General features: G+C 38.4%; 1 long non-coding RNA gene across 1 annotated transcript; it reads right to left on the bottom strand.

Annotated features, from left to right (window-relative positions):
• Positions 1-21192: 21192 nt before the first annotated feature.
• Positions 21193-66745, bottom strand: LOC144617165 (uncharacterized). The gene is made up of 4 exons (XR_013557321.2): positions 62469-66745; positions 58320-58421; positions 24019-24118; positions 21193-22507 (listed from the first exon to the last, which is right to left on the bottom strand). It is a non-coding gene; the product is annotated as an uncharacterized LOC144617165 (long non-coding RNA).
• Between the last annotated feature and the right edge of the window lie 5344 nt (positions 66746-72089).

Raw genomic sequence — 72089 nt, 5'->3', positions numbered from 1 at the left:
AACACAAAAATAGATTAAGAAATTTTCACAGACTGAAAAAAAAAAAAAAAAAAGAAAACCTGACAGAGCAATTAAATACAATATGGGATCCTGGATTGGATCATGAAAAAAATGGGTGATTTTAAAATGGACTGTAAGTGTAGAAAAAGACACTATACCTGGGCGGCTGGGTGGCTCAGTGGTTAAGTGTCCAACTTCAGCTCAGGTTATGATCTCACAGTTTATGGGTTTGAGCCCCACATCAGCTCTGTGCTGACGGCTCAGAGCCTGGAGCCTGCTTCGGATTCTGTGTTTCCCTCTCTCTGTGGCCCTCCCCCACTCATGATGGCTCTCCCACGCTCTATCTCAAAAAAAAAAAAAAGTTTATAAAAAAAGAAAAAGACACTATACCAATGTGAACTTCTGGTTTTGATAACTGTACCATAGTTATGTAAGTTATTTTTTGTAACTTTCTGTAAGTCTAAAATTACTTCAAAATAAAATGTTTTGATAAAGAGTATTGTTGCATAAATATTTTAATGCAGAAATCTTATATAAGTAATGATTGAGAAGGTACACGAAAAAAGAGTACATGTAACCAAGAATTTTAGGGTCTATTGAATTTGTTATTATGAAAAGCTGAACTTGTGTTATAGAATGGCATTAATAAATATTGTAAATCTCCATTTCTAGTGAGAGAAAAAGAAAGAAATACAGACACTGTGATAGGTTTGGAAGGAAGTAGTGGCATTCCTTTCTTTTCAGAACTTTAACAGGAAACCTTTCTTCCATGGCAATTTGAGAAATTATCTTTCTGTCACTCGTTCAGATTTCTATTCCCTGTGCTCAGAGAAGTGACTCAAACAGTGGGTGTTCTGTGAAGATCTGTTGAATAAAAGAAGGTAAACATTTTCAGAATGACTTGTGAAATTGTTGTGTTTTATATACCTGTGAACCCACATATATATCAGTCCAATCTTCAATACATCCTAACCCTAAATACATAGTATTTCTTCCATTAATTATAGGTTACGAGCTATTCCCCAAAACTAATATGCCAGAAAACTGGAAGCCATTTCATTTATATTATAAATTATCCCCATAATCTCAGTCTATTCATGAGAAAATCATCCAATAAATCCCCATTGAGGGATATTCTACAAAATGCCTAACCAATACTTCTTAAAATGTCAAGGTCATCAAAAACAAGGAAAGTCTGAGAAAGTCTAAAAGCCAAGAGGAAAAATCTGAAAAACTGTAGCAGTGAAGAGGAACCTAAGAAGACATAATAATTAATATAATGTGAAGTCTTAGATGGGATTCTGAGAAAAAGGACATTAGGAAAAAACTGAAGAAATGTGAATAAACTATGGACTTTAATTAACAGTAATGTATAGTTGAGTCTTGAACAACACAGGTCTGAACTGCATGGGTCCACTTCTACACAGATTTTTCTTTTTTTTCAATAAACACAATACAGTATCATAAATTTATTTTCCTTATAATTTTTAATAACATTTCTTTTCTCTAGCTTACTTTATTGTAAGAATACAATATTCTTCATGTCATATACCACACAAAAATATGTGTTAATTGACTATTTATGTTATCAGTAAGGCTCCAGGTTAACAGTAGGCTATTAGTAGTTAAGTTTTGGGAGAACCAAAGATTAGATGTGGATCTTTTATTGTGCAGGACGTTAGCATCCTTAACCCCTGCATTCATTGTTCAAAGTCAACTGTGTAAATATCGTCTCATTAACTATAAGAAATATACCATCCTAGCATAAAATGTTAATAATAGGGGAAATGGGTGTGGGATATATGGGAACTTTCTGTATTACCTTTGTAGTTTCTTTGTAAATCTAAAACTATCCTTAAAATAAAGTTTACTTTAAAAAGTTCAATGTAAATATGGGGCGCCCGGATGGTTCAGTCAATTAAGCGTCCAACTTCACCTCAGGTCACGATCTCATGATTTGTGAGTTTGAGCCCCGGGTAGGGCTTTGTGCTGACAGCTCGGAGCCTGGAGACTGCTTTGGATTCTATGTCTCCCTCTCTCTCTGCCCCATTTCCTGTCCACACTCTGTCTCTCTCAAAAATCAATCAACTTTTTAAAATTAAAATCAAATTAAAATAAAAAGTTCAATGTAAATAAAATATTTTAATAATTCATTTTCATAGAAATGTTTTAAACATATATAACAAATTTCTCTACTTTTTTAAACAGCAGTTTCAAGCATAATTTAATCTTTTCTTAAAAACTAGAGTACATTATACGTATCAGTTTTTATCCCTTATTATAATACAATTATTATTTCCTCCTGACAGTCTGAGGCCAGTGTGCACTTCTACTTTAGCAAAGTACTCTTATTAATATATATAAAGCATTTAGAATGGTGCCTGGGGGCACCTCGGTGGCTCACTCTAAGCATCTGACTCTTGATCTCTGCTCAGGTCATGATCTTGCAGTTGTGAGTTCAAGCCCCACATCGGACTCTGTGCTGATGGTGCAGAGCCTGCTTGGGATTCTGTTTCTCCTTCTCTCTGCCCCTCCCCCACTTGTGCATGCACATTCTCTCTCTCTCTCTCTCAAAATAAATAAATAAAGATTAAAAAAAAAAAAAAGAATGGTGCCTGAACATAGAAAGTTTACGGTAACAATATTATATGAAGATAATTGTCATTTACCCACTGTAAGCGGATTATAAGCTTTGGATTTTTCTAGTTCAATGATGAACTAATTGTAATCTATCCGTATTTTGCTCACACGGTTGCTGTGGTGACCAAATATCAACGTTAGTCAATGGTCAGTCAAGATAAGAAATTAAGTCTTTGAGCACGGAAGAGTGAAGTTAGATGATCCAGCAGGAAATTACACCTGTGTTTTAGGTCCCACTGGCACCATCATGCATGCATGGGGGTCCACCCATACCCCTCTGCCGCACCACCACATACACGTACCATCTTCCTTCTCTCTACTGACTTGCCTCCATCTTCAGGGGCAAAATAGACCAAGATGTAAAGTACCAAAGTGAGCTGACAGGTTGTCTGGAAAGGTGACTGTATACTACCTGAGTTTCTAAAGTTTCTATCCAGCTTTCAAATGCTTCATGACCGGAAACCCTCCAGTCAGCAGCATGGAAGAGGTCGTGGGTGACTGGTTCGGGTCACTCTGAGGCAACACTTGATTGGAAAATTCCTTGCAGGATGCTTACAACTACTCCCTGCCTGGCTCCAATCCTGCCAATCAAAAATGAGGCAGGCATCCCCTTTTGGCAAGTGGCCAGAGGAGGGTGCTCTGTTGTTAGGGGAAGACCCTCCAGGAAGAGAGGGAAACAGACAAATAAGGATCCTCTTTACTCTCCATCTCCCTTCAAACCTGCAAGTGGAGCCCTTGTGGTGTTTCTCCTTTTTTGTCTCATCCTGTCACTCTCTAGTCTTTGAACAATAGGGGCAACAATGGTCTTGTCTAAATGATTTCACAGGCTATTATTCAGACACTCAACTTTTAACATTTCAATTTTGTCATTCTGTTTCCACACAAAAGGTGCACTTCTACAGTATAATGTTCTCAGAATTATGTCAATGAGCAGTAATGGCTTTTAACATTAAGTTGATCATTAACAACTACATTATCTGAGGCATAATCAGTGCTTCAGCCTTTTGTGAGATTATGACACTACGGAATTTGAAACTAATAGGAGGATGCACTCATAACAACATATAAAAATATTTACATGGTAATAAAAGCTTAGTGAAAAGCAAACATCTAAAACAGCCTACTGAATAAAAATATAAACTTCCATTTTATTTGCAAAAGGTGAGTCTCTAATGGAGAATATAGGTGAGCAATATTACTTCCACAAATTTCTTTGTTCATAAAGGTTTCTATATTGTATGTAAACGTTCTACATAGGCATAATTTCAGTGGAGCTTTATCAGAAGGGCTTATTCCAAAACGTTTGTATTTTTTAAAAAAGTGAAAAAATAGAAAGGAGATTCTGTTTTAAGTATTATTGTATCTTCTCAAACTTTCAAACCATTTGCCAAAGGATGTTTATTGATAATCTTGGGTATTGTTTTTAAAGTTGTTTTCTTCTCCCCGCCCCACCTCCAGCTCTTCGATGAGAACTCATTCAGGGAAGAATTGTGTATATTTGCCTACAATCCAATGTTTACAACCATGTACCATCCCAGTGGCATTCAAGCCACAGGAGAACAATCACAGTGGTGACACCAAATCCTGAAATCTAGAGACATGCCCAAGTCTAAATGGACAATGTCTTATATGTGATTTTGGGTCTTGATTAGAATTCATTAGTCATAAGGAGGAAATACATTTCACCAAAAAATCAAGCCAATGTTCAGATAATCGTAAAGAGTAACATATATGGTATTATTATCCTTTAATAAAGTAATAAAATTTACAGAAATCCATCTTTTAAGAAATTTCTAAATCCAGAAATAACTTAGTACACAAAGTTTACCATCACATCATCTATAACAGTGACTGTCAAACCAACTGAAATATCCAGAAACAGAGGGATGGTTAAGAAACCAATGGCTAGGGGCGCCTGGGTGGCTCAGTCAGTTGAGCGTCGGACTTCGGCTCAGGTCATGATCTCACGGTCCGTGAGTTCGAGCCCCACGTCGGGCTCTCTGCTGACAGCTCAGAGCCTGGAGCCTGTTTCTGATTCTGTGTCTCCCTCTCTCTCTGTCCCTCCCCTGTTCATGCTCTGTCTCTGTCTCAAAAATAAATAAACATTAAAAAAAAAAAAAAAAGAAACCAATGGCTACATTTTCACACATGAAATGTGTGAGATAGCCTTGTGGTAAATGACATAGCCATTAACCAAAAAATTAATAAAAATTATTTATAAAATTAAATGAATAAGGACAAATACAAAATCATGGGTGTGTGTGAGTGTCAAGCACGCTGCATGGAAAAAAAGGAGGAAGTGGGCTGGAAGAAGAAAATATACCTAATATTTCAGGTATATTTTTTCACAGTGCAGTTTTTCAAAGCAGTTTATTTTTCTATTCTTCTTCCTTCTTCTCTACTCCTCTGTGTTTCCAAATTTTCTTCAAAGAGAATACATTCTTTTTACAATTAAAAACGATGTCTATTTCACTCTCCTGTGTAGTTGTCCTTCTTGGAAGATACCGAAACAAACATATATCCAACGAGAACAATGTGCAACAACCATGGTTTTCATTCTTCCAAGCATTGAAAATCAGTCTTTTAATTTGAAAATACAAAAACTTGGGGCGCCCGGGTGGCCCAGTCAGTTAGACATTCGACTTCAGCTCAAGTCATGATCTCGTGGTTTGGTTCGTGAGTTCGAGTCCCACGTCAGGCTCTGTGCTGACAGCCCAGAGCCTGGGGCCTGTTTCAGATTCTGTGTCTCCCTTTCTCTCTGCCCCTCTCTCTCTCTCTCTCAAAAATGAAATAAACATTAAAAAAAAAAAAAAGATTTGAAAATACAAAAACTCTGCGTGGAACACATGTATGATTTCTGTGACTCCATCCCGGCCCCAAATCTTCCTTTCTCTGACAGGCCCCATCCACGCTGAGAACTCGGTATCATTTCCAGGTACACCTCCCTGCGCCCAGAAGGTTGGCAGCATCTCTCTCTGTGTGGAGTAAGCTCATTGTCGTTCACACTGACCTTTTCTGAGCCCGTCTCCCAGCATCAATACAAGAGGTCTTATTTAAGGAATGGAAGCAGCATATTTTGAGGGAGAGGGGACAGCTTTTATTGCCTCCTTCCAGGAACCAGGGAAACACGTAAGAGAATGTATGTCCTCTGATTGCAGGGAGGGAACTTGAGATGACAAATTGTAGCGTGAGAAGGCAGATGGGCAAGAGAGGATTGTTCAGCACACACTCATTGCTCCAGTCAAAGAGTTCAACTTGCTGACCTTTGTATGGTCTCCTTCCATCTGTCTCCCTTTTCAAACACCTTATATTATTTCTCCCTCCTGGGGTACTCAATCTTACCCTGCCATTCTTATTCAAGCCCTGCCTCTCTTTTTCTTTTTAAACATAGCCCATTTAAAAATAATAGATATAATATGATAGATAGATATCTTACTGACAGTACTTCAGATCCCAGAGGACCCTTCCCAAGGGTTCCAACCGAAACTTCAACTCTGTAATTTTTCTTATTATTTCTCATTCCTCAATTGCATGTTGGAAAAATACTGATATACAGAAGCATTATGCAAAAATTATACACTTTTGCTGTACAGACCTCCTGTTACTCAGTGTTTGACTTCCTCCCATCCCTAGAAGCTAAGCAATGAGAATGCTGTTCATTGAATGGAGTACCATGACCTTCTTTCTTTCATGGTGCTATAAAACTGTGAGTCAAGTACTATGCTGCATGAGATTCACCAGTGGGGGAAAAAAAAACAAAGAGTGCCCCCAGGTTATCTTCAAAAATTACCTCTGTGTCATTTATCTACTGCTGTATAAAAAATTGCCCCCAAACTCAATAGCTTCAAGCAAAGGTAAATATTTATCACATCACAAAGGTTTTGTGGTCAGGATTCAGTAACTTCTTAGACTGGCGATATAAGCCTGAGGTCTCTCACAACATTGTACTCAAAATAATGACTTGAGTTGCAGTCACCTGAAGGCTTGACTGAGACTGAATGATCCACTTCCAAGGTGGCTCACTCCCATGGCTGACAAGTTTGTACTAGCTGTTGATGAAAGGCCTCAATTTCTCTCCTTGCGGGCCTCTCCAGAAGGAGGCTCCGTATGGGGACCAGCTCTCCTCAAGGATAGTGATACAAAAGAACAAGAGAGAAAGACTTTTATGACCTAGCCTGGGAAGTCACAGACCATCATTTCCACTGTGTCATATTGGTTACACAGGGTGAGCCCTGTCCAATATGGAATAGGACTCTACAGGGGCATGACAACAAAAGGCAAAGATCATTGGGGGTCATCTTGGTCATCTTGCCATTGCTCTTGAAACCCTCCGTCAAGATGTGGAGTTTTTCTTTGACCAGTTTGAATCTGGACTCACCTATGACTGTTTTGAACAATTGAACACAGTGGAAATGAGGCAATGCCAGTTCTAAGTTAAGAGTCTTTTAAAAAGAGTAGCGATTTTGATTTCCTGCCTTTTGGGGTCCTGAGCCACTGAGAAAGAAATTCAGGTTATGTTGCTAAAAGGATGGCTACCTGCAGATGTGCTGAGATATCAAGCATGTGAGCAAGAAAGGCCATCCTGGTTGATTTTTCAGAGGACTCCGGTACCTGGGGTATATGACTGCAACCTCATGAGAAACTCTGATTAAGAATCACCAGCTGAAGGGTGCCTGGGTGGCTCAGTCAGTTAACGATCTGACTTCAGTTCAGGTCATTATCTCACAGTTCATGAGTTCAAGCCCTGCATCAGTCCCTTTGCTGTCAGCACAGAGCCTGATTTGGATCCTCTGTCCCCTCTCTCATCGCCCCTCCCCCACTCATTCTCTTTCTCAAAATAAATTAATAAACGTTAAAAAGAAAAGAATCACTAGCTGAGCCCAGCTAACTCATAGAACTATGACCCATTATATAATAAATTGGTGTCTTTAGCCACTAAATTTTGAGATGGTTATGTGATGACACAACCAGAAAAAAAAGTTATACAAGTTTTTGGTACTCATTTTTGGTATTTTATGTACAACCTTTACAACATAAGTTCTGTGATAATAGGAAACATACCTGGATCGCTGTGATGGCCTTCTAACTGGATTTTTACATTACTCTTGCCCCCAACCTTCCAGTCCCCAAATAGCAGAGTGGCAATCATTATAATGTATATTAAAGTCATTTTTGGGGGCGCCTGGGTGGCTTAGTCAGTTGAGTATCCAACTTGGGCTCAGGTCATGATCTCACAGCTCGTGTGTTTGAGCTCCGTGTCAGGCTCTGTGCTGACAGCTCAGAGCCAGAAGCCTGCTTCAGATTCTGTGTCTCCCGCTCTCTCTGCCCCTCCCCTGCTTGCTCTCTCTCTCTCTCTCTCTCAAAAATAAATAATAAAACATTAAAAAATATTTTTGAGTCTTTTCTGATAGTCAGACTAAGCTACGTTTGTATTATGTAGTCTATCTATTTCATAATGTTTATTGGACTGTGGTTTTATTTATAATTTACATAATCACTTTTTTAAGTTGGTGTCCCTCACTACATCCTAATGTCTGACAGCCAAGGTGCATAAATATCTTCTTCATTAGTCTACCCTCAGTTTTAAGCACAGTGCCTAGAACACAGTAGGTTCTCCATAAATATTTTTTGAACGAATCAGTTCCAAACTATCGGTGCACTTCTCTTGATTTTGTAACAGAAACTTATTTTTTTGATGCTTTCATCTTGCTTCTTTGAGCTGTTTCTGGTGGCAAAGAAAAAAAATAAAGCCAATTAATCTTTCAGATAATTTTTTACAGGCTTTTAGAAATAGGTCACGGAAATAGCTACCTGAAATGTGACCTCTTCCAGTCATTGGCTTGACTTTGGATTCTCTTACAGAAAGCAGAGATCCAGTCAGTCTTTATTGAGACCAGCTCTTCAGATTCTATGTTGTTCATCAACATAGGATAAAAAAGTAATTTACCCAATCCCTTTTTCCAATTCTCATTTGACTTTCTAAATGTACTATAATACTCTATTTTTATTTAAAAAACTGATTTTCTACCTTCTCTGTTGCATGTTTATATTTATTAACTTATTTAGACTAAGAATAAAAGATTCTCCAGCTCTTTCCTTCAGTGACCTTGGAAAGCATAAAGCTTTGGTTAATATAATTATACCAATCCTAGAAAATCAAAATCACTACCCCAAACTCTTCAACACTAATAAAAAATGGAGCCAGACAGACTGTTAGGTAAAGCATATGCTAATAAAGCACAGAAGTGGTTAAACACAAGGACATTTCCCTCTATAGGAGACCAAAGGCCGAAATATCCAATAACAAAAATGTTAGCCATATGTGCACTTATGTAGAACAGATTATTAACGGTTATCCTTCGTAAATAGAAGAAATGAATTACAATAAATCTGAATAATTTTAGATTATTTTTCTGAAATCCCAGCCATTAAGCAGTGATGATCATTCAGGGGAAATTTTCATCAAGATACACGTATGACAGAAATACCAAGTTCGTTCTGCAGTGTCAAGTGGAGGCAAATTCTACAAATGCTTATATTCAAAAACATTTTCAGAGTAATTACGTTTTTTTGGACAACACTTTTAGCATTCTTTTTTTTTCTTACATATGCTTCTAAATCTGTGTTTGGAATCCAAATTTTAAATTTAATTACAAGCAGAAGAATATGCCTACTTAACATCCAATTTAGGCCTAAATTACCCTTAAATTTATAGAGATTCATGGAAGTTTAGGGTTGGAAGTTTTTTAAAGTTTACCTAACCCAGGGGCTTTCAAAGTTTAATGTGCATCAAAGGGCTTCTCGAAACACAGACTGCTGGATGCCACCCTCAGAGTTCCTGAATCGGTGAATCTGGGGTAAAGCCCAAGAATTTGCTTCTTTAAGGAGTTCCCGGATCATGTTAATGTGACTGGTCCAGGGACCACACTTTGAGGATCACTGATTTAACCCACATTTAAATTTTACAGATAAAGGCATAAAAGCCCAGAAAACCTGGGCTAAATGATTGGTTGAGTGATTCTGCCACAGTCAGTGGCAAAAATGGCAGGAAGAGGCAGAACTAGGATGCAGCATTTCTAATCACAGGTAGGGTCTCCTTTGATTCGACTTTCCCAGTCCGAGGTGTTTCAGCACCATTTGAGGTGTTGATGACTACGCTACAGAAAAAATAAGTCACAGCCGAGGAAAAGGGAAGGCAACCCCAACACCCTCTCTCCCAGATTGACAACATTAAAGACATGCCGGACTGCACCAAAAATGGCATGATTCAGGTATTTCTTTGCGGCCACTACTCTCCTTTTGAAGTTCCTATCCCTCTAAACATCTAAGGACTTACTTTGCATTCTTACATTGCAACGTCTTTGTTGATAACTTTTCAGTAATTCCATTACAGCAAATCACAGGGTTGTCAAATCTTCAAGGATCAGAAGATCATGAGTTGACAAGTAGCAGATGCGCAGAAAGAAGTTTTAAATAACGTGCATTCATTCCCCATGTGGAGCCAAGTAGAATACCTATTACCCCGTGATAGTAAAAACCAGCCGGGGAAGTAACAAAGAATAGAGTTATGCCATGATATTTACTGTTTCTCCCACTTTTATTCAGTGAAGAATCAAAGAATTCAGAAGAAAGAAAACTCTTAGATTTTCAAACAAGCTGTTTCTGTTTAAGGACAGAAGTTTCTGTTAAAATTTAGTATAATTGTGATGTCACTGAGCACAGTGAAAGCTGCAGGCAAACAGAGCATTCTCATTGTAATACCACTACTGTAGGCATATTTGAAACACTATCGCTTCTTCAGACTATAATTATAACTGTTTGTTGCTTCTGTGGTTTCAAAGATAATAGAAGCTGTTCACAAAATTTACACAACACTGATGTGTTGCATATAAAATGTAGACAGTCACGTGTAAAATATCCCATTATATATTTTCTCATAGACAGAAACAGCTGAGAAACCTACAGACCATCAAATTATGACTCCAGTGTTTCATTACAAGCAATTAGACTCCGGAACCCAAAGGTACAACCGAAATGCTTGGTGTAATCTGGTTAATACCACTGAAGAGCTGGCCCACAGGTGTTTGCGTCTGTAGAAAAGAAAACCTCTAGTGGCTATAGGGGCTTGTTATTTTACTGGTAACTACCTCCATAGGCAGAGCATCAAATGTGGAACTAGTGAGAAGATACATGGTAAGTGAAGCCAGATATTCAAAATTATACTCATTCCTTCCACTGAATGGCTACTCTCTGTTACATACAGTCCTTGCCCTCGATGAAATCAAAATCCAGCTGAGAGGTGGGCATGAATTCATTCCTTTGTCAAACATTGAACAGTGCTGTGAAGCTCTCAGTACAACCTGTTAGTAATATTACAGAACACAGTGGCTTACGTGTTCAAAGGACTGGGAAATTAGGAAATTATCTCTAAGAAATGACACTGACCTAGGTCTAGAACACTTAAAAAAGTAGTTTCCATCTAGAAAAGAAAATCCCGTGGTGGGAGATAAAGTTATGAAAGACAGACGTCATATCCCTCAGAAAATTATGCTAAACAATTTAGACACTGTTTCCAGATGGCAGGAGCCATGGCGGGTGTTTGAGGGCTATAAGCAGAGTAATTTCTGAGAAAACTCTTCTGGGTGGCACACCTTAAAAAGTGGACAGAAAATAAAAGGCACTTTTGGTAATGCCTGAATGAGCTGTCGTAAATAGAGGACCAGCCAGGAACCCATTACAAAATACAAACAAACAAACAAACTAACTAAAAAACAAAACAAAGCAAGCAAACAAACAGACAAAAAAACCAAGGGAGGGGCTAAAGAAGTTTGGATGAAATTTTAGCCTGAGGCAACTGCTAATTCCTGGTGGCCTGGAACCCAAATTTCAAAGACTCATGCTTCAGTGACATGACACAAATCCAAGGTCAAGGTAGAAATGGGGTATGAACACAACAAAACAAATAGAAGGAGACAATAAAATAATAGAAAAGAACTAAATGAAACTCAAAAATGTAAGGAGAAAACTAAGGAACTAAGTAAGAGGTTCTGTCCCTTTTCACAAGCAGCTAATGAACTGACAGAAAAATGTATGGAGAATCAACATGAGACTATTATGAGACTAATAAGGAACAAATCTCTCACAATAATAGTCAAGAAAAAGAAGAATACAAAATATACAATATGAGGAATGAAAGGGGGACTTAATTAGTGATGCAGCACATACTAGAAAGATTATAGAATATTATATCAACTTTATTGCAGTAAACTTGAATGATTCCATGAAATAAAAAAAAAAAAAATTAGAAAAATTCGTAACCAAACATATTCACAAAGACCTAGAAAAATCTGAATCACCTTAGAACCCTCTCAGTAAACTGATAAAGTCATTTAGAATTTCCACAATGGAAAACACTTCCTTGAAATACTCCTTCTAATGCATTCTACCAAGCTGTCAAGAAGCAGATTATTCCACTTTTTTAGAGATGAAAAGAAGAAGAAATACTATCTAACATATTTGGTGAGACTAGCATATCTCTTACACCAAAACCATGCGGAGTCAGTTTGAAACAGAAAATCATGAGCCAATCTCACATGAAAAAGGATATTAACAAACTAAATCCAGGGAATATATGCAAAAGATAATACATTATTACCAAGTTGTGGTTATTTCATAAAATCAAAGTTGATTCAATATTAGAAAACTATGGGCTAATTTCATTACACTAAAAGATTAAAGGAAAAAATCAAAATCACCCCAATAGGTACAGCAAAAGCATTCAATATAATGCAGCCACCGTTCAGAATAAAATTCCTAGCAAACCAGGAATACAAGAGATCTTCTTTGACTAAACAAAGAATATCTACAAAAGCATCTACAACAACAATTATACAGACTATCTTTAAAATCAGGAATCTGACAGTATTACACTTTACCACTAATTCTATTCAGCATTGTACAGGAGATTCTTACCATAAGGCAAGGGGGTGGGAATACTCCATTTAATTTCATTTATATAACGCTTTTTAAGTGACAAAACTATAGAAATGGAGATCAGACTAGTGGTAAGCAGGGGTTATGAAGGAGGTGAAGATGAGAGGGAAGTTGAATGTAGCTCTAAAGAAACAACACAAGGGGCCCTTGTGATAACGCCCTATTATGTATCTTGACTGTATTAATGTCAATATTCCATTTGTGACACTGTACTATACTTTTGTAACATGTTACCATTGAGGAAACCTGAGTAGAGAATACACAGGATCTCTGTATTATTTCTGCATTTAAATCTATAATTATCTGAACATAAAAAGTTTAACTGGGGGGTGGGCAGAAACAAATTTTGCATGGAACTTGACAAACTGATTCTAAAATGGATATAGAAAAGCAAAGAGCCAAGAATAGACGACTGGGCCAGGGACATCAACATAAATGGCGAAGTAGGAACTAAGTAAGCGGCTCCGTCCCTTTTCACAAGCAGCTAATGAACTGGCAAAACCTGTCAGAATGAACTCACGAAGAACACTGAAATCCAATCAAGAACTTACAACCAGAGGATGATTTTGGTGAAGAAAGAAACTGCTGCTTTGTAGTGAGAGAGTGCTGTGGCATTTTAAACTGCGTCCCACCGCCCCCCCCCCCCCAACCCCACCACCAACTCGGATCTGTGTCAAGACTGTAGAGCACACAGTCCTCATGCACCTTGCTGCAGGGACCAAGACTGACCTTATGCTCAAAGAACTGTGCTCTGGGGTCTCCACTGGAGTTTCCTTAATGAGCAGCGTAAAAGCTTCCCTTTGTGTCACCCCATTTGGAGCATTCCCAGGGCTGGGGTGGCTTTCCCAGGCAGCTTCTGCAAAACATTTAAAGGCATAGGTACTGGCCGGGACCTGGGCAAGGGAAAATACTTGGAACAAGCAATGGATAGACTGAGAAGCTGGAAAGGCAGGGAATGGAAAAGCAGATAAATACAGGAATAGGGATTTGAACAGCTTCCATGTATACCACAGAAGGAAGAATGACATATGCGTGGCCAGGTTGGGACGTATGTTAGAAAAGGCCTCAGAAGACCTAAGCTTCCACTGCTGGCTGGCCTTCAGTCTCCACATGAGTGGGAAGTACGTACTAAGGCAGAGTTTTAAATAGACTAGCTAAACACTGAACGAGTGTCACAGCACAGAGCCCATCCGCAGAGTAATTTGTAATGCATATTTGTCTTATAATTCCTATTTATTTCTCCTTTTTTCCCTATATTATTTATTTTCTTGAAACAGTTATTTTTTATTTACTAAAAAGATTTTTTTAATGTTTATTTATTTTTGAGAGAGAGAGAGAGACAGAGCATGAGCAGGGGAGGGTCAGAGAGAGAGGGAGACACAGACTCTGAAGCAGGCTCCAAGCTCCAAGCTGTCAGCACAGAGCCCGACACAGAGCTCGAACACATGAGCTGTGAGATCACGACCTGAGCCGAAGACGGACACTTAAGTAACTGAGCCACCCAGGCGCCCCAAGAGTAATTTTTTTAAAGGTTATTTATTTTTGAGAGAGAGAGAGAGTGAACAGAAGAGGGGCAGAGAGAGTTGGAGACGCAGAATCCAAAACAGGCCCCAGGCTCTGATCTATCAGCACAGAGCCCGATGTGGGGCGTGAACTCATGAACCACGAGACCATGATTTGAGGCAAAGTCAGATGCTTAACCAACTGAGACACGCAGATGCCCCTTCCCTATATTATTTAGAAGATAAATGCAAAAATATATATATAAATAATTTTAAAACTAGGTTAAAGGGTGGGAGATGGAGCTATAAAGAAACAAAGTTTTTCTCTACAACTGAAGAATAGTCTGAAGAAATTCTTGTCTAAAGAATAATAACCAGAGGAGGGACCTGACCTATCAGATAGCAAGGCTTATTACACATCTGTAGTAACTAAGACAGTGTGAGATTAGGTGTATGTGGAGATAACCCTACAGACCAGTGAAATGGGACAGAGATTTCAGAATCCGATCTGGACACCTAGGTGGAAACTTGATATAGGAAAGAACTAGTATTGCAAATCAGTGGCAAAAGAATGAATTTATCATTGACCTCTGCAAGGACAACTGATGATCCACACGAAGGAAAAAACAAAGTGGTAGTGTCTTTGAACACATGAACACTCAGTTCGGGATGGCTCACGAACTTACATGGGAAAAACAAGACTTTAAACCTCTAAAAGAGTATATAGGAAAATGCACTTAACACTTCAGGGTAATAAATAACTTTCAAAGTAAACAAAAACATAAACCAAAAAGGAAAAGAGTGATAAAGGATTGCTGCTGTCCAGAATAAAATTTGAAAGCCTATGAATTAAAATGAGAATGTCAAACAACCCCTAGAAATGGGAAAAAGACATAATGAATAGTTTTTCACAGAAGATGAATGGAGAGTAAGCATAGGAAAAATTTCTCCATGTCAATGGTAATCAAGGCAATGTATATTTAAACTATCATGAAATACAATGTCATGTCCAAGCAGACCAGTTCAAAGTTAAAAATCTAAAAATGTCACGAATCGGCAATATGTGGACTAAAGATACTTCTCATACACTACTGATGTAGAATGAAGTGGTTACAACTACTTTAGAAAACAATTTAAAATCACAGGACAGGTGAATTTGTGCATATACAACAATACCACTTTTAGATATATGTTCTAGAGAAATTCCTCTTTTAAAAAAAAAATTTGAGAGAGTATGAGAGGGAGAGGGTCAGAGGGGAAGAAAGAGAGAGAGAGAATCTTAAACAAGCTCCACCCTCAGGGCAGAACCCGATATGGGGCTTGATCCCATGACCCTGTGATCACGACCTAAACCAAAATCAAGAGTCAGATGTTCAACTGACTGAGCCACTCAGGTATCCCTAGAGAAATTCTTAAATATATGAACATGAAGAAAGTTATACAAAAACAATTATAGTAAAACTGTTTTGCAACAATAAGTCAGTCCAAATGCCCAACAACAGTAAAATAGACCAAAAAAAAATCAGAATGTATTTTTGAAATGGAGTACTATGCAACAGTGAAAAACAGATTACAGATATATTTATCAACATAAATGGATCTCAAGAACATCATGTGAATGAAAATATCGAGTTATGGAATAACACATTATAATTCCCTTTATATAAAGTTCAAAACCAGGTAAAATGAAACAATATAGAGATGTAGTTTATTTTTTTATTTAAAAAAATTTTAATGTTTACTTATTTTTGGCAGAGAGAGAGAGAGCGAGAGCATGAGTGGGGGAGGGGCAGAGAGAGAGGAAGACACAGAATCTGAAACAGGTTTCAGGCTCTGAGCTGTTAGCACAGAGCCCAACGTGGGGCTCGAACTCACAGACAGCGAGATCATGACCTCAGCCAAAGTCAGATGCTCAACCGACTGAGCCACCCAGGCACCCCTAGCGATGTAGTTTATATAAATATATACATATATAATCTTTATATAGGTTAATATATATACCAAGATGGTAAACTGAGGAAAACAAGGGAATAACTAACATAATTTCAGGATAGTGGGTACCTTTGGGGCAAAGAAAGGGAGACGCAATTGGGCAAGAACTCAAAAAACGTAGGCTTTCAAAAGTAAAGGTAGTATCTTTTTGGAGCGCCTGGGTAGCTCAGGGGGGTGCCTGGGTAGCTCAGTCAGTTGAGCATCTGACTCTTGGTTTTGGCTCAGGTCATGATCTTGTAGTTTGGTGGGTTCAAGCCCCAGGTTGTGTTCTGCACTGGCAGTGTGGAGCCTGCTTGGGATTTTCTCTCTCCCTCTTTCTCTGCTCCTCCCCATCATGCTGTCTCTCTCTCTCTCAAAATATATAAATAAACTTTAAAAAAAAAAAGGTAGCATCTTATTTCTTAATCTGACTTGTGAGCAGTGATCATTTTACTAGTTTTTAAATGCTACTTATATGCTATATACATTCTTCTAGTATGCTATATTTCACAAGGTATAAAGCATTGCATTCACAACAAAAGACATTTTATTTACAGTAAAAAGGAAAAACAAAAAGAAAGTCTGAGTATGAAAAAATAGATCAAGTCCATGTTTTAGAAAGATTATTCTAGTGGACACGAAGAAGAGAAACACCAAAGGCTACTACTATCCAGGAGGAAGAAAATGAAGTTCTAACCTCAGCAATGCCAGTCAAGTACAGATTTAAAAGAGAAACCTTGTAAAAATAAGTAAATGAAAAATAAATAAGAGAGAAACCTTGGGAACACATAATTGACAGAATAGATAAGAAGATACTGATGTGTTTTGTGCCTGGCTTATTTGTGCCTGCGTTTATTTTTAAGATGATGATAATGACCAAAGAGGCCTGTAGGGAAGACCTGTGTGAAGGGTGGGAGGTAGAATAGGAGTAAGCCGTGGAAAGATAGACCCACAAAAGAACAATGTCCCCAAAGCCAGGTGAAGAGTAAGAAGTTAGAGTTTACGTTAGTTAGCTTCCATCGCCATAAAGTATGTTCTGAGGTCATCTGCTATTATGAAATTTACAGGAATGGTTTTCTGGACTTGAGGAGAATGGAAGGCTTTGGAGCAGCAGCTATGAGAAATATAATGGGGGGGGGGGGAGGGAAACAGAGACAAAATGCTGAACTGCAATGAGGGCTTGACTGAAGTTAGAAAGCATGAACCTGTAGGAGAGTCATCTGGCATGAGTCATGACCTGGTCCAGCCACCTTGACTATCATTGAGCAGTTACCAAGACTGTAAACATTATCATGTCCAAAACATACAGATTCACACATGCAAGCACTAGCACATACACTCACACACTCTGAAGTCTGGGCTAAGCGATTTGTCAAAAGTCCATCAAAGACCATAGACCATGGCGTAGAGGAGACTTTGTAAAAGCCCTTTTACTAGGTAATATAATTTCCATGGATAAGTATTTCCATCTAGGCACAGCTTCTTCAGGATTCTGGTTGGACAGCACTTCTGGGAAAACTTACAAGAGGAAAGTTGCTGGGACAAATTACAACCCCCACTGCCTTAGTTGACTGCAAGGCAGTAGCTGATATTCACCCTCTTTCTCGTTCTGACCTTCTCCCACTTTTAGCCACTACTCTGGCTGGTTCAGGTGGCTTGCTTGGTGGTATGACCTAAGTCCTCATCTCTGAAATCTGTTTCTGTGTCCTTCTCAAGCCACAGTTACTGCATTTGCTTTTCACAATGGGCAGGAGAGGTGCCCTACACCTTTATGTAGCAGCAGGGTACCTGCTCATAATCATGGTCAATTACTTCTGCCAGTATGGTAACTTTCCTTGCTTGCTGACCGGCTATAATAAGTGATGTGGTGCCAGCCAGGGCTTTGAGTTCTATGATCCATGATGGAAGCATCCTTATCTGAGAACAAGGACCTCAGGTTACTACGGTGATGAGAAAGAGGACTACTATTTCCAGCCCTAAACTTTCAGACCCATGTATTTTACCTATTGAGTCCACAGTACTATATAATGTTTTTTGTTGCAGTTGCATAGCATATCCTAAAGAATAGGACCCCATACTTTGAGTGTGTCATCTCTAAACCAGCCCCTCAGCTTTACCCCTGCCTTCAAGAAGCCATGCAGTATACTCCACAGTCAAATGCCAACTGCCACACTTCATCTGTTGTAAAGTGGTCCCTTGTTCCAAGGTAATGTTATACAAGATTGCTTGTCAATAAGTTAGACACTCAAGGAACCCTCAGATACTGGTGTTGACCAACAACCAGCAAGCAGAAAAAAACCAACTTATACCTGGACTATGAGTGGATCTCAGTTAAGATGAAACACTGTACTTTCTATAGTACAAAGAATCTGATGTAGTCAATTCCAGCAAGTAGCTTGATATTGCAGGGGATATTACAACATCCAGGGATATTACTGTATCAGAGTGTGGCAGTACTTAGCTATGATGGAAAATTCTGGCTACATGGTCACTGAATATCCTAAGTTTAGAAGCTCAATTTCCACCAGAGCCCAGTATAATGCCAGGAGCTGCTTTTCAAATGGCATACAGTTCTCTGTTGCAGATGATCTGTTCTTGCTCCTGAGGGCCTTCTCTGTGACTCACCTATGGGTCCGTATCATAAGCTCTATATGCTGTCTTTCTCTTTCACACATATCTCTAATACTATGGAGTCTGCTATGTCATTGGCCAAGGAACAGGCCTGCTTGCAACAGAGTCTAAGACCTACTCAAATCTACAGTCCCTCTGTGTCATCCAAGACATGACTTATAGTATTCCTAAGAGCAGGTTATGCTGTCTCCAAACCCAAAGATGCCTACAAAATGTGCTTCTCTCTTAGTGGTAAGAAGTGGAAGATGTTGCTGGATACCCATCTGTCTTGCCTCTAAAAACACCACGTTCAGCGAACCATTCACATAGGTTCTTAAGGGTCATTCTCTTCTGCCGGCCATTATGACCTTGTTACTCACCATGGTAATTGTGCTATTTTATTTCTGACAGTTGAGTGTTGCTACTTGGCTTCTACTCCTCAGAAGTCCTATCATTCCCACTGTTACCAAGATCAGTTCTTTCACAGCATGCCCCTACAATTAGCCCCAGCTTACAGAGGACATTCTACCATTGGGCTGCTTTTTATTAAATGCTTATTTATTTTGAGAGAGTGGGGGAGGGGAAAAGAAGCAGAGAGAGAGAGTCCAAAGCATGTTCTGCATTGTCAGCATAGAGTCAGACATGGGAGCTCTATCTCACAAAATGTGAGATCATGACCTGAGCCAAAATCAAGAGTCGGACCCTTAACAACTGAGTCACCCAGGCACCCCTACCACCAGGCTTCTTAAAGACCCTGATGTCCCCATGACCACCACCAATATATCCCTTATTTCCTTGATAAACTGAATGCTTTCCAGCCCTTGTGAAGAACTTGGCCAGTCAATATATTTTTCAGCCTTATGTGCTAGATTCATTGTAGCATGCCTTGTCCTCTGAGCCTTTGGATCCTTTCCTCCACAATTTCTTCCACTGGACTCCATAGAGATTCTAGGACTTCTGCTTCATTTATTGTAGACCACTGGTCTTATCCAGCTTCCAAAACTATCCCAGCAGTATATTAGAACTACCCTTCCGACACTTGCTAGAGTGTTTAACAGTGTATCATGGGAGAATGCCCCATATCAACAAATTCACCCTTGACTGGCTTTTACTCCCCTGATCCCCACTTGATCCAACACTCTAATAGGCCATTCCCAAGCATATTCTCCTGGTTCTTTTTGGAGCATGCTAACCAAGTCTCACAAATCTCTATCTTTTTCCCAGTCTGTACTAAGATTTAGCCATTGTCATAGGTATGGGACCAAATGAAGAGATGAGGGAAGACCTGAGAAACAAAACCATTGTGTTGTAAGGAGTCGGCCTCGTTTGGAGCCTCTTGATAGCTTTCGGGCAAGGAGAGAATTTCTATTTTCCAACAAGGTGTAAGTCTTCCGTAGAACGAAAGGTCTCAGCGGAATTGGCAGATTCAAGGTCTCAGGATCTCATTTGCTTCTTATCATGGCCTAATTTTAACACAGAAGACTTGTGTAAGAATTTAGCCTTCTCTAAAATTCAGCCCACTTTTACAAGTAAATACAGGGTGACTAAGCATTGTCTAATGTTAGTTGTGTCTATCCTTCAACTACAGAAGATGAGAGCCTCAAATGCTCACAGGTGGCTTTCTAACACTTTGCTTTAAATTGGTAGCTAGTAGATGTAAGCAGGTCATTATTTTTCTTCATTGAATCAATAGCACTTAGCAATAGTCACCCAGTTCCATAGTCCTTACAGATACTATTTCCCCCATATTTCTCAAATACCTGAGACATTGCACCAATTATTACATTCCCTTCACCTGTACTCCATCCCTGTTCGCCACAGATGAAAGTCTTAGCAATGGCACTGCCACACTATACATGGGATGATCAATATTCCCCCTACCACCAGTGATTGCCTAACATCTAGACAACAAGGAATCCAACTTCAGAATTCTACCCTTACAGTTGCTTCCTAAGACCACTTCTGCTCTCGACTATCTTAGATCTTGTGCCCTAGAAGCAGCCTAAGAAAGGGATTCTTATTCAGGTTATTTTCTGAGAGAGGCGGGGCAGGGCAGCAGGAAGAACCAAGAGAGGCTGCGGTCTTGGTTTCCTTCTGTTCCCATAAGAAGCTCTGGAGCAGAAACTGTACTGCAGAGTTGGTCACAGCTTGAGACAAAAGGTTGACAGTTTTCTTCCCTCGTGTCAGACAGTCAATGTCTATAGTCCATCACAGGGGGCAGTGTTGGAGCTGGGTGTGTAGCCTTCCTGGGTGAGGCCCCTCCCCGTCAAGGGTAATTCTGCAGACAAGGGGACAGCTGTGAATGGTAATCAGCCTACACTACAGCAGCTAGGCAATGGATGCATCACAGCATGCAAGAGACCCAGCGGCATCCACTAAACTACTACTTCTTAAGATATTCTTAGTGCTCCAAATTACAGTAGCACAGAAGAGCAATTGCATAAAATCAAACCGTAAACTTAAAGTCATACCGTGGTATGTTGGGAGCTGGCCTCTATCAAACCACAAGAGTAGATTATACACAGCTCTTTCCAAGTCAGCATTCAGTGATGTCATGTCGGTAGCTCAAAATTGTCTGTGGTGGGAATATTTACACCACGGAAACAGGCAGAAGCTACACACCCGGTCCTTTATCCATCTGTCTGTCTATCTGTCTATCTGCCTATCTGCCTGCCTATCTATCTATCTATCCATCTGGAAAGGACAGTCAAGTTGTTAGATATTTACCAGCACACACGGAAGCAGTGCAAGACAGAAAGCTTTATTCCTGATTTTAAATATGAGGAAAACAAGCTAAGAAAGAGCAATTAAGTGATAGTTTTAGAATTAAAACCTGTTGCTATCTACCTCATTGCAATGGGAATAATGAGGTTTAGTTCAACACACATTTATTGAGTGACAACCATGTGCGGGCACCGTCGTCACTAAGATACATTCTCAGTCCACAAAGGAAATGGGATGGAAGTTCAATCTTTGGAAAACAAAGAAGATGGTATCTTGAAACCTTGATTGGATTACTTCAAGTTATTTTCACATGTTTGAGATTTTAATAATGTTCTAAAGATTTTTCCCTTTCAAATTTATAAAATGAGGGTTAAAAAAATTGAATCCCAATGCTTCCATTTATGAGATATATACTTTTGAAATGCACAAAGCTTAACACAAATAAATGAATTGTTAATAGGAAAATCAATAGTAAAGGGAACCGTCCTGTTTCAAATGGCTGAAGGAGCAGATCCCTCAGAGTCAAGATGAGGGCGTGACTCGACTCTACTTTTCAATTGAGTCAAGACCGTTTTTTGTTGTGGTGTTTCAAGTGAGTTGGAACAACTTTGGGCTTTTATTTTAACAAGTGACGTTTTCATGTGATCAGAATTCTTGTGGCCCTGGAGAAACAAGCAGCATTACTCTCTTCCAACATCTGATTCCATATTGTTTTCAGAGCCAGAACTAGAGTTGTTCTGAAGAAGTTTCCAAATAAAGACAGCTCCAGCTGCTCGTGGTACACGCATCTTCTCATGTCCATTCAGGAAAGGTCGATTAGTTCAGTGCCTTCCTCTCTTCGGATGTTTGCTGATCTGCCAGTTTTAAGACGGTCATATTTCAAACCTTCTCTTCTGTTCCTCCCTTTATTTTCTCACACCTTTGTCCATAACCCACTCCCTATCGTCCTAGGATCTCCACTTCATTTTTCATCCCAGCTGCACTTGCTTGCTCCTCTCATTACTATTTCTGGCAGAACAGTACATTATGGTCACACTGTCACTGGTCTTCGGTGCCATCAGGATACTCTGATGGAAGGGGAGAAATTAAAAGATGGCTTTCTATTGCCATAGTTAGAGGTATAATCACAGCAACAGAAACACTCATAACACTGGTAAACGTACCAATCTGAGCACCTTACTGGTTCTTTGAGAATCCAATTCATGTGTGCGTAGAAATATTCACACACACGCACACCTATGCACACATACATACGCACACACTGCGTATGATTATATATCCTTTTCCTAACTGAACACAGCAAAGGCAACAGTACTCTTCAAAGGGTTTCTTCTCACTGGGCCAAATTTTGTAAGTGTGCTATCCGGGAAGGTTGTATACGACAGACAAAGACCAAAAAGATTGCTTGTTCCAAGAATTTACTGAACGATTTCATATTGTTGAATTTCACCCATTAACACATGGATTTAGATCCTAACAATGACTGACAGACATTTGGAAAGCAAAAGTAAACGTTGACCTGCAGACAGTTCAAATTTGCCATATGCTTGCTGTCACCATTAACAGTTTGTAGACCATCCTAATTTATGCTTCAGCTAGCTAACCTGATATATTTTAAAGAGAGGGCATACCTGTTTCTTTTTCAAATAAGGTATTTTATTTTTCCCTATGATTCATAAGTATGACAACATAATAAATGATGAAGGATAAATTTAAGATAGTTTGAAGGGCGAGGAACAGTTTTTTTGCACCCTGGGACCTATCACAAATGTTTCCACCTGAATGCCTGCCTCACTGACGAAATTCTCTAACAATATTCATCAGGTACAATTTCAGAAATAAAAGGTACTTCCTTCAACATCACGTAACAGAATTTTTAAGGGGAACTTCTTGGTGCTTAGAAATCACTGTAGTTGGAATTGTATATACGTAAATAAATGACTACAAATACTCAGTTTTTACCCCAGTTTTTGCCTTTTTGGAAAAGAATTCTATTATCCTCTCGTGTGTTTAAACAACTAAACATCCCATTAACTAGCTGCCCTTTCTTTCACTTCTTGAAGCTTCATTTCTCAGGCACCATTATTGCTGGAAGGGAGTTCCGATGAAAGGGAAAAGAGAAAGAGGTCCATGTGAGTTGTTTCAGAATTTGACACTTCAGTGCCAACCTACTCACCCTTTCCCCTTCATGTACTTAAGGATGGGTCTTCAACTTTTCCAGTTTTAATCAGATAGCCCAGATGGTCATGCTCATAGTAAAAATGTTATTAAAGCCTGAGTAAATAAACTAATTAAGAGATTTACTAATTAATTTTTAAAATATTCTAGATTCTGAACAAGGGCTATAGATTGTGTCATACAATCTTTGTCCCTTCTGTTTGCAACATAGTTGTTGGGAGGTGGTGGTACTCAATAAATGAATTTTAATTAGTTAGTTAAAACAGTTATTTATAAGTCATAATATGTATTCTGCTTCAAAAAGTGCCACGCTTATGTCAAAATATTCTGAAACAATTAAACCAACCGTCTAAAACATAGAACCATTAATTATTTTATGATAAGATACTCAGTTGCTTACATTTTAGCAACCGTCACCTTTCAAAGATCTCTTCTGAGGACACGGAAGGCACGGATCAGGAAAACAAGAAGTAACTCGCGGTGAGCCACAGAAATGAGACCTGGAAAGAAAAGAAAAACGGTTCGACTGCGGGCTTGTGCTCGTCGTCACGCCGAGGGACAAAGCCCTCGGAGATGCTTTCAAAAAGGACCCACGACTCGCCCGACGCCACCCCTCCGGTTTGTCACGGCAGGCCCTCCTTGCCCTCGAAACTGTCACTGGGAGGAGGGCGAAGGACGCCCCGCTTCACGTGAGGCCCCACCAAGACTCTCGGTTCCTCTGCGACAGCGAAGCCCTGGGCAGCTGGCGCCCTTCCACAGGGAGCTCCAGACACCCCTTTGCCACATTGCGAGTTTCCTCAGGCAGCAGATGTCTTGGAGCTGCTGTGCAGGTCTCCAGCTCTACCGAGCCACCTGTACGACATATTTAATGCACCGGCAATGCTTTTGATGCCGCTTGGGAAAGATTTCTTTCTTCTTTCTTTCTTTCTTTCTTTCTTTCTTTTTTTTTTTTAATTTAATTTTTCTCTCAGCCCCTGCACGATCGGTGGCACTATTGCATGAAATTCGGCCCCCTGTTGCAAAGTTTTGTACTCCGAAACAGAAGGGAGAAGCCTCTCCCCCCAAAAGATTCAGGAAAAGGCTGTCGCCTTCTAGAGCATGACAGTTACGCTTCGTTCCTTAAAAATCGAATGGTTCCGAAAGGCAGTTTTGCTGAACCACTCCACAGCAAAGTTAAGCAGCTAACTGTTAAACTGCTGACCTTCTGCAGCACTCCGACACTACCAAACTTTAAACTGCGGGTGCAATCCTCTTAGAACATTATCTGGAACACATTCTGACTTTTTCGGCTGCTAAAGTGATACTTACAGTACCATTGTGTCTGTTTAGTTTAAAAATGAGGTTGATAATGATAATGCTTTTCCATAAGATGATCTTCTACTTTTTAATGATACCCGTAGTTTCCCCTACATAAATGACTAAATCCTTACAGAATCTCGGTCTTGATTAGCACTCCTGCTAGTAAAATTTCACATACTAAATCAGCACCAGCTGTAGCAAGAAAGAAAGAAAAAGGCAAGTGTAAATGTTCCATATGCCCCACCAAATTGGCATCTGTGTCAGTAACCCTTTTTTTTTAAGCTATTGTATACATACATTCTCTTAAGTGTTTTGTTCACAGAATACTGCTAACAAAATTCCTCTGTTGGCATCTCAAGGAAAGAGCCTGTCCTTGATATCATTCAACTGCACAAAACACAATTTCTCTTTCTCCCCTTGTGGTCACAGACACACCTGAACGTTCTATTTATGTAAGTTGCTTCAAGTTAGCGAACCTTTATCTTGACATCTGTTCTCTGTAATGTGACACTGCAGTGCTCTTATAAAGCTGTTTTACAGCTGGAGTTAAATGGATAGCAACACCAAATAGTGTCAGAGAGACAATAGAATTATTTCGGTCGACCTGAAAGGTATCTCGGAGAGCAGGCTCAAAACAAATAACCTGGAATGTGGTGGAGATACGAAGCATTTGTGATCACTCTCATCTCGTCATCCATATTTTCTTCAAATTACGAGGTGCCTCTACATAGATAGGTGATATAGCTATACCAGGAATAGTCCGAATGACATATGTAAAGCACGGTGTTATACTACTTTAGGTGGTTTCCAATAGTTTACCCATCAAGACCTTATTAACTGTCTGAAACCCATTAAATACAGTTCTTCAGGGACATATTCAAACCATCCCTAGGAATCCTACAATAGCCATCAGAAAGCTACAAACACAGAGGAGCATACTAATTAAATGGTTTACATAGAAGAAGTAGTGGTCGGGTATGTCCCAGAGAGCTATCTCATTGGAGGAAAAAAAAATGTATTCTCTTCTCTCTTTGGAACATGGTTATGTTGGTGAAGGCCAGCCGACACGAAAAAGAGAACTGACCACTCTTTCTTTGTGACAGTTTTGATTCCTGCTCATGCGTTCTCACACATGTCGAAAACCTTATGTTGTTCTTGTTTATTTGGAGGTCTGCCTCTCTTGATCTGACTCTAAGCTCCTCAAGAGTTGAGATAATATCTGTGTGGTCCTGTATCTATCTTACCAGAGTATCAGAATTTAGTAGATATGCAGGAAAGCTTTACCCACATCAAAATGGCTAAGAAGAACTAACAGTTTTTGCTAAACCTAAACGAACTAGTTGGGGAGCAACTTACCAACTCAGATCAAATGACCCAACTAAATGAGGACAAGGAAAAATGGATGAAAATGTCCCTTACTTTTCTGAAGTTTCCTACTACATAAATATCTTTCATCATGTGTTATCATAGTGCTCTTGAGATTTAGTCAAAGTTATACTTGATTACCATTTTATACCTAAGGGTGAACACCAGAAGATATTTTGGATACAAGTTTGAAAATCACTTTGACCTTAATATCTAGTTTACCTAAATTCTTTTCTTTCCTTTTTTTAAGTTTATTTATTTATTTTGAGACAGACAGAGACGGCATGAGTTGGGGAGGGGCAGAGAGAGAGGGAGAGAGAGAGACTCCCAAGCAGGCTCTGCGCTGCCAGCACGGAGCCTGACGTGGGGCTCAAACCCACAAACCGTGAGCTCATGACCCGAGCCGAAACCGAGAGTCGGACACTTAACCGACTGAGCCACCCAGCGGCCTCTACGTAAAGTCGTAATGAGTAATTTAGAGAAGGTCATGTGGGAAAATCCACAATTGTAGTATATCTTGCAAAGTGCTTTTTTAAATTCATTCTCTTAAAAATACGTAGCTTCTCTTATAAGACAATGGCCTCTCTCCCCAGTACTGTAAGTGATCCAACAAAGCTGCTAGCCACCTCTCAGGGAAGCTGTGATACTGAGAAGTTTGGATGAGATGATCCGATGTTTATATACATGAAATCCAACTGCACCTACCAACCCTAGAGAGATCTTGTAGCTGTTATAATGATTATACTGAGCTGATTCTTAAAACATTTGGTCATATTATAGTTGGCAGTAACCGTGGTAAGATTTCTATTTCTACTAACCTATATGCTCCTGAAATGTAAGTACCGTTGTTTTTAATCTCCAGATTCCCACAGTGATGCAGAGTATGTATTTTAAAATGACTGTTGAGTACCTGAACTTTTTTTGAACAATTGATTCCTTAACTTGGTTGTCCCCTTATTTTTAGACCGAAGTTTGTCATTGACATGCTTATTTTCATACAGTCGTGTGGATGGTAAAGGAACACGCTGATACGGGATTTCCTCAAAGGACAGACAAGTATGAAAATGAACTTGGGGAGTCAATCAATCAAAAGGTCCTTTCCAAGAACACTGTGTATGCAGTCCTATGACACTTCTTCATGTAGAGTCATCGACCCCAAAGAATGAGGACAGTAACTTGAGCAGGCCGAAACAGTGTCAAGCCAGCATTCTGGTCACTCTATGTCTGTGTCTGGTTGTTAAGCATTTTGAACATCAGCTTTGGTTTCTGATCTAAGGCAATTTGTGACTACATTGAGAAGACACCATACCATTATAATCTTTAAAAAATGAAGCAATAAGCAGTATGTGAAAAATAGGGTCATTTAGCCAATGCTTATAAGGAGGTTGTGGAAAATGGTCATGTTTAGGAGGCAAAGTTGTGGAGGTGATGACATCTGGAATTTGTACTTAGAGCACTGGTCTTCATATCCCAAGGTGATGTTCGGACTAACATGGTCTATGCATACTGGGAACTGATAGGTACCACTTGTCATTGCCTTTTATAATTCCATAGTCTTTGCTCACCAAAAGCTACCTCGTTCTCTAGAGTTGCATGCCAGGGTGGTTTGTATGTGGTGGTTGCTTCTTAAGAGGCCACAGCCAGGTCACACGCTATTTAAAGCACTCCTTTATTTAAGACAACTTTCAAGTGTTTCTACTCCCTTTGCTATCTATGATTGCCCCATTTCAGTTTGCCATAGAACAGCTGTTTCGATATCCAGCATTTATCCGTTCTCCGCATGCATCCAGCCCAGAGGGATTGTTAAGCAGATCATTGTTTTAATTCTGGCTACATTCCAGGTCCCCATTATTAGTGATCCTGTCTTAACATTTACTCTTCAGTTTGGCTCACAGGTGATGTTGATTAAATTGGAAATACCATCTGGGGTAGGTTCTCGTCTGGTAGTCACATTCAAGACTGAGCACACCATTCTCTCGTTTTGGTGTGACGCTTTATGCCACATCTGATGGCCTTCTGGACATGGTTTCGTGCAACCTGGGTTTGACTCCTAGCTTATCCTTTTGGTAGTTGTGCAAAATTGGGCAATCTACCTCACTATAGGGTTTCGGTTTTCTAATGAATAGAACAGGGAGAATAATCATTAAGTCATTTGTTCACTTAGTTCCTTGTTAATTTTGTAACCATTTACTTGGCAACCACTTCGTGTCCGATACTGTGCTAGGTGTAGAGAAATCAGAGATAAAGAAGGAATCAAAGCGGAGGAGAGAAGACACATACCCAGAATGATGGCACGACTACATGTACTGTTTACAAAACGTCTCTTTGCTAACAGATATGAGCAAAGAGCTCTGCAGCCTGGAAGAGAGAGCAACAAAATGGGCCTAGGAATCATAGGATTTCTCCAGAAGGACATGAGCATTGAACTGCATCCTGAAGATCAAAAGCTTCAAACTTTGCTTTTGTACATCTCATCGGTTAAAATGTCCGTGTCACGATAACATACGATAATTTTATCTCTTCCATTGGGGGAAAATATCAAACGTGTACAAATTACTTATTCATTTCATTAGTTGATTTAAATGAGCAATGAAGACTTTAAAACATGTGCTCCACTGTTGGTGGGAATGCAAATTGATGCAGCCACTCTGGAAAACAGTGTGGACATTCCTCAAAAAATTAAAAATAGACCTACCTTATGACCCAGCAGTAGCACTGCTAGGAACTGGCCCAAGGGATACAGGAGTACTGATGCATAGGGGCACTTGTACCCCAATGTTTATAGCAGCACTCTCAACAATAGCCAAATTATGGAAAGAGCCTAAATGTCCATCAACTGATGAATGGATAAAGAAATTGTGGTTTATATACACAATGGAATACTACGTGGCAATGAGAAAGAATGAAATATGGCCTTTTGTAGCAACATGGATGGAACTGGAGAGTGTGATGCTAAGTGAAATAAGCCATACAGAGAAAGACAGATACCATATGTTTTCGCTCTTATGTGGATCCTGAGAAACTTAACAGAAACCCATGGAGGAGGGGAAGGAAAAAAAAAAAAAAAAGAGGTTAGAGTGGGAGAGAGCCAAAGCATAAGAGACTCTTAAAAAGTGAGAACAAACTGAGGGTTGATGGGGGGTGGGAGGGAGGGGAGGGTGGGTGATGGGTATTGAGGAGGGCACCTGTTGGGATGAGCACTGGGTGTTGTATGGAAACCAATTTGACAATAAATTTCATATATTAAAAAAATTTTTTTTTAATTAAAAAAATAAAAAAAAAAAAACCATGTGCTCCATACCACATTGGATTGTTTTGTGAACCAAATGGCACAATTTGTGAACAAACACCTTTTAAAGTACTGGAGAAAGCTCTTTCAAACGTGTGGGTGATGTTGCTTGTCCGGCCTATCCCGAGAGGCTATCACAGAAAAATGTGAAAAAATGTTGCAAATGTAAAACACAGATAATAATAAGATGGTAATTGCTAACACTTAGTTTGTTCTTACAATGTACTAGACCCCATCCTAAATGTTTTATATATATTTGCTCCTTTAATCCTCACAACAGCCCGCAAGGCGGGTTCTGGAGGTAAGCCAAATAAACATGTCAGTATGGAACCATTTTTGACCTACAAAAATGACAGTTTCATACGGTTCAACCTGGTATTACACCAGTATTTTAGGTGTAATATATTACATCACTATATTAGATGAAGAAAAGAGGTGCAAATAGGTTAATTTACTCAAGATCACAGTGTTAGTAAAAGATTATTATTTTTCTTATTTTTTATGGACATTGTGAGTTTGTTAGAGTTCTTGGATTACAAGAATAAAAGTCCAAAATGTCTAACTTGACAGAGAAAAATAATTGATTGAAAAGATATAGAGTCGCTCATAGAATCAAAGGAAAAGCTGAACAACAGAATATTTCTAGAATCCCATGGTTTCTCATCACCTCAAGGTCTACATCCTCTTTAAAGCCACCATCATTCCTCACCTGGATGAATGCAGGAACCTCCCAACTAGTCCCTGGGTTTCTGCCCTTGACCTTCTTCAGGCGATTTCCAACCTAATAAACGAATAGATGGTTTGTTTCTTTGTTTGTTTGTTTGTTTGTCTTAATGTTTATTCATTTTTGAGAGAGAGAGAGAGAGACAGAGCACAAGCAGATGAGGGGCAGAGAGAGAGAGGGAGACACAGAATCCAAAGCAGGCTCCAGACTTTGAGCTGCCAGCACAGAGCCTGACACAGGGCTTGAACTCACAAACCACAAGATCATGACCCGAGCCGAAGTCGGAAGGACCCACTGAGCCACCCAGGTGCCCCCAAATAGATGATATTAAATGTAGATCAAGAAATGCCACTCTCCTACTTAAACTGTTCAATGGCTCCATTTCACTCCAGGTCAAAGCCAACATCTTTTCTCTTTACCATGGAATCCCTATGTGATCTTCCCCCAGCCCCCAGACCACTCTGACCTCACCTCCTACCACCCTCTCTCTCCTTCCCTCTGCTCCACTCACATTCCTTGAAGACCCAGGGCATAATCCCACCTCAGACCTTTGCATCTTTGGGTCTTTCTCCAGATAACCACGTAGCTCATTCCCACATCTCCTTCTGGTTTTTCTCACACCTCACCTTCTCAATGAGATCTTCCTTCACCCCCCATTTAAAGTTTCCTTTTTATTTAAATTTATTTATTTATTTTGAGAGAGACAGGGCTCAAGTGGGGGAGGAACAGAATAAATGAAACGGTCTCTGTGCTGAGAGCAGTGAGCCCATTGTGGGGCTGGAACACATAAAACATGAGAGATCATGACCTGAGCCAAAGTCAATACTTAACCAACTGAGCCACCCAGGCACCTCTTCCCCCCCATTTAAAATTTCAATCCCACGTGGCACCTGGGTGGTACATTTAGTTAAGCGACTGATTCTTGGTTTCAGCTCAGGTCACAGTCTCATGGTTCGTGAGATCCAGGCCCACGATGGGCTCCACGCCGACAGCACAGAGCCTGCTTCAGATTCACTCTGTCCCTCTCCCTCCCTCTCTCTCTCTGCCCCTTCCCCGTTCTTGCTCTCTCTTTCCCTCTCTCTCAAAATAAATAAGTAAACATTTAAAATTTCAACTCCGCCCCATAGAGAAGCATCCCATCCTCCTGCTTTCCTTAATTTTTTCTCTGTAGTACTTATTATTGTTTCACATATTATACGTTTGCTGACTTACATTTATTATTGATCTTAAGTAAAATACTAGGGCAGGGACATTTTGCACAGTAGATAGCACCTAAATAAATACTCGTTGAATAAATGAATGACTAAACCATGGAAAAGTAACACAAACAAAGAAACAAATAGAACAAAACTACACAAAAGTAGAGTGTTGCAGAGCCAGGATGTTCCCACTACTCTCCATGAAATTGTGTTCAAAATAATAATTCTTAGAAGAAAGTATGATGGGCATAGCTTAGGTCCCATGCTCATCCACTGGTCAGAATAGGACAAGACACAATGAGTCTCTAAAAAAAATAGCAGACGAAGGCATTATACTTCTAATACCATAAGAAGGAGGAATGGATTCTAGGTAAGTAAAAATCAATAGATATACCACCCACTGCACATGCTGACCTTCTTGATTGGCTTATCTACTTTTTACTGTATTTTCTAGGCATTCAATATATCATCTAGTATTCTTCAAAAACAGACTTCCATGAAAATTTGATTTAAAATCAGACTTCCCAGCGCAAACCATTATTGTTTCCATTTTCTTTGTATTGATTATCTTTCCACAGTTGTGGGTAAACTTTAAAATATACTATACATATATTAGAATACCGGTGTATCTTATAGAAGCGTTTTTGAATTCTTACATTTAGGATTTTTATTTTATCTTAATGAAAATACTGAAATTATCAGCTTCTAGCTGATTATACTGCTTTTGCTGACAACAAGGCAATGTGTGCTAATTGAAAAAAAAACTGGACACATAGACAAGTATGTAAAGCTACTTAGATCATGCCTTACCCCTTGTTTTCATCCTATCCCACAGATATAGTGTCTTTTAACATGTGGGATATGTACTTCCAGTATATTCTTCTTTAATTTTTTTAATGTTTTTTTTAAATTTATTTTTGAGAGAGAGAAAGAGAGAGACAGAGCACGAGCAGGGGAGGGGCAGAGAGAGAGGGAGACACAGAATCCAAAACAGGCTCCAGGCTCTCAGCTGTCAGCACAGAGCCCGACTCAGGGCTCGAATTCATAAACTGTGAGATCATGACCTGAGCCGAAGCCGGACGCTTAACTGACTGAGCCTCCCAAGCACCCCTGTACTTCCAGTATATTCTTATATCCAGCATACAAAATCACTAGATAGAATATTTTATGCACTACTCTGTAAACTGCATATTAGATAAATTAGCATAATGCATGTTATTCTACAACTTGCATTCTTCATTTTACATTTTATCATGGACAACTTTTCATGCCACATCGGTCTACTTTATTCAAAGTCCATATAGTGTTCCATCAGATGAATGTATCATAACTTATTTAACCAAACCTTTAATGATGAATATTGCTGCTAAAAACAAGGCTACAACTGATGTCACTATATGTAAATGTTCATTTGCATTTTTAGGGTAAAGTCCAAACTGTACAATTACTGAGTGAAAGTGCAGATCTACTTTATATTTTGATACGTATTACTAGATTGTACTAGAGAAAATTTATCACAACAAACATTCCCATCAACGACATATGGTAATGTTCACTTCTTAACACTTACCATCATCTAATAAAAGGCATGGAATCTATTAGTTTGTCTGTGAACTCTAGACTTTAGATACCAGAACTTATACAGTTCCATTTTTCACTGGTAATAGGAGGTGAGTCAGACAACTTAGAGTCAAGGGGGTTTCAACATTTTCATCAAGACTGGATCCTCCCTGAAGTAGACAGATGGATGCCGAAATATAGTACTTAGAAACACAGTATATGCCAACAATGGAAGTACAGGACACAGACACCTCCAGCCCACATTCTCTGGACTTTGGCAGACAAACATGTTTCCAGTGATCTGAGGTTCTACCTCTGATCCTTCACAATACAGCTACTACAAACTCATTGAGTAGACACATCAGATAAAACATACCTGCCATCCCTGAACTAAGCTGTTGGTTTTGTCACATGAATGGAATTCAGAAGATACAGAATTCTCACCAGATGTATTTCAGAGGACGGGGGAAGTGTATGTGGCATCTGATCAGTGGCTTTAAGTCCATTTTTTTAAAGTCCTCCCCGGGATGCCAGGGGGGCTCAGCTGGTTAAGTGTCTGACTTTGGCTCAGGTCATGATCTCACAGTTTGTGAGTTTGAGCCCTGCATCAGGCTATCTGCTGTCAGCACAGAGCCTGCTTGAGATCCTCTGTACCCTTCCTCTCTACCCCTCCCCTGCTTGCTCTTGTGTGTGCTCTCTCTCTCTCTAAAAAGTAAATAAACTTAAAAATAAATAAGTAAATAAAAGTGCTCCCCAATGTTCAATAGTATCAAAGATGTGAACAGGTGGAAGCCTAAAGCTTGGTTTGTGGGTACGCCTAGTGGAAAATAATAAATAGGCTGATTCAGAATGATTCTGGTCAGAACCTTGCTGGTGACAGAAACAAACATTACCAGAATAGCAACTACATCCATTTGATTTCATAAAACAATTAGAAATTCTGTAATTTTTGTCCAGTATATCTTCAATGGTACATATATTTCAATAAATAGATAAAACATAATCTGCTGTCCCAAATTTTTTTAAACGTCCTTGATACTATATTAGTAAGGACATTTAATGCTAGCTGCTATAACAAACAACCCCCAAATCTCGTGGGTTAACACAACAAAATATATTTCTTGTTCTCAAAGACATCTCTGATGTCTCAAAGTCTCAAAGACTCTCTGATGAGAGTTTTCCTGGGTGCCTCTTTCAAGTGGTGACTATCGGATCCAAGCCTTGTGTATCTTGTGACTTCAACGAATGACCTCCATTGTTACTTCCAAAGGAGAAGAAAAATCGTGAAAGATCACAGAGATGGTTTGCTGAGCAGTTCTGGAAGTGCTGTATTTCACTTCCATCCACTTCTGGATGGCCAAGACCTAATCTCATGGCCAATCCTGAGGGAAGCTGGAAATGGAGTCTCCTTGTGTGCCAGAGAGAGGAAATGGGATGGGTGAACATCCAGAAGGGCCATCTCTGCCACAAGTACACAACCAGGCTTAGGAGTTTTATTGTTCTTTGTAAATCTAGCAGTAAAACTCACTTACTTAAAAATTTGAAGGGAAGCGGTGTCAGAGTGGCTCAGTTGGTTGTGAACATCTGACTCTTGATTTTGGTTCACTTTATATTCCCAGAGTCGTGGGATCAAGCCCCACGTCAAGCTCTGCGCTGAACATGGAGGCTGCATAAGAATCTCTCTCCCTCCCTCTCTCTCTTTCTCTCTCCCTTTGCTCCTCTCCCCTGCTCACTCTCTCTCTCCCTAAAATGAAATTTTTAAAAAATTTTTGGAAGGAAAATTGTTTTGCTATATTTTACTGAGTTCTTTATGCCATACAATTCTTCATTCTTGGGAATAAAATTGTATTATGAATATGACTGAATTCATAGAATCTTAGATCTGAAAGCTGGAAGTGATCTTGAGAGTTTTCTTAGTTGAATTCACCTCCTCAGGCAGGTGATATTCTCTCCAAAAGTGCTCAACCTTTTTTAATCACCAAGAATACCTTCAGTTATTTCTCTACAAAGACCTTATGTTTAGAAATAATTTGTCTACCAAATCACATTTATGGGGCAACAGCATTCATTTTTACCATGTGTTACTAATCAGAAATAGATAAAGCTGCAAATCAAAAGTTCTGAGCAGAATGTGGAGACTAGTCTTACACTGAATTAATGTAAAAAGCCAGCCAGATACAAAGAAACCTGAAGTTCCAGTGAGCCTTTGTGTTATCTTAGCATTATGGACTAAACTGTGTCCTCTCCCAAAATCATACGTTAAAGCTCTAACACCCATGTGACTGTCTTTAGAGATAAGGCCTTTAAGGAGGTCATTAAGGTTAAGTGACGTCCTGAAAGTATGCCCTCATCCAGTAGGATCGGTGTTCTTATCAGAGGAAAAGACACCAACGGTTCTTTCTGTATGCACACACAAGAAAGTCCCTGTGATAACAGAGCAAGAAGGTGCTGTCTGCAAGGCAGGAAGAAAGGTTTCACCAGAAACCAGCCCTCCCGTCCTCTTGATCTTGGCCTTCAGACCTCCAGAACTGTAAGAAAATACATTTCTATTGTTTAAACCACTCAGTCTGCGGTATTCTGTTATGGCAGCCTGAGCAGAGTAAGATACTCAATTAAAAGTAAAAGTTTTATACATCTTTAAAATATGAAAATAGACCTCAAATGTTTACTCTGTCATAGTCCATTGTGACTAGGAACAACTGAATTATCCTCCTTTGGTAAAGAGCTTTACTTCTGAAGGATGGTGTCATCTTAAGTCTCATTTTTGCTAGATGCGAGTCTGTATATTGTGAGCCATGTATCAGAAAGTCCTGGCTGGAGGAAGAATGCACCCCACAGACATGGAATTAAATAAGACTTGGTGTTTGTTTATTTGCTTGTTCTTTAATATAATGTCCCACCTTCCGGAGATGCAGGTTCTAGCTGTGATATTCTCCCCAGCAATCTTCACATATAAGCATACATGTACGTTAAAGGATATTGAAAGTGTCAACCCAACTTATTATTTTTAGATTAGTGCAGAGGATAAAGATAAGGGAATCATGGCAATTAAATAAAACATTTCAATCTGCCACCAACAGATCATTTTCCCATCCCTCTTCAAGGCAAGCATCAGTACACACAGGTGAAGGAAAAGTTATGAGGCAGAATGCCAGGGTCATTTTTTGCAAAAATTTCAAGCCCTGTTTTGCAAAGAGGCACTAGTCAAAGGCATTTGCCATTGGGTCCTCTCTCCCTCCCCCTGCCCACATGACTCTCGTATTGTACTTCTTGAGTCTGCTTCTCTGACCAACACAGCCTTAAAGAATGTGAAGACTGTTAGAAAGCAGGATTTAGCATCCCCATTTTAATAATAAATACAAACACACACTTACCCAGTACAGTTTACGCCTGCCTGCAACCAAAACAGCTGAACAGATTGTGATGAAATTCAGAGACTGACAGTCTGACAAAAAAATCCCTTTTTGTCTAAAATCTGGCTTCCATAGGTTTTTGCAAATCTAAATATTTGATTTTGCACTGGAAAAGGAGCCAGTCTTATGTACAATTTATAAAATAAATGTGTAGATACATGTTTAAAAATCTCCAAATTTTGTCAACACATACTGTCCAACTTTAAAGACTTTTTCTCCCCCATTTTTTTCCCTATGACTTGGGTGTATTTTCCTCCTGCCTTTTAAGGCTTTAACTATATTTATCTAATAAGAACTCTTTTGCAAACCAGTGTTTCAATAGTGATTTAACAGTAGATTCAGTGTCAAGTTGGCCTTTCCGCAGCAGGGACTTTTAAGCCTTGCTGTATTATTCTTGCAAGACACTCAGGAGCTGGAGTTGGGACATATAATATTTTCTTTGAAGTTTGCCTTTCATGACACACGGGGATGCAAACAGGCCTCAGTTACTCAACAGTCAAATAATTCCACCACACAGCTACCAGGGCCATATGTTGTACCAAATTTTCTAATTATGTCTTTGGGATACTTGCTACATGAGGTCAGGCAAAGGCAGACTAGAATCAATACAAAACTCCTTGTCTACACAGGACATGTAGGCTTTGAGAAATTTCATTTATCGCTTCAAAATTCCTTTGGGAAGTCATAATTACAATAAAAATAACTTGATGAAAACCTTAAAGATATTTCTGATCAATTAACATATGTTAAAGGTACTTATTGTACCAGAGATTTTGTTTTTGTTTTTTTTTTTTCAGGATATATTTTTTTTAATATGAAATTTATTGTCAAATTGGTTTCCAGACAACACCCAGTGCTCATCCCAACAGGTGCCCTCCTCAATACCTATCACCCACCCTCCCCTCCCTCCCACCCCCCATCAACCCTCAGTTTGTTCTCACTTTTTAAGAGTCTCTTATGCTTTGGCTCTCTCCCACTCTAACCTCTTTTTTTTTTTTTTTCCTTCCCCTCCCCCATGGTCTTCTGTTAAGTTTCTCAGGATCCACATAAGAGTGAACACATATGGTATCTGTCTTTCTCTGTATGGCTTATTTCACTTAGCATCACACTCTCCAGTTCCATCCACATTGCTACAAAAGGCCATATTTCATTCTTTCTCCTTGCCACATAGTATTCCATTGTGTATATAAACCACAATTTCTTTATCCATTCATCAGTTGATGGATATTTAGGCTCTTTCCATAATTTGGCTATTGTTGAGAGTGCTGCTATAAACATTGGGGTACAAGTGCCCCTATGCATCAGCACTCCTGTATCCCTGGGGTCATTCCTAGCAGTGCTACTGTTGGGTCATAGGGTAGGTCTATTTTTAATTTTTTGAGGAACCTCCACACTGTTTTCCCGAGTGGCTGTACCAGTTTGCATGCCCACCAACAGTGCAAGAGGGTTCCCGTTTCTCCACATCCTCTCCAGCATCTACAGTCTCCTGATTTGTTCATTTTAGCCACTCTGACTGGCATGAGGTGATACCTCATTGTGGTTTTGATTTGTATTTCCCTGATGAGGAGTGACATTGAGCATGTTTTCATGTGCCTATTGGCCATCTGGATGTCTTCTTTAGAGAAGTGCCTATTCATGTTTTCTGCCCATTTCTTCATTGGATTATTTGTTTTTCGGGTGTGGAGTTTGGTGAGTTCTTTATAGATTTTGGATACTAGCCCTTTGGCTGATATGTAATTTGCAAATATCTTTTCCCATTCTGATGGTTGCCTTTTAGTTTCGTTGATTGTTTCCTTTGCAGTGCAGAAGTTTTAATCTTCATGAGGTCCCAATAGTTCATTTTTGCTTTTAATTCCCTTGCCTTTGGAGATGTGTCAAGTAAGAAATTGCAGCGGCTGAGGTCAGAGAGGTTTTTTCCTGCTTTCTCCTCTAGGATTTTGATGGTTTCCTGTCTCACATTCAGGTCCTTTATCCATTTTGAGTTTATTTTTGTGAATGGTGTAAGAAAGTGGTCTAGTGTCATTCTTCTGTATGTTGCTGTCCAGCTCTCCCAGCACCATTTGTTAAAGAGACTGTCTTTTTTTCCAGTGGATATTCTTTCCTGCTTTGTCAAAGATTAGTTGGCCATACTTTTGTGGGCCCAATTCTGGAGTCTGTATTCTATTCCATTGGTCTGTGTGTCTGTTTTTGTGCCAATACCACGCTGTCTTGATGATTACAGCTTTGTAGTAGAGGCTAAAGTCTGGGATTGTGATGTCTCCCACTTTGGTCTTCTTCAATATTACTTTGGCTTTCCGGGGTCTTTTGTGGTTCCATACAAATTTTAGGATTGCTTGTTCTAGCTTCAAGAAGAATGCTGGTGCAATTTTGATTGGGATTGCATTGAACGTGTAGATAGCTTTGGGTAGTATTGACATTTTAACAATATTTATTCTTCCAATCCATGAGCACGGAATGTTTTCCCATTTCTTTATATCTTCTTCAGTTTCCTTCATAAGCTCTCTATAGTTTTTTAGCATACAGATCTTTTACATCTTGGTTAGATTTATTCCTAGGGATTTTATGCTTCTTGGTGCACTTGTGAATGGGATCAGTTTCTTTATTTGTCTTTCTGTTGCTTCATTATTAGTGTATAAGAATGCAACTGATTTCTGTACATTGATTTTGTATCCTGCGACATTGCTGAATTCATGTATCAGTTCTAGCAGACTTTTGGTGGAGTCTTTCCGGTTTTCCACGTAGAGTGTCATGTCATCTGCGAGGAGTGAAAGCTTGACCTCATCTTTGCCAATTTTGATACCTTTGATTTCATTTTGTTGTCTGATTGCTGATGCTAGAACTTCTGACACTATGTTAAACAACAGCAGTGAGAGTGGACATCCCTGTCGAGTTCCTGATCTCAGGGGGAAAACTCTTCAGTTTTTCCCCATTGAGGATGATATTAGCTGTGGGCTTTTCATAAATGGCTTTTGTGATGTTTAATATGTTCCTTCTATCCCGACTTTCTCGAAGGTTTTTATTAAGAAACGTTGCTGAATTTTGTCAAATGCCTTTTCTGCATCGATTGACAGGATCATATGGTTCTTCTCTTTTCTTTTATTAATGTGATGTACCACATTGATTGATTTGTGAATGTTGAACCAGCCCTGCATCCCAGGAATGAATCCCACTTGATCATGGTGAATAATTCTTTTTATATGCTGTTGAATTCGATTTGCTAGTATCTTATTGAGAATTTTTGCATCCATATTCATCAGGGATATTGGCCTGTAGTTCTCTTTTTTTGCTGGGTCTCTGTCTGGTTTAGGAATCAAAGTAATGCTGGCTTCATAAAATGAGTCTGGAAGTTTTCCTTCCCTTTCTATGTTTTTGGAACAGCTTGAGAAGAATAGGTATTATCTCTGCTTTAAATGTCTGGGAGAATTCCCCAGGGAAGCCATCTGGTCCTGGACTCTTTATTTGTTGGGAGATTTTTGATAACTGATTCAATTTTTTTGCTGGTTATGTGTCTGTTCAAGTTTTCTATTTCTTCCTGTTTGAGTTTTGGAAGTGTGTGGGTGCTTAGGAATTTGTCCATTTCTTCCAGGTTGTCCAGTTTGTTGGCATATAATTTTTCATAGTATTCCCTGATAATGCTTGTATTTCTGAGGGATTGGTTGTAATAACTCCATTTTCCTTCATGATTTTATCTATTTGGGTCATCTCCCTTTTCTTTTTGAGAAGCTTGGCTACAGGTTTATCAGTTTTGTTTATTTTTTCATAAAACCAACTCTTGGCTTCACTGATCTGCTCTACAGTTTTTTCAGATTCTATATTGTTTATTTCTGCTCTGATCTTTATTATTTCTCGTCTGCTGGGTTTGGGGTGTCTTTGCTGCCCTGCTTCTATTTCCTTTAGGTGTGCTGTTAGATTTTGTATTGGGGATTTTTCTTGTTTCTTGAGATAGGCCTGGATTGCAATGTATTTTCCTCTCAGGACTGCCTTCGCTGCATCCCAAAGTGTTTGGATTGTTGTATTCTCATTTTCATTTGTTTCTGTATATTTTTTAATTTCTTCTCTAATTGCCTGGTTGACCCATTCATTCTTTAGTAGGGTGTTCTTTAATTTCCATGCTTTTGGAGGTTTTCCAGACTTTTTCCTGTGGTTGATTTCAAGTTTCATACCATTGTGGTCTGAAAGTGTGCATGGTATGATCTCAATTCTTTTATACTTACGAAGGGCTGTTTTGTGACCCAGTCTGTGATCTATCTTGAAGAATGTTCCATGTGCACTCGAGAAGAAAGTATATTCTGTTGCTTTGGAATGTAGAGTTCTAAATATGTCTGTCAAGTCCATCTGGCCCACTTATTGTACCAGAAATTTTGTACGACCAGATTATATCACCTGCATTGTGAAGTTCCAGGTTAAAGCAGATACCTTTTATCCCTGTGCGTGTTATCATATTGCTTTTATGGTTTGTATATTGTAGTAATTCAGCTGCCTTAATGCCATTTCTATAAGGGAGTTCTTAATCATTTTTTATCCTAAAAAGGAGAGCTCCTCCTTTTATAAGATTTCTAAAGGTTATGCATGATTCTTTTCTTTCTTATTAACAGTATATAGAGAGAAAAAACAAGAACAACAATAAACGGCCAAGGAGGCATCTCACCCACTAGAGAGAAGTAAGGTGTTGAAAAGCATTCAATGACTCAATAAAAAGCATCACTATTCCCCACAGGAAATGCAAGCAAATTGGAGGGGCCTGAAGAGTCAGGCATGGCCACCGAGGCATCCATCCGGCAGTTCTGAAGAGCTGAGGAACTGAGGGAAATAGTTTTGTTTCATTACACAAATATAACCATTTCAATATTATCTTAAACTTTAAACAAGAATTCTGATGTACTTTAACATTCATTCATGTACAGCAGCATCTGAGCAATCTGTGTGGTAGAAAAGGGAAGACTGGGGGATTTCAGGAAGTTTGGGGTCTTCTGGAACACTCGTGGCATAGTAGAAAAGGGAGAGAGATTTGCACTCGTAAGAAAGGGACACTAGCAGGATTTCCGTGATGGCAGCCTTAGCTAATAAGAAGATCCAGCTCTGCCATAGCCATCAGATCACATCCTTGCCTTCAACGGGGCTGACCATTTCTAAGTCATAGAGCATGGAAAAGGGGGGGCAGGAAGGGCATACGCTGAAATAGTAACTGGCAGTCATCCTGGGACCTTGAACCCTGAATGATTTTTTCTTTCTGCATATTTATATTATTCTAACATTATAAAAATGAGCGAGATTGAACTATGTCATCAAAAAAAGCTCCTAAGAAGCAACCAAGGTGTCCACCAGTAAGTGAACAGATGAACTGTGGTACGCCGAGTCAATGGAATATTATTTGGGGCTAAAAACAAGCAAGTGATCAAGCCAAGAAAAGACGCGAAGGAAACTTCAGCGCAGATTACTAAGTGAAAGAGACCAATCTGAAAGGGCTACATACTGGATGATTCCAACTACATAACATCCTGCGAAAGGCAAAAATAGCTTAAAAATCAGCAGTTGCCAGGGATTAAGAGAGAGAGAGAGGGATGAATAAGCAGAACACAGAGGATATTTAGAGCAGTGAAACTAATACTAGACGATACTATAATGATGTGTGATATATGCCATTATGTATTTGTCCAAACCCATAGAATGTACAACATCAAGAGTGAACCTTAAAATAAGCTCTTCACTTTGGGTGGCTGTGAGGTGTCAATGTATATGTTCATCAGTTGTAACAAGTGCACATCTAGGATGTCGATTATGGGGGAAGCTGTCCATGTATGGGGGGGACAGGGTATATGAGAGCTCTCGGTACCTTCCTTTCAGTTTTGCTGAGAACCTAAAACTGCTCCAAAAAACTAGTCTTTAAAAAAAAACAACTAAAAGTCAGAGTAAGAGTGACCAAGTATCATGTGCTCTAAAGAAATTTATAAGCATTGGCCTGGCCTGTCTCTTGCATCCAGTAACTAAACATACACCAGCTTGTTATCTTCTCCAATACTAGTACCAAGGAAAGGTTGGCTAAATGTGCTTAAATAACTCATGAGGGTGAAAAAGGTAAATGCTCCATGTAGTCAACCACGTGGCACTCCATGTATCTTCAGAAAAAATTACGATTATAAAAATAAATATCATGTAAGCCATATTTGGAAGAATTACAAAGATGCACCAGAAACACCCTCCAGATGAAGTTTCACAAATTAAGTCATTGACCTGCATGGAGTTGAACACCAAACAAGGTGCCCCTTCTTCTAGGAGTAATGAATATTCTTCAAACGGCAAGGGAGCGCCGGCTGCTGTTTGATGCTGATGACATTGAAAATTTAGGAGAACGGAAAGCCCATCATTTTTCATTTGTATGCAAATTTATCTGTTCCAGAAATTAACCCCTGGACCCCACGTCAGTTTTCATCTCCAGGAATTTTCTTTGCCAGCACCACACGGTGTAGTCGTGTCACTATCCTGAGGTCACCGGTTTCCCCAGTTTAAAAACAACCACCATCCCCAAAGTCATAATGGTCCTTTGTTTACCCTCATTACTGGTGGATAAAGAGCCATAGAAGGAAAGGCCTGTTGTAAAATGCACATCTCTGATGGCCGCCCCGGTGCCAGCAGCATTGAAATGCAAACTGCATACTACTTTGGCCAAACAGCTCTCATTGACCACTGCTTCCCAGTCTTAAGGTGAACCCAGGACAATGGACCAATCCTATTACCCTCCTTTTCAGCCAGATCTTCAACTGTTAAAAAGTTCCTTTGTTATTTCCCACCTTAGACAAATGTCACCATCTACATGTGAAGGGGAGAGAGGTGATTGAGGTTTTTAATTGATGTGGATTTAATTATGCTAATTTAGACAGCTGTAAAGCATTTCAGTATAGCTGCATAATAGGACTAGCAAATACAGGCGCCCTTCACTGTAGGGGCTTAATTTTTAACCTAGGTAGCTTTAAAAGAGAAAAGGAGTTCAAAAGCCTGGGCAATTCGAGATTTGTAGAGGGAAGTCCATCCGCCTCAGAAATACTTAGCCGACTCTCCCGCACCTAAGAGCCTGAAGAAACACTCATTCTTGACTGAAAACTCCAAACTTGTCTCTAATTAGAATAGACCATACTAAATGATGGATTTATCAAGAGATGATGTGAGATAACACTAAACTCGAATTTGGGGATTAAAAATGACCTTTATTTCCATCTCTGGAAATAATCACACAATGAAAATGATGATAAAAATGAGCAAGCATTTTTTTTTAATTTTCTTTTTTTAAAAGGAAGGGACTTCTGTTTGTTTGTTTAACTTTAATGACAAGGTGAGTTTACCTTACTGTGTATCTAACGTGACTTCCCCTACCAGCAACATGGAGATAAGATATTTAGCATCATCAGTGGGAATATAGTATTTGTTTAGTTTTTAAACTGCTGCATAATACTGCTTTGGTGTTTTTGGAGGAGTGGGGGTTGGTGAATAATGCAGCAAACCCTATTTAAGTTGTATTGTAAGAATGACACGGAATCCTATGCGCTGTCCTGATGCTGAAGAAATGCCAGCTGGTGAATTCACTGCTCTCGAAGGAGGCTTGGTTTTAAAGGGCAATATTGGACAGGCCAGTATATAATAGTATGAGTGGAGAGGAGGAAGGAGTTGAAGACCTTTTATGACTTTTTTTTGTGGCTTGCTGAAGTAGGGAGGTCTGAAAATGCTTCACTTCTGTTTCCATTCACCTCTGGGTTAACGCTTTCTTCGGCACTCAAGCTGTCCCTACAGACACTGAAAGTCTCCTCCTAGGAGGCCTATTACATTTCTAGGGGACAAAGAGCTTATAAATGAATCATCTTCCTTTCTCCCGGCCATTTCCTTCTACCCTGTCAGCCTTCTCTTCTGTGCTTCTCCTTTGTCCTATACTAATCAGAGATGTAATTAACTAGCAAAGAAAAGAAGCAGGGGCATCTGTCTTGGGTTCCACACAGAGGGTGGAGAGGGACCTTTCCAATCCTGCCCCAGTTTTTGGTGAAAACACAGATTTGGGTTTGAATTTTGACTCTGGGTTTTACTAACCCTTCAGATCTTAGATGAGTTATTTAATTTCACTGACTGAACTGATTTACCAAATGAAATAACATAAGCACTCATAGTTCACACATTTGGTGGTGCTACGTGAGATATAAACAGTGCCTAATATTCTGTCCAGCACACAGGGGCATAAAGGAGTTTGTTGTTTTCCTCTTTTTATCACCCACAATACTTTATACCTTCTCCATCCCGGCACTCCTACCTTCTTTCTCTTTTCATTTGTCCAGTGCCTCTTTATTCATTCCCATCTTATTTTCTCCACTCCTAAAAATTTACTCTTTGACCTTTTTCACGTCCTTCTCCCCTTTTGCCAATTTATTACATAATTTTTGTTCTTTTGGTTATTTCGCGCAAATTCTTTCAGTATCTTCCTCTCATGTTTGCCCCCTTTGAGAGTTACAACAAGAGTGGAGAAGGGAGGAAGTTGTTAAAATGGGGATCTTAGAGGAATGGAGAGAAAAATAACGTTTAAGAACTTTATGGATGAAATTCTGAAATTCCTTTGCCTAAAGGAATTGAAAATAGTATGTTGACCGATATAAAGCTATACAAATTATTTCATTCTATCTCTATGCTATAAGCATAATCTAAAATATGGAAATCAGGTATGTAAAAACAATATGAAAAAGTGGCAACTCAGATTATTTGAGGATTTGATTCTAGCAGCCATACGATTCTGTTCTTAAAAGGTATAGAAAAGGCAAGAACAGTAAAGACGGTAGCAGTCTTTCGACAATGTTTTAATAAAATGCATTCACAATCATATAATAACAATCATGGGATTTTTGTTTCTAGCAACATGACAAGCTGAAGCAACACAAATAAATCTTTCTCTCCTAAATTGTGGGGATGCTGGATACAATATAACAAAAATTATAATACATAGTGAAGTTTGAAAGGAAAATGAAATTGCTTCAGAAATAAAGAAGAAATTTGTGGTCAGAGTGATAAGCACATATCTGACGAGACAGTCACTGTGGAAGATACTGGTTTAGGTAAGCAGCAAGAATATTTGCTTCTGCTTGCTACAGGGGAAGAAATAAATTCTCAGCAAATATTAAACCCCCAAAGATGAGCCTTATGCAAGTGTCCATTAATACGGAGTTATTTGAAAATCTCAAATAAAGAATATGATGTACAGGAAAAAAAAAAAGTGAACTTGAGAAAACCAAATCCCAAACCTAGGTGTAAGGACTCTGGCACAGACTGGGGTCTCAACAATCTTACAGCTGAAGAGAAACCCACAATACTAAAATGACAAGCCACACAAGAACACAAATTTCTGAAAGGGAGAATCAGGAGACACAATAGAAAGGCTAGTACCCTTATGACCTTAATGTAATAAAGTAATCCACAAGAATCTACAAAATAGTATGTTTAGAATGATAAAATCGATTAGAGAAGGAATAGCTATGAAAATGAAACAAAATATAATTTTAAAAAAGGAAAGGCAAACTTGAAAAATAACCAAATAAAACTTGAAGAAATTTAAAAATATGTTCATTAAAATGAAAATCCTCAATGGATGAGCTGCTCAGTGGCTAAAGAGCCATTGCATAAACTGGAAGACATGTCAAAGGAAGAAATTATCCCTAATTAGTACAGAAGGAAGGAGATCAAATGCAATTTTCTTACTGCTGAGAGACATGAAGGAAAGAATGAGATGGTCAAACATAGGCCTAATAAGAATCACAGAAGGGAGCTCCTGGTGGCTCAGTCAGTTAAGTGTTCGACTCTTGCTTGGTTTTGGCTCAGGTCATGATCTCACGGTGTATGGGTTTGAGCCCCGACTAGGGCTTTGCATTGACAGTGTGGAGCCTGCCTGGGATTCTCTCTCTCCCTCTCTCTCTGACCCTCCCCCACTCATTCTCTCTGTCTCTCTTAAAATAAATAAATAAATGCAAATAAATGAATTATAGGGGATGAAATAAATACAAACAAACCCATATCTAGATACAATATAATAGAAATAAATAATGCTAAATTTAAAAATACATATATATTAAAAGAAACTGGAAAGAAAACTCAGATTAACTAAAGTACAATTAGCTGAAGCAAACTTTGCATCAATAAAATAGAACCAGCAGAAAATGGAAGAAGATACTCAAAAATGCTATGGAAAAACAACTGTCACTTTAAAATTTTATATTCAAATCAATTATAATTAAAGGGGAAGAAGATGATAAAGAGATTTTTGAGTAGAAACTGATAGAGTTGACCATTTTCAGATTCCTTACTGAAAGAACCACTAAAGGATGTTCTTCAGTAAGAAGAACATTGAACCAGAAGAAAGGAGAGACACGAATCAAATAATTTAGTAAATATGTGGGTAAATTGAAATAAATACTGCAGTAAAAATATAATAACTTCGTTTAGGAGACAAAACAAAGAGAAGCAAAATAAGACATTGATGGTAGAGGAGTGTAGTGATTGGAAATTAAAACAAGTATTTCAAGTGTTCTTGTTAAAAAAATGGAAGACTAGAAATAGAAAATATGGTTCCCATTTAATAACAAAAAAGGGGGAAATGCAAGCAATCTAAATAGGAATAGGGGAAAAATTAGAAAGTGAAACACGGTAAGTGGAAATCATAAACGCAATTTGAAATCATAGTAAGTCCAAATATTTCATTCATCTCAGCAAAGTTGTGTGCATTAGGTCTAACACATTGAAACCTCATTAGCCTACATCATGTTTCTATATCATGTTTCTATAACTAGTTGTAAGGAAGTCTTGGACATAATAGTTTGGGGAATTCTACTTGGAGAAGAACAGCTAAGATGAATAGTTAGAATTCAGTGACAGCACAATTACTGACTTCCCTTAGGATAAATTATGCAGCAACAAAAGTCAGACAAACAAAAAAATGACGGTGTGGTACACAAGAAAGCTCACTGGACCAAACCAGGAAATGTGTGATTTTGTTCTAGATCTGCTACTAATTTTGTGATCTTAGAAAACTGATTGATCCCTTCTAGTTCTCTATTTCATCCCGGATACAATGAGGGGGTTAGTGTTTTTGTTAAGCTTTCCTCTGTCAAATAAAAAGACCATGATACTTTGAGGTAATAAGAAAAGCAAGGGCAAGAGGTATTCTAGGCCCTCCCTTTTCACACCCTCGTATATCCCTCCCACCTCTACAACTGGACTTCACTAATTTTAGTATGTCTGTTAATCAGAAGAAGGGTTGTTTCCAATGGGTTCTGTGGCAGACACCATTAATTGACTCTCCAATAGCCATCCCTTCCCTTCTTTACAAAAAAAGAATACGAATTTTGATCAGATTGGCACTAGGCCTATTTCAATACTTTTCTGATACCCTTCGCTAAAAAAAACTAATTCAACTGAGTAAAATTTAAAGATCTTTTTGGCTTTATTCAACAATTCATGAATCAGGCAAAATCCCATTTAACAGATAGAAAGAAGTTCTAATGAGCTGTACAAACTGGAACACTTCTATGGGCAGAAGGAAGCAGGATAAAAAAGTTATTAGCAAAGAGTAGATTATTTCAGACCAGGCCACCTTTCCATGGTGGATAGAAGGGGTCTATAGGGCAGATAACCTTACTGGTGCTGACCAGGTAATTCCAGATTGACTGGTTAAAGGTCACATCCCGGGGAGAGGCCGAAACTCCAATTAGGTTAGATATTAAGCCTTGATTTGCTATATGGGGTTTAGCACAAGTGACTCTATTTTGGACCTGTTGTCTCTTTTTTAACAGGTGCTAGGAAAGGCCATGTGACACAGATCTACCCAATGAGACAGAGGTGGAAGGCCAATAAGGATGTCTGGGAAAGCTTTGGCTTTCTTGATGTGTAGCAACCATCTTGTAGCCATAAGGCAACATAGCTGAGGAAAGAAACGAGAGAACTGTATTGAAATACGTCCTGATATTATTGAACTATTGACCCCAGACCAGCAGCTACCTTCCTCCAGACATTTTGTTAAGGAAGATAACGAAACCTCCATTGTTTAAGCCAAGTTTTCAGGTTTCTGTAACGTCTAGCCGAACATATTCTTAAATGATAAAGAATGATTTATTAAGGTTTGATTGTGTGTGTGCAGAGCCATTAGTGATGAATCATAAAACTAGACAAATTAAAACATGAATTCAGAAAAGTAAAGTCGAATATTGAATCCCATCTGTACTTTGCATAATGAAAGATATTTTAAATGTGTTACTGAAAATTAAAACAAACAAACAAATAAATATATTTACTTATATTTCTAGATACTGATTGTACAAACTTGTAACTAAACTTTCAATACATGAATACTCTTCAAGGTTACCTGATCAGTTTGAAGCAGATGTTATAAATATGGTAAAACATCTGATGTTTAAACCTTTGAAATTCTGAGAGACACTTTAGTAAATGGGTAGGGCAAATAGAAAGAATATGTGATTTTCTTTCATTTTATGCACTTGGACTTTTAGCACCGGCAGAATTCAGGCATTAAAAAAACCCATGTCACTGAGATTCAATCTGATGTTGAGCGGTCTGAATATTTTGTATCCTGTAAAATATAATAGATTTACATAACATTCATCACCAATAAACATACATTCCTAAGTTTTGATCCATTTAGTTGGAATGTCTTAAATATAGAGTTTCAACTAGTGTTCTCACCTAAGTTCATTGAGGATATTTCCCGACGTTTCTGATTTTTCATGGACTAATCAATACTGATTCCAAGATATATTTGAGATGCCTGCTTTAATAGTTTCTTTAAAACCTTTACCATGGATCAAAAAACGACTGTCACACATTCTGTATGCATGTTTGAAAACTTGGTTTGCTGGGCTAAAACAGAGATAGAGAAAAGGCAAATCTCATTCCAACATTTAGTGCCTAGAGAGGGAAAATTTTATTAATAGCAAAATGACATTGAGGTGCTGTTTTAAAAATGGGCTTCTTCTTATGTAGAGTTCCAACTGGGGCAGGGGTTGGGACAGGAGGCCAGGTGCTTTCCTGTTTATTTTTTAAAAAGTCAGAAACCTGTTCATTTTTAAGGGAAGGAATCAGAAAGCCATGTGATGCAAAGGAAGATAGCATGGACTGCAGCCTCAGACAGATTTGGTTGCAAATTCACTCACATTACTTTACTTAATATATAGTCACTGAGTCATTACCACATTCAAAGTACTTCGCTAGGGCCCAGAGATAAAATGATGAACAAAATAGCTGCATTTCTTGATCTCATGCAACTTACGGTCCAGTACAGAAAACTCATTTCAAGAAATGCTCGCACACAAACGCATACTATGAAAAAAATGATCGGGAGTTTGCAGCTATAAGTGGTCCTGATTCAGTCCGGGGCAAGACAGAAATGAGTCCCTAAAGAGAACGTTCAGGCTGCAATTTAAAAGATATAAAGAAAAAAACCCCTGAAGCAGGGTCAAGTTTCCACGCCAAGGGTACAGCATGCACGGCAGTCCTGAGGTGAAGGCGAGTTCAGTCCATTCAAGCAAGTAATGAGCGACTCTGTCTGGGTATCTTAGTCAAGAAGAGAGTCATCTCTTGCTTTCTGAGTAACCATTGGCAAGTTACTGGACCTCCTTAAATCTCAGGGTCCAACTCTGCAGGATATTGTGGTTATTAAATGGGATAAATGAAATTCTATGGTGATAATTCAATATTGTGAAATGAAATGTTAATTAAGTGATGACTTTCTGTACATAAAAGGGCCTGGCATCTAGTAGATGCTGAATAAAACTAAGTTCCCTTTCCTTTTCTCAAGCTGAAATTATACTAAGTCATTCTACTTGTTTTTATCTCATTGGAAGCGGTAACTTCAGATATAATGAAACTTTTCATATGATTGACTGTCTGATATTCCATGTGCAAATTCAAAGCCATCTCATGTTTATTTATTTAAGGTATTCTTAGTCTTGTCACTCATTTCTCAGATCAACTAGTTAGTTTCCATTCTTATCATCTCTGATTATATTGGATACAGTGCATTTTCTTATCAGAGCTCACTATCTTTTTGAGCCCACTACCCTGGTCTATTAGGGTTCTCCAGGGAAACAGACCAAGGGGATATGAATATACGTAGAAAGAAAGAGGGATTTATTTTAAGGAATTGGCTCAGGAGATTGTGGGGCCTAGCGAGTTTGCAATCTACAGATCAGGCAGCAGGCTGGAGACCCAGGAAAAAGTTGATGCTGCATCTTGATAATGAAGGCAGTCTGGAGGCCGACTTCCTTCTTTGTGGAGGGACCTCAATCTTTTCTCTTAAGGCTTTCAACTGACTGGATGAGGGCTAGCTACATTATGGACAGTAATCTGCTCTTCTCAAAGTCTACTGATTTAAGCGTTAATCACATCTACAAAATATCTTCACAGCAACATGTAGACTGCTGTTTCACAAAAAAAACTGGGTACCCTAACCTAGCCAAGTTGACACAGAAAATTAACCATCACACCTGGTCATGCAGATTCAGTTCAATTCAGAGAAGTACTTTACCCAAAGGCTGCTGTCTCCGTCAGGGCCTGGATCTCTGGGGTGCCTGAGGACACAGGACTTCTCCCCAGGGGAACGATTGCATGCCAGCTGACCTCTAAGCCAGTCTCAGAGACACGTGAATTCAAGACATCAGGGAAGGCCACAGTGAGAGAGGTTCAGAGACTGAAATGCATCCTCACAGGAAGCAGGAAGTGAGCAGGGATCACGAGGCAAAGGAAGGCTTGGTTGCCTAGAAGTCAGGGGGAGAAAGGAGTCTCGGGAGTGTACAAGTGTGAAGCAGCAGGAGAGATACCAACAGAGAGGGTCACAAGGACCCACGAGGATGGTAACACTCAACAATAGGAAGCTGCAGACACTGTTGTTGAGAAGACAAGATAACTGGATCTCCAGAGGCGCATTCTTCGCCAAGCGATATATCAGTTTCCACCTGAGTCCTGAATGTGCAGCTGTTGTTATGCCTGAACAATGCTCCAGAACCCCCAGTCCTATGACTATAAAATTACTATTCTTCCATATTGTCATATATTGTCTTTGTCCGTTTGGAGGGCTATAACAACACCACAGACAGGGTAACTTAAAAACAGCAGATACTGATTTCTCACACTTCTGGAGACTGATGTCCAAGATCAAGGTGCCAGCATGGATTCTGGCGAAGGCCTGTTTTCTGGTTCATAGAAAGCCATCCTCTCCTTGTGTTCTCACATGGTTGAAGGGGTGAGAGGGGTATTAATCCCATTTGTGACGGCTCCACTCTCATGACTTAATCACCTCTTGAGGGCCCTGCCTCCTAATATTATCACATAGTGCATTAGGATTTCAACATCTGCATTTGGAGGGGGACACAAAACAAGCATTCAGATCATAGTGTTTTCTGGCTGCGGACCTTGGCTTGCCTCCCTACCCACCTTGGGCAATGATTTTGAAATTTGAGGCCCAGTTTTCACATCTGTAAAGTGGAAATAATAATAGTACAGCTGTAGTGAAAATTTAACGAAATAATCAATATACCAAAAGCTATTAATACTGTGGTTGGCCAAGAGTAAGTGTTTAATAAATGTTAACTGTTATCATAAATCCATCTCCTCCATCAGAACCATGTTGGGGGCACCTGGGGGCTCAGTCGGTTGAGCGTCCGACTTCAGCTCAGGTCATGATCTCGCCATGTGGGTTCAGGCCCCGCATCGGGCTCTGTGCTGACAGCTGGGAGTCCAGAGCCTGCTTTGGATTCTGTGTCTTCCTCTCTCTCTGTCCTTTCCCCACTCATACTCTCTCTCTCAAAAATAAATAAACATAAAAAAAAAAAGAACCATGTTGGAAAGTTAATCTCTTGGCCACAACAAATGCCTCTCTTTATGCATGTGTATATGACATTTTTAATTCTGTGTATGTTAGTATATTTCTATTATATTTCATTCGTGTTTGTCCTGTACCTTCTGTATTTTCCACTAAAAGTCAGGATCTTACAATATGTCTCATACTTCCCAGAATGCCTCACAATTCCTAGTGACGATTATTAAAATTAACAAACGTTTATTGAGAACATATTACATTCAGTGTCCCATACCAGGTGCTGTTCACTACAGTGGACTAATATAGTTATCAATACGGAACATTTTCATAAAGTTTGCATACAAAGTCTCACCACCAAAGTGAGAGTATAACAGTATAAACCTGGAGGCCACACGACTGGGTGACTAGACAAACTCAAGATTCAGTAAGTCATATTCAGTTTTCAACATTTATGAAACGCCTGCTTTATGCAAGCAGGACACTCCTGAGCTTCAAAGGTGTTATACATTGACTTGACATAAAGATGTATTCTTCTCTGTTTAGACATTTTTGTTTGAAGAGGTGATCTATGATTTCAATTTTGATCAGATGCTAGCAGCATTCTTGACACTAAACAGACACAGTAAGTTGCTAATCACAGCAAGGGTCACTTATTTTCTCTATTGAGTGAAAGAAACATGACAGCTCTCTGTTCATAATGCCAAATTCAAAAACCCATTTTCTTTTTAAAACCCGAGTATCACGTTCCCTCTAACCACACCTCTCCTTTAAACCTGGTATTCACTTCTCTCGCCGTAGTTTGCAAGGCCCTGCTTAGTAAACAAAACGTGCTATCTGCAGGAATTGAGGGTTAAAGGAAAACTGAGCCCCATAACCAGGTCCTATGAGCAGAGGGGTCAATTATGTCCTCAGCATTGCTACATGCATTCTCCATGGGCCCTCCTTCCCCACAGAACCCAAAGAGCAAAACAGAGTATCTTCCCGTGAATACGTTATCAGTACTAACTTGAGAGTCTTGCTGTTGACAATATTGATTGTATTTCACTCCCTTCCTGTGATCTAAAACCAGATCCAACACCCCTGGGCCCACACTGGGGATGTACAGCAGCTGAAGGGCCAACTGCCAATGGATCTGGAACAGAGTCTTTCCAGCCCCGGCACCTGACTTCCTGGCTGCCTCCCGTTCAGGTCTCATTGGTTGATGCGGCAGCTGTGGTTCTGACAATGAGCTTGGTGTTGGGTCAAGTTTTTGTCTGGCTGACTTACTCCCTTGTATGCCATTTTCTTGACTCACCCTTGATTACAGGGAATGTTCTTTATTACCTTTTAAAATCATATGAGATCCATAAGCAAAGCTTTGGATTAGAATTTTTGAAGGCATTACCCATGACTGATTTTTTTTTTTTTCAAAGCTGAAATGCAAGAAGTAGAGCCAGAGTCAGCCCAAACCCTGTGTTTAGCCCAGCAGTGTATCAAATATCATTTGTAACTTCAGAATCGAATGCACAGATTTGTTTTCCCTTCCTAGGAACCTGGATGCAATGTCTGCCTGTGTAAACAATTTATAAATGCAAAAGTAGTAAACATTTTATGCATTAGAAAGGGTGTGAGAATCTTCCTTTCCCCAAAACTGTAAAAGACTAAATATTTGTGTTATATATAGCAAATGTGAAATAAAAAGAAGTATAACTCTATCGATATAACAGAGCTTTATACAATAGTTATAAGATAAGTCACTTGCAAAACTTGCTTACGCAAGGAAAACACTCTCAGTGTTGTTTTTTTAAATCACAGAACACCATCGCCCTGTGATAATTAATGTCCATGGTATGAAAATTCTATGTGATATAATTTATTTCTGCTTTGTTATAAAAAAGGTAAATTGACTGCCAGCACTAGAGATGTTGAAAATAATGCTGCATATGTTGAAAAAATAATTCATTGCTTTTATTGATTCTGCTAATTATACATTGATATCTTTAAAGAACTATCTTTATGGTTTATCATATATATATATATTTATATACATAAAATATCTAAATATTACAGAAATATACAAAGTAGAAACTAAGACTCCTGCAGAAACTCTTACACACCAGTCTGGTGAATATTCCTTCAAACTTTTCTCTTCATATTCTAATGTACATGGACATAATTTTTACCAAAATGAGAGCATACTATAATTCCTCTTTGTGATTTCATTTTTTAAGATTATATTTAATATTAAAACATTTTTTTAATGTTTATTTATTTCTGAGACAGAGAGAGACAGAGCATGAGTGGGGGGGGGGGGGGGCGCAGAGAGCAAGGGAGACACAGAATCCAAAGCAGGCTCCAGGCTCTGAGCTGTCAGCACAGAGCCTGATGCGGGGCTCAAACTCACAAACCTTGAAATCATGACCTGAGCTGAAGTTGGTCACTCAACAGACTGAGCCACCCAGGCGTCCCATATTTAATATTTCTTAGAAATCTCTTCTCTTTCATGATGTCTAAAACTGTCTCATTCTTCAAAACAAAACAAAACAAAACAAAACAAAACAAAACAGGGGCACCTGGGTGTCTCAGTTGGTTAAGCGCCCGACTTAGGCTCAGGTCATGATCTCACAGTTCATGAGTTTAAGCCCCACATCAGGCTCTGTGCTGACAGCTTGGAGCCTGGAGCTTGTGTCTCCCAAGCTCTCTGCCCCTTCCCCACCCCTGCTTGCTCTCTCTCTCTCTCTCTCTCAAAAATAAATAAACATTAAAAAAAAAACTATCTCATTCTTTGAATATGTATAAATATTATAGTAAGGGATTTATGGGCTCTGAACCAAATGTCTCGGTTGGATCTGAATTTTAGTTCTACCATTAGTAATTCTGTGATTTTGACATGTTACTTAATTTCTCTGGACTTCACTTCCTAAACCCATAAAATGTGATGGTAACAACATCTACCCAAAAATAGTTTCTGTGTGGAAAGAAGAGGTGCTGTTTAGCACTTGGTAGGCCAGCAACTATGGCCATGCTGCTGCCATGGACGATGGATGTCTTGTTGGCAATGCAGTGTTGATAGGCATTTAGATTGCAGTTTTTATTCTCACACATGATGCAATAGTGACCATCCTTCTCACTACAGCTGTACCAATGTTGTAAGTATTCTTAAAGGTCAAATTTTTGGAAGTACAATTTCTTGATCATAGGTGACGCACATTTTTTTCAACTGATAGATACTCCAGAGTAACTATCTCCAAAACTATTTACGCTATAAATCAGAGAAAAAAATAGAGTCAATTTGGGATTAGGAGAAATACTTTGTTAAATCTTTTTCCTGTACATAAAAATGCACAGTATTTTTTTTTTTTTACAAACAAGCTGGGGATTGCCATAACACAACATATAATAAGTTAACACTTATATTATCCATAAAAATCAGAAACCATTTTCTATAATTCCCACCATGCTCACATTTCTGTAAGACTTTGAGCCCTCTTTCCCCAGAGAAAGAATTCATAGCATCTTATCTATTTTAACTATGAACTGTTACTATGATAATAAGTGACTATGAACTGCAGAAAATGATATTCCATCAGGCAACTACTCATAAATACCTACCAATCAGATATGTAACAAATGTTTATGGAAATTAATAAGTTGAGATATGGAATTATGTCATCTTCTACAAGTATGGTAACGTTTCTGAAACCCAAATCGAACACATCACTTGACAACCCTACCACATATTCAGAATTGAGATTGTTCCAAGCTGCTTTCTGTAGTTAATCAGATCTCAAAGAGGAGGAAATCATTGTGATACTAATCACCTTAATGTTTAGTAATAGATGTTATATGGTGGGATGGGAGAGTATTCCTTCAAACAGTAAGCACTGAATTTAACAGTGCCTGGAAATACTTATATATTTATTTCTAGCTCTTTGGCATAAAGCTAATTTGAGGCTTTGTCAGGGATAATAACATCTGATACAATGACAGCATAAGAGTAAGTAGATCTCTCTTTATCAAGATAAAGTCTATAAGGGAGAAGAAATTTTTTCTCTACTTTTCTAGGTTTGTTGTCTGGTCTAAGAAATTTTTTTAAGTTAATTTATTTAATTTGAGAGGGAGAGCAAGAGAGCAGGGGAGGAGCAGAGAGCGAGGGAGAGAGAGAATCCCAAGCAAGCTCCGCACTGTCAGTGCAGAGCCCAGAATGGGGCTTGATCTCATGAACCATGAGATCATGGCCTGAGCTGAAATCAAGAGTTGGACACTTAACTGACTGAGCCACCCCATGGCTGGTCTAATAATTATGTTGACATAAGATTAACAAGAGAAAAATAAATTTAATTACACATGTACAGGAGCCCCATAAAAATATGAGACCCAAGGGCAAGTCAAACAGCTGAGGCTTATATCCCATCCTAAACTAAGGAATGAGATAGGGGCCTGGTCTTTAAAGGAAAGGAAGGCAATTCATTAGGCAACAAGAAAAGCAGATGTTTGGTTAAGTAGATGTTTGTTCTGCCATACAGATAGGTCTTTCAGATAAAAGTTACAATAGCTTTCTGATAATCACTTTCTTTCTGGATCAAGCCCCCTATCTATATCATTTCGGGGAGTCAAGGAGAGGAAAAGGTTTTTCTTTAGTCTGTTGGATCTTGGTCACCTTCAGCTCAAAATAATCCACTTGCCAAAGTGGCATATTTTAGGGTCCCATAGTTTACTCTCCTTCAAGCCAAAAAAATTTTTAAATAATGAAAAGGTTTTGCATCACATGAATAGAAAGGTAAAGATAGTCACATAGAAGAAGTTCCCATGGGTAAATCTGTTCTTTTTACATACAACAGCAAATACTGTGCTCTTTACAAAGTTTTATTGCTTCCACACTCATTGGTTAAATGCCCTAGAATTTCTGCACAATGGAGTTTTGAAGTGAAACAAATAAAAACATTTGAATATTACAATGGAGAATTTTATTCTACCCTTTCTCAAAATAGGTTAATAGGTGGCACTGATACTTTGAAGGCAGTTGAATTTTCGAATTTTTTGAATGCATTCGAACTTTGAATGCAGTTGAATTTTCCTTTCTAAAAATGGGAATTGGGGGCCAAATAAAAAATGAATGCACATGTATATTTATTTAAAGAAGAGTTACTCATAAACAATGCTTACTTGATCTAGTTTCATATTTAACAGATTTTAAACACAATCAATTCTCTACCCGATCTCTTAAACTATAATTTGTCTACAATAATAAAGCCTAATTCTTTGGAAATAATGCTCTGCTAGCATAATTGGCATTATAGAGTTTTAAAGTATATTATAGAATATTCTGTCACTCGACACTAAATTGAAATTTTAAAGAAAATGATGGAAATAGCTGTAAGGGGGAAAAAGTAGCCTTTTAAATCTAATTTGTTATGCACTGCAGTAGGGTAATGGATGCAATGGAAGTTCTTTTATTGACTTCCCATGTCCAAGAGGTATTTAGGTAGCAAAAGATGTTAAGCAGACCCCCTGCAATCCCCTTTTAACTGAAGATAGCAGGAAATAAGGAATATAGGTCTGTGTCCTCCTGATTTTTTATTTCCTTAGGAGTACAACTTATGCAAAGGACACCTTAGGCTGCTTAGCAGATCACAAAGGGTGCACTGGACCCCCTTGCTGTCTGCTTAAATAGAGTGATCTAAAGGATGGCTGAAACCATACCGGGAGTTCAATCCTTCAGGTGGGTCTTTTCAAATTCCAATAGTGAGGAGTTACTGGAGAATTGGTAAGGATTTCACTAGGTCCCAGCAGGTTTGAGATCAAAAGCTTTGGTTAAATAGAAGCCTGTTGGGAAATCTTAAAACCTCTTTGTATTGTAACTTTAAAAAGTTAATACAAAGAACCCTTAGACTGAAGCTCGTAACAGCGCGAACAAAGAGTATATCAAAACTGATTCCATTAAGAGAAAGCGGACATACAAATTCAGTTAATTTAAAGAGCAATCCGTTATATTACTTTGTGAGAGAATAGAACTTATACCATACCATTGAGCCCATTTAGAAGATGTGCTCATTTCTTGTTACATATGCCAGACTTCATTCTTTATCATTCAGATATGCTTTTTAAACAACATATATATTCATTTTCTGAAAAGAGAGAGAGCAATGTGCATTTAAATTCACTCCTAAAGAAGATACTTTTAAAACAAATTAAAATTAAACTTGATGGGGACCCATCAGTCAGTTGGTTATCTCTTTTTCATGGTGTCAAACTGCTAATTGCCCATTCTCCTTAAAATAATAAACCTTCAATTGATATTGATTGGTAGATCATTAATGAGTGCATTAATTATAATATAATTTTTATAATTAATACCAATCCATTTCTTCACAAGTCACACACTTTTATTAACTGAACTCATCCATTAATGGTGTAGTGGAAATATTTTGCTCAGTCAACAACGGCCCCCCCTCCCCCGAATCTTTATTTGGTTTTAGAGTCTGAATTTTACAGTTAGTTTTGAATCTTTCAAAGCACTTTCATGTACCCAGTGTGTCTCATATTTTCACATTAGGCATGTGGGATGGGCGGGTTAGGGGTTGTTTCCCTTTTTGTTTTTAATAAATAGGGACACTGAAGCACACTGGTAGGACAAATAATGTGCTCTTGATTGCACAGTCGTTTTGAGACGGCTTGGACTAGAACCTTTAGCTCCCAATGTCAAGCGTAGAAATTTTTCAAGTGAGCAATGTCTCTCAGATCCCAGAAGGTAATTATAGCTTAAGTTAAAAGATAAACTGAAGTTTATTAATGTTAAGAGTTTATTTGAGCAACAATCGATTCAAGTAGGGGCAGAATCCAATCTAGCAGATAGAAAGGAGCTCTGAGGAGCTGTACTAAATGAAAGACATTTATAGGCTGATGGGAGCAGGAGCCAGAAGTTATACTAAACAAAAAAAGGGAGCTTGTTATTCCTAGGTCACTTCCCTTTAGGGGATAGCAGGGGCCTATCTAGTGCTGATTGGGGGATACCCAGCTGATTGGTTTAAGATTCCATTTCTGGAAGTGCCGAAACTATAAGTCTCAGTTTTGGGACATGGGCTTAGCATAAATGACTCCATCTTGGGCTTGTTGTCTGGTTTTTAACACTCAAACCATACACGGTTGTATTTCTTCCAAAGAACTCTTTCCCAAGTGTGGCCATTATGGACAGCAAATATCCTGAAATTCTCATATTGATAGATGGAGAAACTGTGGTTTGTGTACCCATATTCAATTTTTTATCTGAATTTTCTCTTGTCTTCTTTACTCATATCTTTTTTTACTTCTCCCCTTCCACCTCTGTTCTACTCTTCACGTGTCATTTGATTAATGATAGGAAAATGAAAAAAGGAGAATGGCAGATTATGTCTGTGAGACTTTCTGTGGGAAAGGTATAAACAGCTTTGGAAAAGAGTCAAGTATTCCTTGAATGAACCATCCCAATGAGTTTTTTTTTTACCAAGTACCAGCAGTCCCTTAAAAAAATATATGAACAAAGATCTCAATTGACTCTATTGAAAACAAATTTACATTTTTGACAATCCTATATTCTCAGAGTCACCACTGAAACTCTGAGCCAGCACCTTACCCTGCTGGACCAGTGGACCAGTGGACCAGTCATCAGACACTGGTCCACTGAAAGTTATTCAGCAAGCTCTTATTGATGTCTGTCCTGATGGAATGTTGACTCACCTAGGTCGTCTACCATGCAACTTTCTGTTTGTGATATATATAAAAACTTCAAATCAATAATGAAGGGTGCACATTATCCCCAAATACGTATATATGAGTATGCATTGTGTCAGTGTATTTATGTATATATTCTCCATGGATTACATACGTGCTTATGTCAATATAGTCAAGCTCTGAGGTGTTATTAGAGTATATTCTGCTCCAACACTGACTCCATGCTCAGTGAGAACTGTGTGACCAGCTTATCCCAATTGGATATTTTGGATACCTTTATAGATATACTAAGACCTTAATATTCCTGAAGTTATTGCTTACACCTTTAGTGGGCTTTGAATTGTAAAATCCATTCCAATGCATATTCTAGTATTTGAACATAAGTCTTGAATTTCAAAAGTTCAAAAATCACCACACTAGCAATAAATAACTTGAATGTAAAGGTGTTCTTTGAAACCTTGGCACATTGTCAGCAAGACCTTAAGACACTAAAAAGATTATTTTCTTTTCTTTTATTTAAAAAAAAAAAAAAATCAGGTAGGCTTCACACCCAGTATGGAGCCCAATGTGGGACTTGAACTCATGATCCTGAGATCAAGACCTGAGCTGAGACTGAGAGTCAGACACTGAACCGATTGAGCCACCCAGGAGCCCCGAAAGAGATTGTTTTGTCTTATTTTATTTTATTTATTTATTTATTTAATTTATTTATTTTTAATTTTTTGAAAGATTCATTTATTTATTTTGAGAGAGAACACGAGCTGGGGAGGGATAGAGAGGGGAAAAGAAAGAATCTCAATCAGCTTCTGTGTTGACAGCACAGAAACTGATGTGGGGCTTGAACTCATGTTTGAGATCATGACCTGAGCCCAAAACCAAGAGTTGGTCACTTAACCCACTGAGCCACCCCAGCACCCCTAAAGAGATTATTTTAAAAGTGTGTTATAGGACATTTATAATTTTGTGGTAGATGGAATACCTGCAAAGCTGACACAAAAATTCATGAATTGTTCCATATTGTTTCTTCAGTGAACAGGACAAAGGACACATGCTAGGTGCTTAATAAATGTTAACTGAGCTAATGAATAAAAAATAGATGAACAATCAGAGGCCAAAGGGAAACAGATGATTATGTGTTGAATTTTTTTCAGCGACCAAAGGACAAAAAACAAAAATTAATATCTAGAATTTTTCAAAGTGAAAAGACTTGTCTTTTCTAACGAATAATGTATGCTCACTGGAAAGTATTCAAATGTCTCACAATAATTCCTCTATGAAAGGAAATCAGTTTTACTGATTTAGTATATGTTGTTCATCTACACATATTTAAGGTTGACATTTTTAAAAACACAATTGAAACCAAAATAAATATATATATATATTATATACGAAATAATATATATATTTATTTCAATGACTAACTTTAAAAATTTAAAAATATATTGCTGATACCTCTCTACAGATACAAATGCCCTCTTTAACTGGTTAAGGCAGCTTATATTTTGTATATATGATAATGTATTTAGCTCTATTAACAGATATTATCTAAACTGCAGTAAATTTTTTATTCTTATAAACAATGTTTCAATAAATATCTTTTAACATTTTTCAATTTCAGATTTATTTTCTTGGCATAAATTCTGACTCATGAAATGGGCTTAAAATGTTGAAGTATTTTGGTAGAATTATTCTCTAAAATGGTTGTGCCAATTTATACTCCCAGCAACTATGTATAAACCATTTTCTCTATAAATTAGACTGGATAGAACTCATCTAAAAAATCTTTGTTAATCTAATAAGGAAAAAAATCTCATTGTTTTCTTTCTTTTTTAAATTTTTATGCTTGTTTTTATTTTTGAGAGGGAGAGAGAGAGAGAGAGAGAGAGAGCTCGAGCGGGGGAGGGGCAGAGAGAGAGGGACACAGAATCTGAAGTAGGCTCCAGGCTCTGAGCTGTCAGTACAGGGCCTGATGCGGGGCTCAAACCCACCAACTGTGAGATCATGACCTGAGCCCAAGTCGGACACTCAACTGACTGAGCCACCCAGGCGCCCCTCATTGTTTTCTTTTTCCTTACTGTTATTTTAAATCTTAGGCTACATAGGGATCTTTAAAATAAATCAATTGTTTGATAAATCACAGATGGCCCACCCATGGAGTATGTTCAGTATCAAACTGACTTCCCTCTTCTATCCAACACCTTACTGGATTGTGTTTGTGCAGCAGATATGGATCAAGGAAATAAGATGATCTTAATACTGGGTTAAACACACTTAGGAAAGATCAAATCTATATATTAAATCTGAGAATAAAAAGCTTTGATTATTGACCACTATAATTATTTTTCATCACTATTCCCCTCTGGTCACGTGGATAATTAAGGAAATAAAATAGTTCACAGAACATATGACCCTGTTTTAGGACACATTCTTCAAATCGTCTTGCTACCAGTAATAAGACAAGCTACCTGTAATTGTTTGGAAAGCTCCAGTGGGATTGTCCACTACAAACTCAACGAGCTGCTGACATGATATGATGATGGGAGAAAGAATCTGTGAAACAAACAGACATATCTCAGAATATGCCATCAGCAACAAGAATAAAAGCCATTTTATACTTCCATAGTACCAGTCTGTATATGTGCTAAACCCTGTCATGGAAAAACAAATTGTACTTTTATAATACTATCCTAAAGAGTAACCACTAGTCAATACCTCTTGCCCATGAAGAATGGCAGGATCTTTGTGAGAAGGTCCTAAAGATGTCACACATTTCTTCATGGACTTGGTGGGCATTTGCATGTAGCCTGCCCCTGGGTATGAAACTGTCTGTTTTGAAGGCAAAAGTGTAAAGGTCTCCAGTCCCACTGTTTTACTACTCACTACAAAAGGAAAATAGTGAGCTACCTCGTATGTTCACTATCAGATAGTAGTTGTGTTAGTTGTCTATTGCGATACAACAAATAAACCCACAGTTTAGTGGTTTAAAACCCCACACATTGACTCTCTCGCAGTTTCTGTGTTTGGAATCTAGGTACAACCTCCAGGATCTTTTGTTTCAGGGTCTTGCAGTAGAGATGATATCTGGTATCACAGTCACACCAAGATTCAGCTGAGGCAGGATCCACTTCCAAGCACACATTAGTAATTGGCTGGACTCAGTTCCTCACTGGCTATTGCAATGAGAGTTCCAGTTCCTGCTGGCCACTGGCCAGCGGCTACTCTCAGTTCTTTGCCACATGGGGCTCTTCAATACTGAAGCATGGTTCATCAAAACCAGCAAGGAAGTCATTATGCAAAAGTCATAGTCTTTACAACCTAATTGTAGAAGTGACATCTAATAACTTTAGTCATATTCTTTAATTAAAACCAAGTCACCAGGTTCAGCCCACACTCAAAGGGAGAGAGGATTAGACAATTTGGGGAATACTGGGAGGCAGGGATCATTGGAAGCCATCTTAGAAGGCTGCCACAACAAGTGATTTCTCAGTTGGTGGCAGTAGAGGATATAGGGGGAAAGTAGGAAGGAGAATGCCAGGAAACATGGTGGGAGAGAAATTCCTTGGAAAAAGGCTCATAAAACCCCAGTGATACACACATTGTCAGTAAACACAGTTGAATCTGGGAGGTGTTAGCTGCCTTGAGAAAGTGTGTTAAGTCCCACGTCAAATTAATATGTACCCTTTCAAAGCAATAATCCTTCCAATTTCATATACATTGGGAAAAATTGAAATAGGTATTACTGGGTGATGATGGCAAAATCTAAGACAAAGGCAATAATTGATAACAAAGAAACACAACCTCAAGAAAAAGGGAAAATATTCCATAGCTAATGCAAAAAAACCCCATAATTCTTATACCCTTAAAATGCTGTATCTAATAATTAACATCAATACAATGAAATTAATGACATTCAAAAGACTCTGAATCTGCATTTATTTATCGTTTATTTATCCATTTATTTATAATTTGTCAAGCTGAAATTCTAAGTTTGTTTTGTAAAGAACATAGACCTAGTGGTAATTTAATGTTTGCCCTTACTGTGCACCCACCCCTCATTTTGATAGGATAGTTGGCTCAAGGGGCATCTGAGTGCCTCAGTCATTTAAGCATCTGACTCTTGATTTCAGCTCAGGTCATGATTTCATTGTGAATTCGAGCCCTGCATCGGGCTCTGCACTGACAGTGCGGAGCCTGCTTGGGATTCTCTGTCTCCTTCTCTTTCTGCCCCTCCCCTCTCATGCTGTCTCTCTCATGCTCTCTCTCATGCTCTCTTTCTCCCTGTTTCTCTCTCTTTCTCTCTCTCTATCTCAAGAATAAATAAATAAATAAATTTTAGAAAAAAAGGGAATAGTTGGTTCAAGTTAGGGGTATATTTGGAGACCATTAAACAAAATATAGAAAGTATAGCTTACTGATCCACAAGGGAATGGGGGGGATTCATTCTTATGATTTGTTATTAGCATGGCTGTTCTAATAACTTGAGCTAATAAGCTGAGTGTATGCACGTATGGGTTATATACATGTTTTTATGATAGCAAAAATGAACAGAGATACAACAGATAAATTGTCTTAACAGGTTATGCTTGGTTTTCGTGTAAAAACTTCCTAATTAATGCCAGTGTTGCAATCATTTTTATGACATTCCCCAAAGATGGCACTTTAAGGGTTATGCCATATGCTGATTGACAGCAGCCATAATTCCATACAATGAGACTGTATCATATTGTTTGAAGTGAGGTGATATTCATCTCTTGAAACTGATCAAACATACGACTGCATCAAACAGTATTACAACATAATCACGCTGTATGTAGGGACTGCCAGGGTTGATCACCATGTTGTGCTCCTTTTCCTTGGACTTCTCTAATAGCAGTTGTGACTGCTTCCACATTTTCCTTTAAGAACTGCAAAATCTAAGACAGAAGAAAAAAAAACCTGCATAAAATTGTGATTTCGCTATGCTGTGTGAGTGTACATCTGTAGACTGCTTTAGAATAACAAATTTGCTTCTGCTAAGATCTCCCTAAATATACAAATAAAAACATAGTAAGGCCAAGATAAGAAGCGGAGATTTGAAACACGGTGAAAATAATTCAAATACCCTTTCTTTCTTTCTTTCTTTCTTTCTTTCTTCTTTCTTTTCTTTTCTTTTCTTTTCTCTTCTTCTTCTTCTTCTTCTTCTTCTTCTTCTTCTTCTTCTTCTTCTTAAGTAAACAGGAAACCTGGAAGAAATGTCTTTTTAAAAAATACTTTCCAGTGTCTGAAACTCCCGGTGGTATTTTTTTCTAATGTGTTGTTTTGTGAAGCCACTTAATTTTTCTACTGACCTTGGGGCTATTTTTATTTTGGCTTCAGATGAAAATGATCAAGAATCTGTTCCTCTCCCACTCTCAGTTACTGCTGATCTTGGAAAGAAGTGTGAGAATGGGCATGAGTGAATGAAGGTGATTTGGTTATTCTCTTAGTGACATGACATCCTATAATGCAGTGGCTTGTAGAGTGATGTAAGTTAGGGACTGCCCTTTTATTATCCATCCATCCACCCACCTGTCCAATATACTAAAAAAGCCACTGTGGGGGGTGCCTGGGTGGCTCAGACAGTTAAGTGTCTGACTTCACTCAGGTCATGGTCTATGAGTTTGAGCCCAACGTGGGGCTCTGTGCTGACAGCTCAGAGTCTGGAGGCCGTTTCAGATTCTGTGTCTCCCTCTCTCTCCGCCCCTCCCCCAATCACACTCTGTCTCATTCTGTCACTCAAAAGTAAAATTAAAAAAAAACTAACAAATTTTTAAAAAGAGCCATCAAGATACTTTTGGGACTATGATCAGAATAGTTTACAAAGAAACAGGGTGCTTGGTTGAGAGTCCTTTCTTCATGCTGACATTCACTGAGAGATAGGTTAACTATTCTGATTCTCCAGTGCGAATCCATGGGAGTCTGAAGGATATCACCATCCTCTCTGGACTTTATCCCTTTGTGTAACTCTACCCTAACCCTGACTTCTTAGGCTTAAACATCCTGCCTTTTAGGCCTAAAGAAACTTCATGGTTCTTTGAGAGACTCATTGGGATGTGAGGAACACAGAGGCTCTCTCTGATTGGTTCCCTGCACACCCACACAGCCATCTGTCTTGTACTGTTCCTGCGTTATGGTGGGCACCAAGGAATCTGTGAGGTTGGAGGCCTCTTTCGGTTCTCCCAGGATAGAAGATCAGATCGCTCTCTGCTCCCAGATTCCTTCATTTAACCTTGGACATTTCTCTCAGATTAGGTGTGGGAGCGTCAGGCCAAAGTCCCTTCACAGAGATATCACCAATATTTAAGCTCTGTGTTTTCCTTCTGACCATTTTCTCTTTTTCTTCCCTTCAGCCTGTCTATGGGGTCTTCATTTAAAATGAGGTGGAAAACACTGGATTTTCTTCTGTTTTACCCAAATCTTTGCCTTGTGATATTAACGTCATGCTTTGAGATCATAGGGCCTTCATGCTTAATACACAAATGCCCAGGGTTTCAAAATTAAAATTTAGGAACTGACTTTTCCTTTATCTTTCTGCAAGAGCATCCATTTCCTGAGCAATAAGGAAGTTCTAGCTGCTACCCAAATGTGGAGAAGGGCTACTATGGACCCTCTCTCTTACTTCTTTGCTTTCAAATGAATTCATTTTGTTATTTGACCTTTTTCTTTCCTTTTCTCTCCATTTTCTTAGAGTTCAATTACCCGGGTTTTTTTTTTTTGTTTTTTTTGTTTTTTTTGTTTTTTTTTCCTAGTGTATTGAATGGAATAATTAACTTGCTATTTTTCATCTTTCTTCTTTTTAATTATAAATCGTGAAGACTATGTAGTTACCTCTAAGCACTACTTAAACTACATCACAGATTTTTGTTTGCTTGCTATTGGTTGCTTTCCTAAAATTTTGGTTTTTTTTTTTTTTTAGTTTCTATTTTATTTAATTCCAGTTAGTTAACATACAGTGTTGTATTAGTGGCAGCTGTACAATATAGTGACTCAACAATTCCACACATCAATCAAAAATCTGCTAAGAAATCTAGACACAGAGTACAAATAATTCATTTTTTAATGTTTATTTTGACAGAGAGAGAGAGAGAGAGCACGCAATGATTAAGGGAGGGGCAGAGAGAGAGAGAGAGAGAATCCCAAGCAGGTTCCATGCTCAGCACAAAGCCTGATTCACGATCTCAGGACTGTGAGATCATGCCTGAGCCTAAATCAAGAGTCAGATACTCAACTGATGGGGCCACCCAGGTGCCCCCAAATGAATCATTTTTTTCTGAATACTTTTAAATTGCTGACCTGATCTTCTGTAAGCCCCACTTTAATATGTTTTTACAAAGGAGAACAACTCCCTATTTAACTGCAACACAACCAATAAAAGTGGAATATGAACTTTGATACACTCCTGCCCTTTAGTCAACAGATCACATTTCAGAGTCATCAGTTGATATAACAATATTTTTTTTTTTTACCAAAGGATCCGGTTTAGAATCACATACTGCATTTAGTTGTCATGTCTCTTTAGTCCCCTCCAGTCTAGAATATTTCTCAGTCTGCCCTTGATTTTTATGACTTTTGTGCTGTCGAAGATGAGTATAGGTATTTTGTAGAATTTACCTTGATTTAAGTTTGTCTGATGTTTCCTGATGATTAGATTCAGGTTATAGTATCATAGAAGAGATGCTGAGTTCCTCTCAATGCATCATACCAATTCACACATGATTTCAGTAACTGATATCTTCTTTGACCACTTGATAAAAGTGATGTTTTCTAGGCTTTTCCATCATAAGTTACTTTTTGCTCCTTTCGTGGGGCAGTACCTTGAAATCATATAGATATCATATTCTACATAAAACTTAAGTTTATTCGTTAATGTCAGTATGGTTTCATGGTTTCCTATTTTACTTAAGATTGTAAATTCTATAAGTTGTTATATTACTCTCAATATTAACTCTGATACTTGAATTGTGGCCAATGTGGTCAGTAGGAGCCCCTTAAAGCTGGTTTCTAGGGTCTTCTCTTATAAGTTTCCTCTCTGTAGCCCCAGAATCAGCCATTTCTCTAGGAAATCCTATTTTCTTTTACTGGACAATGGTATTTAGAAGCCAAGATCTGTGTGCTCTCTGTGCTCATTGTTATCAGAGTGTTGCTGCTTCCAGGCCCTATCAAAAGACAGAACCAGGAAGTAAATGTATGCCTATACCATATATTTACATGTAAATTTATTTCTTTGTCTATCTATCTATACGTATTGAAAACCATGAGTTCAAGCTGACATTTACAATTTCACTGTAGTTTTTTTCCCTCTCCATGTATGTAACTACCTTCTCTATTAGTGAGAAGCCTAGTTTCCATACTTCTTCAGATATTTACTTATGTGATCAACCTCACTTTATGCAACCAATCTCCCATTCCCATGATAACCTATTTCTCCACATAGATGCCTTCCTTTTCCTGCTTGGGCTCTGATTCAGCTGCATGGAAACTTTCTCATGCTGATTCCTCATGCTAAAGTACCTGCTATCCCCAAGTGGATGTTCTCCTCATCTTTCTTGGGCTCTGATATCCTCCTCTGAGCCACTGCTGTTCCACCTACCTAATCTGTTTCCCCTAATAGCATTAAGATTGAATTATTCAGGGAGGGGAAGGAGTATCACTCAAGTTTTGCCATTTAATGTTTTTATTATCCTTCAATTCTTCAAGTCATAAGTTAGTTTATGGATATTTTGCGTTTTTCAAATGTATTGGGTCTTTTGTTATGGAGTTTTAATTCAATGACATTGTATTCAACTCTATTTTCTAATTTCTAAGTTAATCCAATTTAGATCAGTTCTTGTATTTGTCAAGACTTCTTTGAGATTCAATTAGTGATCAATTTGGTGAGTGCTCCAAGTTTGCCTCAAAAGATTTCATGTTCTCAAACTCTTGGGTTCAAGGTTCACTATATATCAATCATAGCAGGCTTATAATTTGTGTTGTCCAAATTTTCTCTATCCATACTAAGATTTTTATCTGCTTGATTTACCAATTACAGAGGTAAAACCATTAAAAATATTTCCACTGTGATTGTATATTTGTCCTTTGTCTTTTTTCCCCAAAAATTTGATCAATTTTTACTTCATGTATTTTGAATGTATGCTATTTGATGAATACAAGTTCAGAAGTGGCATATCATCCAGGTGACATTCTTTTTATCATCATGAGCTAACCAAAATTAATTATTCCTGACAATGTTTCAATAATGGTTTTTGCCTTAATGTCTATTTTTCTGATATTAATATAGCAATACCAGTTTTTTTTTTAGTTGTTATAAAAATAATGTTTTCTATATTTGGATTTAGTTCCACAATCATATTTTGTGCTTTTTTTTTATTTTTTATTTTTTATTATTATTATTATTTTTTTTAACATTTATTTTTGAGACAGGGAGAGACAGAGCATGAACAGGGGAGGGTCAGAGAGAGGGAGACACAGAATCCAAAACAGGCTCCAGGCTCTGAGCTGTCAGCACAGAGCCCAACGCGGGGCTCGAACTCACGGACCGTGAGATCATGACCTGAGCCGAAGTCGGCCGCTTAACCGACTGAGCCACCCAGGCGCCCCGTGCTTTTTTTTTTTTTAAACATGATTCTGTTTTTCTTCTTTCTTGCTATTTTTTGGGTCAATTGAGTTTGTTTTCTTTAAATTTTTTTTTCTTGTTTGGAAGTAATATATTTTATTTCAGTTCTTTTACTGTAACTTTGTAAGGGCTAAGGTTAATGAATATGCTTACTTTTCTTTTAACTAATACAAAAATGTAATGACACTTAAAGTATGATTATTCTTCACATGCCATATATTATTGTTTTTCAGACTTTTATCCACTCTGCTTTTCAAAAAATATTTACTTCTGAATTTCTTATGATACATTATCCAGATCAAAAGAAATGAAGAGTTATAGAATCACAACCTCTGTCCATTGTCTAATTTAAGAAATAAAACTTTATTCATATAGTTGAATTAACCAGTGTAGCCCTCCTCCCTTCAGAAAGGACTACTATGAGGTCAAGAGATATTTCATCTTGCTTTTATGCCCCAAGTGGTTATTTTTATTATTTTATACAGAAAATGCTCATTTAGACTTATTATGTATTTACCATTTTATTTTGTCACTATTGCTTCTTTTATCTCATTCTTGTCTGGGTTCAGTTTCTTTCTATGAAGAACATTCTGACTTGGCTCTTTCAGGAAAGTTCTATAAGTGTTCAGCATTCTCATTATTTATCTGGAAAGAAGTATTTGCTTTTGACCTCATTCTCAAATGATATAGGTATAGAGTATGAAATAGATATGAAAATAGAATTGTTAATTGACAGCTATTTTCTCTCAACAATTTACAGATATTATTTCATTTGCCTATTACGCTGCAATTGAGAAAAATCTGTTGTCAATATCATCAGCATTCCTTTGTAGATAATCTGCCTTAATAGGTGGATGTTTGTCCTATTGCTTGTACTAAATCCTTGTGAAATTTCTATTATAAGGACTTTTTCATTCAAACCTCTCTTTGTATGTGTATTTGTGTGTGTATGTGTGTGTAAATTATATATACATACATATGTATAATCTCAGATTTATTTTCTTTATAACCTCAGATTTACTCCTAAATTCATGAATTCTGCCTAAACTGTGTGCAATATGCCCTTAAAACCACTGATTGCATTAACTTTGAGGGCAATATTTTACATTTTTAGAATTTCTAATTGGTTCTTTTTCAAATCTATCTGTTATCTTGTTTTTAATGCTTTCTTTTTCTAATGCTTCAGACATTTTAAATCTATATATGTTATAGTCTCTCTGATATTTCTATTATTATCTGACAGTTCAAAAATTCCTTGGAGTATAATTGTTGTTTTTTCTCTTTCATAAATCTCTCAAGATGGACCTTGTATGTTTTGGAATTTTGAATGATGAGCTCAATGTTGATAGGCTTCATCTGGAGACATCATGATGACTTGGGATAAGGTGGTATCACACCAGATTTGCTCTCAGTTTGCTTCTGCTGGGAACACATTGACATCTCAACAGGAAATCTTTGGGCCCATGCAGTTTGAACACCAAGCTCATATGATTGGTGTTCAATCATATCAGTCACATGACTGACATGTCTGTGTTTACAAATTCCCCGGGGAGGCTTATTTTCCACCTTACACCCAAGACTAGAAGGTTTCCATCATTGTTTTCTCTTTGTGCTAGTTTACAGATTATTTCCAGTCTACAATTTTACTGAAAGGGTAGCCCTTAAATGATCCTGGATTTATGTAAGTTTCAGTTTCAACCACCCCCCACCCCCATCTCCCTCCAGAATTTTTAAAGCCTTGTTTTCTATGTATCTCTGAACATGAAAATGAAAGCTTCTAAGTTTTTGAGACATAACCATCACCCTAGCCTACCCCAGCTCTTATAACCTGCCTCATTGGTTTATGTCATTACCACCTGGGCTCTCTGTTCTCTCTTCCTTTGGGTCCCTGGTGATGTTTCTTACTTTCTCATGAACTCAACAATGGGTTGAAGAGCATTTATTTTATTGTCTCTAGAATTTTCATATTTGTAGTGGGCAAAGTTTCAGGGTATCTAGACCATAATAATACTGTAACTGGAAGTCCCTCTTAACTTCCCGTAGGCCTTTCAATTTGCTGCAAACCATTCTGGTGGGCTTCCTCACAAATCTGGATCTCTGCAAGGGTTTCCCATCTCAATTTCACAAACCAGAAAGTCATTCTGACTCCTCCTTCTTCTTCATGGTCCAACCAACTACCAAGCTCCATTGATTTCTCTACAGAATGTATCCTAAACCAATCCACTTGTCTGTCTCCCCCTGCTTTAGTGTAAGTCACCACCATCTTCCCCTGGACTACCATAACATCCTCCTAATTCTCCTCCCCTCTAATCCATTATTTACACTGTAGCCAGAAAAAACTTCCTAAAAACTAAATCCGATAAATGTACTTTCCTGCTTAAATCCATCAATAGCTTTCTATTATGCTTTAGATAAAAAGTTTTTTAATTCCTTAATATGATCTATTTCACATGGC

This window comes from Panthera onca, chromosome C1 (assembly GCF_046562875.1).
Source record: "Panthera onca isolate mPanOnc1 chromosome C1, mPanOnc1 haplotype 2, whole genome shotgun sequence".
Lineage (NCBI taxonomy): Eukaryota > Metazoa > Chordata > Mammalia > Carnivora > Felidae > Panthera > Panthera onca.
This window is presented reverse-complemented; position numbering and strand designations above follow the sequence as displayed.